Source organism: Pseudophryne corroboree, chromosome 1, assembly GCF_028390025.1.
Source record: "Pseudophryne corroboree isolate aPseCor3 chromosome 1, aPseCor3.hap2, whole genome shotgun sequence".
Lineage (NCBI taxonomy): Eukaryota > Metazoa > Chordata > Amphibia > Anura > Myobatrachidae > Pseudophryne > Pseudophryne corroboree.
The window spans coordinates 330,349,235-330,421,323 of record NC_086444.1 but is presented as its reverse complement, the minus strand read 5'-3'; positions in this window follow the sequence as shown (position 1 = coordinate 330,421,323).

Genomic DNA, 72,089 nt, shown 5'->3' with positions numbered 1-72,089 from the left:
GCTGGCCTTCCAGCTCCTCCTACTATAAAGGCCCATTCTACTTGGTCGGTTGGACCTTCTTGGGCGGTCCGCCATGGTGCGACCCTTGAATAATTGTGCAAGGCGGCTACGTGGTCCTCAGTGAACACGTTCATAAGGTTCTATGTGTCAGCGTCCGGAGTCTTACCGGTATGCTGGGGCCGTGGGGCTGGCTTCTCTGGTTATGTGAGGGCAGCGGCGGAGGTGGGCTGCTGCGCCGGGTCCGTGGGCAGCAGTGGCGGCGGTGAGGGAGTCCGCTCGTGGCGGCGGGACGCCGCTACAGTGGGTTGCTCTTGCTGAGCCATTGCTAGGAGACCAGAGGCAGTGAGGAATGTGGCTTTGCAGAAAGGTCTGCATTACTGGGTGCCGCCATGTTGGAGACCAAGTTTTGAGCATAGTTCCTGTTTCCTGTTTCTTCCAGCCAATCCAGGGGAAGCTCTCCCTATAAAAGGGGGCTGGTTTAGGATAGGGACGCCAGTGCTTCAAGTTACAACCCTGTTGTAGCTGCTTTAGCCTGTGCTCCCAGGATCCTTGTCGTATTCTGGTTACTCCTGCTCCTGCTTGGTCGGTTCCCTGTTGCTGCTGCAGTCCTGCCGTTCCTAGCCTGCTACTGCCTGTGCAAGCGCTCCTGGAAAACCCAGTCCAGTAAGACTCTTTGGGTACAGTCAACTGCAGATATCTGGTCTCGCTTAAGTAAGCAGGAGGCCACACTCTCTCAAATTGTGCAGTTCATGCAGAACATGTCCGAACGTCTCGACTCTCTCTGTGCTGCCATGACGGCTCCTCAAGTATCTACAGCTGCTCCCACATTAGCACCTCCGGTCCGGCTTCCTCCTGTACCAGTACCACTTCCACGGTTGCATTTGCCATCTCCCAGTAAGTTCGATGGGAATCCAGAACAATGCCGCGGTTTTCTTAACCAGTGCGAAATCCAGTTCGAACTACAGTCAGCCATCTTCCCATCAGCACGAACCAAAGTAGCTAATATAATTTCTTTACTAACAGGGAAAGCGTTGGAATGGGCTTCACCCTTGTGGGAGAGGATGGATCCCATCCTGTCTAACTATTCAGAGTTCGTGGCAACCTTTCGAAGAATCTTCGACGAACCGGGCAGGACTTCTGCCACCTCATTGGAGATCCTGCGCCTGCGTCAGGGCACACGTATGGTCAGTCAGTACGTGATCCAGTTTCGTACTCTCTCCTCAGAACTGAACTGGAACGAGGAGGCTCTCATTGCAGCTTTCTGGAGCGGTCTCTCCGAAAAGATCAAAGATGACCTCGCAACTCAGGACGTACCTGATAAGTTGGATAAATTAATTTCTTTATGCAATAAATTAGACCTGAGGTACAGAGAATGCTGTATGAAGAGGTCGCGGTCAGATCGCCCTAAGCCTAGAGTTGTTCTTCCACCAACACCATCATCACCAACTGCGGAAGAACCCATGCAGATCAATCGCTCCCGCCTCTCCAACGAAGAACGTCAGAGACGGCGACAAGGGAACCTCTGCTTGTATTGTAGTGCATCTGATCACTTTGTCAAAACTTGCAATCTACGTCCGGGAAACGCCCGCTCCTAGCTTGTGCTGGAGAGGTCAAGCTAGGAGAATTCTCAGAATTACATACCAAGAAAGAGTCTGTCTTGTCAACCCAATTGGAGCTCCCTTCTCTTCTCTTCTCATCCCTGCACTACTTGACTCCGGAGCCGCCGAAAGCTTCATTACATCAGCTCTGGTCAAACGATCTGGAATACAAACAGTTCCTTTGGATCGTACCATTTCTGTTACTGCGGTGGATGGAAGTTATATCCCTGAGGGTATTATATCCTTTCGTACTATTCCTCTCAAGGTGAAGGTCGGAGTTCTTCATTCAGAAAAAATCTCTTTCCTTGTAATACCTAAAGTCTCTCATGAACTGATCCTAGGGTTTCCATGGTTAATCAGACACAATCCCCACATAGACTGGCAAACTATGGATGTACTCTCTTGGGGACAAGACTGCTTCCAGAACTGTTTATCTTCAGTAAGACCTCTCTGTTCTTCCTTCCTTCCAGCCTTCCTGTGGAATACCAAGCCTTTCAAGATGTTTTCAGTAAGCATGGGGCGGACACCTTGCCCCCACATCGTACTTGGGATTGTCCCATTGAGCTAGTACCTGGTAAGACTCCTCCCCAAGGTCGAATCTACCCTCTCTCACTTCCCGAGACACAGGCCATGTCAGAGTATAAAGGAGCTACTGAATTTACTAAGCTGGACTTACGGGGGGCCTACAATCTTATACGTATTTGCCCAGGTGACAAGTGGAAGACAGCATTTAATACCCGCGACGGCCATTACGAATACCTGGTAATGCCTTTTGGACTATGTAACGCCCCAGCCGTCTTTCAACAGTTCGTTAACGAAATCTTCAGAGACCTCCTCTATGACTGCTTGGTAGTGTATCTGGATGACATCCTCATTTATTCTAGGAATCTGAAGACCCATCGGGAACAAGTCAGAGAAGTGCTAACTCATTTACGAAGGAATCAATTATTCTGTAAATTAGAAAAGTGCACCTTCGAAGTACCCACGATTCCATTCCTCGGTTACATTCTTTCAGGGCAGAGGTTACAGATGGACCCCGCTAAAGTCCAGGCGATTCAGGATTGGGCACTTCCAGCTACCCTTAAAGGAGTTCAATGTTTCCTGGGGTTCGCTAACTTCTACCGAAGATTCATTCAAAATTATTCTTCTGTCATAGCTCCCATAACCGCATTAACTAGGAAAGGCGCCGATCCTGCCAAGTGGTCTCCGGAGGCTTTGGAAGCCTTTTTGTCTTTAAAGGAGGCCTTCATGACCGCTCCAGTTCTTCGACAACCTGATCTCAGCCGTCCGTTCTTGGTGGAGGTTGATGCCTCTACTGTAGGAGTAGGAGCAGTATTATCCCAGCTCTTCGAGGACAAGAAGGTCCAATCTTGTGCGTTCTTCTCGCAAAGATTTTCCCCTGCTGAACAGAATTACGCTATTGGGGAACAGGAATTACTGGCGATTAAGTTGGCCTTTGAGGAGTGGAGGTATTTGTTGGAGGGAGCTCAGCATCCAATCTCGGTAACCACGGATCACAAGAACCTTATGTAACTACAGTCAGCCCGATGTCTGAACCCACACCAAGCAAGATGGGCACTCTTCTTTACCCATTTTAACTTTAAACTTAGCTACCGACCAGGTTCCCTCAACAAAAAGGCAGATGCATTATCTCGCTCCATAAGTTCTGAAGAACCCAAAAGAGCAATTCATCCTGGAATCCACCTCTTTTTCAGCAATTAATACCTCTCCACTTCCTCCTCCAGGAAAGATCTTCGTTGCACCAAATCTTCGCAAAAAACTTCTTACATGGGCTCACTCCTCCTCCTTCAGGGGCCATGCAGGCGGTCATAAAACACTCAAATTCATTCAGCGCTCCTACTGGTGGCCTCATCTGAGGACTGATGTTCAGGAATTCGTGGCTGCCTGCCAAAATGTGCCCAGCATAAGAGTCCAAAAGGTCCTCCAGCCGGGTTACTCCATCCGTTACCTGTGCCACTAAGACCATGGACGCATATTTCTATGGACTTTATTACTGATTTACCTACGTCTGGTGGACGGAACACCATATGGGTCACAGTTGACCGAATCTCTAAAATGGAAAACTTCGTTCCTCTGGCTAATCTTCCATCAGCATCCCAGTTGGCAAAATTATTTATAGCAGAGATCTTTCGACTTCATGGTCTACCGCAGGAAATCGTGTCTGATAGAGGTCCTCAGTTTGTGGCCAAGTTTTGGAGATCCCTATGTTCTGCTCTTGGTGTGAAATTGAACTTCTCCTCAGGATATCATCCCCAAACGGATGGTCAGAGAGAGTGAACCAGGATCTGGAGACTTTTCTGTGTTTATTCATGTCCTCCTCACAGGACGACTGGCTGCACTTCCTCCCGTTCGCAGAGTTTGCCCATAACAATCTCTATCACTCTGCCACAAAATCTTCTCCATTCTTCATTAATTGTGGTTACCATCCGAGAGTTCCTGACTTCCAACTTCTGCCTACGCTCGAGGTTCCTGCCACAGAGTCAACACTTCGACAATTTACTGAAACCTGGAAACAAATTCACAAGGCCTTGCTCAAGACATCCAAGAGGTATAAGACTTATGCAGATCTGAAGCGAAAAGCTGTACCAAGCCTTAAGGCAGGAGATCGGGTTTGGGTTTCCATACGTAACCTAAGATTAAAGGTTCCTACGAAAAAGTTTGCTCCCAGATTTATTGTGCCCTACCCAATTGAAAAAGTTTTGAATCCTGTGGCTTATAAAGTGAAATTACCTCCGCAGTGAAGAATCCCTAATGCATTTCATATTTCTCTCTTAAAACCTTTGGTAGTTAATCAATTCAGAGCTGCTTTGCCTGAATCACCCAAGATCCAATCAGCACAAGGAGACACAAGGAGCACAAGATCCTCGATTCTCGCAGACGTTATGGTCGCCTCCAGTACCTTGTTGATTGGAAGGGATATGGACCAGAGGAGAGATCTTGGGTAGAAGCAGAAGATGTCCATGCTCCAAGACTTCTTCGGACATTTCATGCCAAGTTCCCAAATAAACCATATAGGTATCCGGAGTCCACCCGCAAAGGGGGGGGGGGTACTGTCAGCGTCCGGAGTCTTACCGGTACGCTGGGGCCGCGGGGCTGGCTTCTCTGGCGGTGTGCGGGCAGCGGCGGAGGTGGGCTGCTGCGCCGGATCCGTGGGCAACAGTGGCGGCGGTGTGGGAGTCTGCTCGTGGCGGCGGGACGCCGCTACAGCGGTTTGCTCTTGCTGAGCTGTTGCTAGGAGACCAGAGGCAGTAAGCAATGTGGCTTTGCAGAAAGGTCAGCATTACTGGGTGCCGCCATGTTGGAGACCAAGTTTTGAGCATAATTCCTGTTTCCTGTTTCTTCCAGCCAATCCAGGGGAAGCTCTCCCTATAAAAGGCGGCTGGTTTAGGACAGGGACGCCAGTGCTTCAAGTTACAACCCTGTTGTAGGTGCTTTAGCCTGTGCTCCCAGGATCCTTGTCGTATTCTGGTTACTCCTGTTCCTGCTTGGTCAGTTCCCTGTTGCTGCTGCAGTCCTGCCGTTCCTAACCTGCTACTGCCTGTGGAATTGCTCCTGGAAAACTCGGTCCAGTTAGACTCTTTGGGCACAGTCAGCCCCGGGTCTTCTGCCTCGTCTTTCAAGCCACACTCCACAGATCTACTTCGCCAGCCACGTCTTTGTACCACTGACCATAACCTGCAGATTGTTATCTTCAGGCCTCTTCCTCCAAACCACAGTCCACAGTCCTTGTCTCCAGCCACGTCTTCAACTACCATCCACAGTTCCACAGTTCATCATCTACAGTCTCGTCTTTCAAATCACAGTCCCAAGTTCTTTACCTCCAGCCACGTCTTTTAACCACCATCCACAGTTCCGCAGTTCATTATTCACAACCTCATGTTTCAAGCCACAACCTGCAGTTCTTTATCCACAACTACATTCTTTAACCAACGTGCTACAGCCACAGTTCTCTACTTCAGCCCTGTACATAATAAATACTATTCATTGACTTTCAACCCCACCTACGTTCTTCATTGCTCCGTGTCTCATGCAAAGGAACTATATCCAACCCCCTCATCTTGTTCACCCACAGCCATCTACCTCCTTGGGCAAGTCTCAGCTGCCGGATCCTCAAACTTTGCTAGACGTGACACTATGCCTTTGATACATCCGCCTCCCAGGATGCTTCCTTTGGACGCCGGGTTCTTGTGCCCACTACATTGCATCCCCTCTCATAAGGAACTGCTTTAGGACATCCCCAATGTCATTCCCTGTGGAGCCCAGTGTACCCCGCAGCAGAAAATGAGATTTATGGTAAGAACTTACCTTTGTTAAATCTCTTTCTGCGAGGTACACTGGGCTCCACTCTGATGCACTTAGCTTCTTTTGGTTGGTATGGCATTGGCCGCTGACACTCTCTCCTGTCATGAGTGTGTGGTGTTTGTGGCTACTAACAGTTGTTGTTTCTTTTGCCTGCTACTGCATTGGACTGGTTAACAAAAAAACTGAGCTCCGGTGCACGGAGGCGGGGCAATAGAGGAGGCAGCACTAGGCATTCTGGGAACAGTCAAAGCTTTGAGCCTGTTGGTGCTTCGGATCAAGATCCTACTCTACACCCCAATGTCATTCCCTGTGGAGCCCAGTGTACCTCTCAGAAAGAGATTTAACAAAGGTAAGTTCTTACCATAAATCACGTTATCTGGATTAACCCATGGTTCTTCAAACAGGGTATTCAATTCCTTTGACACAGGAAAAGTAACTGAGAACTTCTTTTTTACATTAAAATAAGATTCCTCACTTTCCTCTGCCATCTTATCAGGAATATGCAGAACATCTCTGATAGCCTCTATAAGAGCTTCCCTGTGACAGAGCTGCATCCGCCCCCCTCTGAGTCCACCTCCCCCTCCTCCATGTCTTAACTTTCAGCGTCAGAATCAGACTTCAGGATATGGGCTAGAGATCGCTTTTGCGGACAAATGGGAGGGGATTGAGACGCTGTTCATAAACTCATCCACAGTCTGTTTTAAGTATTGCGTCTCTTTCTCAGTGCGGGACAATTTTGTAGAAAGAGTGGAGATCATTCCTTTAAGAGAATTAACCCCCTCCGGTTCAGCCCCACTATTCTGTGATCTCTGAGTACCCAGTAGTGAGCCCCCTGGTGAAGAGGAACACTCCCCTGTACAAGAAACACACTATTTGCCTGACATAATGTAATGTGACAGCACACACACACACACACACACACACACACACACACACACACACACACACAGGTTAAGGACAAGTAACCCACAAAGAGCCCTTCAGGGAGACACAGAGTTGTTTGGAGCAAGCCCCCACCGCGCCCTTACCACTAATGCCAAGCTTAGCCGGGTCGCAGACTAAATACCCTGATAGGGGACTTAGTACACCAGCAGTCGCTCCCCCCCTGCTATGACCCCCTGGTACTGCCGAGGTAATTTGGAGTCACACCGGATGAGCTGCGCGTCCCTGTCAGTCAGCGTCTGTGTCCACTGCAGAGGGAAAATGGCGCTGGTGAGCTGCTGGATCCTCTCATAGTGAAGCCACGCCCCTACAATGGCGCGCGGTCTTCCCACTTTTTTATACTGGCAGAGGTCATTTGTGTGCTTAAGATGGAGCAGAACCGTTTTAAGGCTGTTTTTGCCAGTTTGGGTACTGTGTACAGTGTACTGAGACGCAGTAGTGTACTGTGTCTGGAGACGCATTCCGCCCCTTTTAGAAGCCGTGCGTCTCCGTACCTTTGTGCCGCCATAATGGCCGGTGCCACGCTAACCGGGACGCTGGCTCAGTACTCTCCACTCTTCATTCTTCTGGCTCTGTTAGGGGTGGCGGCGTGCTGCGGGAATGTACGCTCGCCAGTGGCATAACTACTGCCCCCGCAGCCCCTGCGGAGGCTTGGAGGCGCAGGGCTGCAGGGACGTCGCCACTGATTCATAGCAGATTGACATGCGGACTAGTCATCCACATGTCAATCTGCTAAATGTCCCTTCCAAGATGGCCGCCGCCACGGAGGAGACATGCTAGAGGTCATACTTGATCTCTAGCGTCTAGGAGGTGCTGAGACCCGTGGGAGCGCGTAGTGCTGGCCGTGGCCAGTGGCACCCTGCAGTCCTGCCACCCTGCTACCATGGAGCGGCGGGGGCAGCAGCAGCAGCAACGGGGGAATCAGGCAGCGGTGCCTGCGGCACACTAAACAGCGGGGAGCGGTTTGGGCAGCATTACTCCCCATGACACCGAGTACATAGTATAGAGAGAGGGGAGCCAGCCCACACTATAAAATTCTTAAAGTGCCCATGGCTACTAGTGGACCCATCTATACCCCCTCTGGTACTAAATAGAGATGAGCGCCTGAAATTTTTCGGGTTTTGTGTTTTGGTTTTGGGTTCGGTTCCGCGGCCGTGTTTTGGGTTCGAACGCGTTTTGGCAAAACCTCACCGAATTTTTTTTGTCGGATTCGGGTGTGTTTTGGATTCGGGTGTTTTTTTCAAAAAACACTAAAAAACAGCTTAAATCATAGAATTTGGGGGTCATTTTGATCCCAAAGTATTATTAACCTCAAAAACCATAATTTCCACTCATTTTCAGTCTATTCTGAATACCTCACACCTCACAATATTATTTTTAGTCCTAAAATTTGCACCGAGGTCGCTGTGTGAGTAAGATAAGCGACCCTAGTGGCCGACACAAACACCGGGCCCATCTAGGAGTGGCACTGCAGTGTCACGCAGGATGTCCCTTCCAAAAAACCCTCCCCAAACAGCACATGACGCAAAGAAAAAAAGAGGCGCAATGAGGTAGCTGTGTGAGTAAGATTAGCGACCCTAGTGGCCGACACAAACACCGGGCCCATCTAGGAGTGGCACTGCAGTGTCACGCAGGATGGCCCTTCCAAAAAACCCTCCCCAAACAGCACATGACGCAAAGAAAAAAAGAGGCGCAATGAGGTAGCTGTGTGAGTAAGATTAGCGACCCTAGTGGCCGACACAAACACCGGGCCCATCTAGGAGTGGCACTGCAGTGTCACGCAGGATGTCCCTTCCAAAAAACCCTCCCCAAACAGCACATGACGCAAAGAAAAAAAGAGGCGCAATGAGGTAGCTGTGTGAGTAAGATTAGCGACCCTAGTGGCCGACACAAACACCGGGCCCATCTAGGAGTGGCACTGCAGTGTCACGCAGGATGGCCCTTCCAAAAAACCCTCCCCAAACAGCACATGACGCAAAGAAAAAAAGAGGCTTTTTACTGATATTTGGTGTTTTGGATTTGACATGCTCTGTACTATGACATTGGGCATCGGCCTTGGCAGACGACGTTGCTTGCATTTCATCGTCTCGGCCATGACTAGTGGCAGCAGCTTCAGCACGAGGTGGAAGTGGATCTTGATCTTTCCCTAATTTTGGAACCTCAACATTTTTGTTCTCCATATTTTAATAGGCACAACTAAAAGGCACCTCAGGTAAACAATGGAGATGGATGGATTGGATACTAGTATACAATTATGGACGGGCTGCCGAGTGCCGACACAGAGGTAGCCACAGCCGTGAACTACCGCACTGTACTGTGTCTGCTGCTAATATATAGACTGGTTGATAAAGAGATAGTATACTCGTAACTAGTATGTATGTATAAAGAAAGAAAAAAAAACCACGGTTAGGTGGTATATACAATTATGGACGGGCTGCCGAGTGCCGACACAGAGGTAGCCACAGCCGTGAACTACCGCACTGTACTGTGTCTGCTGCTAATATATAGACTGGTTGATAAAGAGATAGTATACTCGTAACTAGTATGTATGTATAAAGAAAGAAAAAAAAACCACGGTTAGGTGGTATATACAATTATGGACGGGCTGCCGAGTGCCGACACAGAGGTAGCCACAGCCGTGAACTACCGCACTGTACTGTGTCTGCTGCTAATATAGACTGGTTGATAAAGAGATAGTATACTACTAATATTATATACTGGTGGTGGTCAGGTCACTGGTCACTAGTCACACTGGCAGTGGCACTCCTGCAGCAAAAGTGTGCACTGTTTAATTTTAATATAATATTATGTACTCCTGGCTCCTGCTATAACCTATAACTGGCACTGCAGTAGTGCTCCCCAGTCTCCCCCACAATTATAAGCTGTGTGAGCTGAGCAGTCAGACAGATATATAATATATATAGATGATGCAGCACACTGGCCTGAGCCTGAGCAGTGCACACAGATATGGTATGTGACTGACTGAGTCACTGTGTGTATCGCTTTTTTCAGGCAGAGAACGGATATATTAAATAAACTGCACTGTGTGTCGGGTGGTCACTCACTATATAATATATTATGTACTCCTGGCTCCTGCTATAACCTATAACTGGCACTGCAGTAGTGCTCCCCAGTCTCCCCCACAATTATAAGCTGTGTGAGCTGAGCAGTCAGACAGATATATATAATATTATATATAGATAGATAATAGATGATGCAGCACACTGGCCTGAGCCTGAGCAGTGCACACAGATATGGTATGTGACTGAGTCACTGTGTGCTGTGTATCGCTTTTTTCAGGCAGAGAACGGATTATAAATAAAAGTGGTGGTCACTGGTCACTATCAGCAAAACTCTGCACTGTACACTACTGAGTACTCCTAATGCTCCCCAAAATTAGTAAATCAAGTGTCTCTCTAATCTATTCTAATTCTAAACGGAGAGGACGCCAGCCACGTCCTCTCCCTATCAATCTCAATGCACGTGTGAAAATGGCGGCGACGCGCGGCTCCTTATATAGAATCCGAGTCTCGCGATAGAATCCGAGCCTCGCGAGAATCCGACAGCGTCATGATGACGTTCGGGGCGCGCTCGGGTTAACCGAGCAAGGCGGGAAGATCCGAGTCGCTCGGACCCGTGAAAAAAAACATGAAGTTCTGGCGGGTTCGGATTCAGAGAAACCGAACCCGCTCATCTCTAGTACTAAATGGACCCCAGTATCCTCTAGGACGTAAGAGAAAAACTATTTTCCTAAATGAGATCAAAACGTAATGACTAACACATTTCTAGGTAGATAGTAGCGAAATAACCCCCTAATTCAGAGTTGATAGCAACAGCAAATTTGTTAGCAGTTGGACAAAACCATGGTGGGTCATTCCGAGTTGATCGCTCGCTAGCAACTTTTTGCTGTGCTGCGATCAGATAGTCGCCACCTATGGGGGAGTGTATTTTCACTTTGCAAGTGTGCGAACGCCTTTGCAGCCAATCGGTACAAGCACAGTTTGTGCAGTTTCTGAGTAGCTCTGGACTTACTCAGCAGCTGCGATCACTTCAGTCTTTTTGGTCCCGGATTTGACGTCAGACACCCACCCTGCAAACGCTTGGACACGCCTGCGTTTTCCCAAACACTCCCACAAAACGGTCAGTTGACACCCATAGACGCCCTCTTTCTGTCAATCACCTTGCGAATGACTGTGTGAATGGATTCTTCGTTAAATGCATTGCTCAGCACCGATCCACTTTGTATCCGTACGATGTGCCTGCGCATTGCGGTGCATATGCATGCACAGTTTTGCAGAGTTTTAACCTGATCGCAGAGCTGCAAAAAGTTGCCAGCGAGCTATCAAGTCGGAATGTCCCCCCATGTGCACTGCGGGGGGGCAGATATAACGTGCAGAGAGAGTTAGATTTGGGTGGGGTGTGTTCAAACCATACTTGCCTACTTTTGAAAAAGCATTTCAGGGAGATTGTGACGGTAACACCCAGAGCCGGCCCTAACCGATATGATGCCCTAGGCAACATTTTGGCTGGTGTCCCCTAGCACCACCGCTGGTTCCGCCTCTGACCTTGCACCTCTTTCCCAGCACCATCACCCCTCACCCATAGCAGTCCTTATTTTGGTATTTGTACCCCCTATATTTTAAATAGGAACAGTTCGCACATTTGGCGCACAGCCCAAAAAGGGGGGTGTTTTTGCTGGCAAGGGGCATGGCCACACAATAGTAACCCCAATTCCAATTACGCCACACAGTACTGCAGCTTTATTCACATTTGATCATGCGATAGTGTCCATAATTCATATTACACCCCACAGTAGTATCACTTTACCTTATAAACGTTACTCCTCACAGTAGAGCCCCTTATTCACATTACATCACACTGAATTGCTCCTTATTCCCATTACACCACACAGTATTGCTCTTTATTCACATTAGACGACACAGTAGTGCCCTTTCTATACGCAATGCCACATAGTAGAGCACCTTATACACATAATGCCACACATTAGTAATGCATTTATACACATAATTTCACACAGTAATGCCCCTTACACATGAGATACATTATTAATGTCCTTATAAACATAATGCACCTTACACATTATGACAACCTTTATTAATGCCCTTTTACACATAATGTCCCTTACACATATGCCACACATTATTAATACCCTTATACACATAATGACACATATAGTGCCCCATACACATTCGCTGCACATTATTAGTGCCCCTATACACATAATGACACACATACAGTACTACCCTGTTACACATATGCCGCACATTATTAATGCCCTTATACAGATAATGACACACATAGTGCCCCTTACACATATGTTGCACATTATTAATGCATTTTTACATGACACACATAATGCTCCTTACACATATTCCGAACACTACTGCACAACCAACCCACTCACATGCACACAGCACTCACACTGCCATGAACACTGTGACCTCTGCCTCTGCTTGGATACAGATGTGTCCTCAGAAATCTTGCCTCAATTCTAACGTCGGCACCTTTTTTTATGAAAATGCATCTTATTTGCATTGCTATGTGGCTAGGATGCACAACCAGCTTCTGGTGATTAAAATGATATGCAGCATGCCTATATACTGTGTGAGACTGTGGCTGTATCTGCATATGAAATGCTACATACACAGAATATAGGCATGCTGCATATCATTTTAATCAGCAGAAGCTGCTGATGCCCCTAAGCATATCAATTGCCTAGTTTGCCTATGCCTATGGCCAGCTCTGGTAACACCTATCTGCACTGCTAAATCTGGGAGGCGTGTCATAAAAATTACTTACATCAAAATGTAAATGAGCCCCAAAGTTAGTAAGATCTACTTGTTGAAGAGAAGACACTGATATTTTGCAGAATTTGTTCGCGTATTGTGCTTTACAAGTGGTTCCATATACTGTAAGTGGCCATGAGAAACCTTATTTTAAATGTATGTAGCCATAGGCATCATTGTGCCTTATAACCAATGCAGGGAAATGGCACTGATGAGCCCGTTTGAATGTATGTATCTCTGATTTATCCCCCCCCCCCCCCCCCCAAGAATGTAACAGCTGCATAATGGGGATAAGGTGCAATCAGGGAGATTGCTGGACTATTCGGGGAGTCAGGGAGATTGATGCTATTTCAGGCTGTCTCCTGCAGAATGAGGGAGGGTAGGCAAGTATGGTTCAAACTGAAATCTAAATTGCAGTGTAAAAATAAAGCAGCCAGTATTTACTCTACACAGAAACAAAATAACCCACCCAAATCTAATGTAGCCCATACACTTGTGAGATATCGGGTACTATCCTCCGATTTCGACCGCATCTGTGAGATAAATCGAAGGATTGTATGCACATTTTAGGTACCTTGCGATGCGATGCATGAGCACGCTGGTTGAATCTCGCGTCACAAGATATTATGTGCTGCACTTAATATTTATCGAATCGCGGTGCGATCGCATGCTGTTTTTTTACCACTTTAGATTTATCACACTGCGATGTGCGATATGTGAAGACAGGAGCCAACTTCCTGGCTACTCCTCTTCCCCCACTGCGCACATGACAGGAGGCTACAAGCACGCTGCTGAGCTCCCAAACAGCAGACAAGTTAGACAGGCTACACCACTGGCCACCAATGATTATCCTGATGCTTTATCACCACTGCCCACCATTATGCTGCTCTACCCATAATTATACTGGCCCCTTACCCAATATGCTGCACCACTGCAAGCCCCTGGCCGCGCCCTAAACGCCATCCTACTGCGCCACTGCAAGCCACCATTCTGCTGCTGTACCCACCATATACTGGCCCACTGCCCAAAATGAAGCACCACTACAAGCCCCTGGCCGCACCCTAAATGCCATAATACTGCGCCACTGCAAGCCACCACTATACTGCTGCACCCACCATATACTGGCCCACTGGCTTAGAACCGCCTGGTGGAGTACTCGAAGCCCACCTACTTTGCTGCCTCGGTGGCCTGGGTCCGAAATAAAATTGCTAATATACGGACAGTTTTTGTAAAAGAGAACTGCAAGGTGGAGGAGTCAAAGAGGTCAGGGGTCGGTGCAGACAAGGTGTATGTGCCGCAGCTGTGGTACTACAAAGAACTAAACTTCCTCCTGGAAAAACGGTCAGCTAAGGAGTCCCTAGTGGTGATGGCAGAGTCCGAGGAGGGAAGTCTAGATGTGGAGGAGGCCGATGAGGTAAGTTGCTTTTTAATTGTTACCTAATATATTCCTCCTGCCATGCCACAGCTCCTTCCCCATTGAAAAAGGAATTATATTTTTCCGGACCTCTTTTGCCCTTGCAGTGCCGCGTAGTTACTGCAGGTGGTCCCACCGAGGAAATCGGCACTGTCACCACTGGCTGGTTGGGGTCTTCCAGTCCTGCTGGGAGCAAAGGCATTTGCCTCGTGGCCTTGTGTCAGAGCATGTTGTGGAGAATACAGCATGCTGTTACTACACAGTCAATTTTGTCCAGCCTCATGTTGATGGGTTTGTGGTAGATCCTGAACTGGTTGCTGAGAATGGCAAATGCATTTTCAACAACCCGACTGGCCCAAGAAAGGCGGTAGTTGAAAATGCGCCTATTGTGGTTCAGGACTCTTTGCGGGTAGGGCTTCATTATGTGTTCGTGCAGTGCGAAGGCCTCATCTGCCATGAACACAAATCCCAGGCCATTCTTTGTTTGCTCCACAGGCGGCAGATGAATGGAGTTGGTGGTGAACCTATCATAGAAGTGTGTATTTTTCAAGGATCCACCATCTGAGCAACGACCATTTTTCCCAACATCCAGGAAAATAAATTCATAGTTTGCATTGACCACCGCCATGAGAACAATGCTATAGTAGCCTTTATAATTGAAGTAGTCCGACCCGCTGTTGGTGGGTTTGGTGATGCACACGTTTCCCGTCTATCGCATCACCACAGTTTGGGAAACTCCAGCGCCTGTCAAAATCCTCTGCAATAGCTTGCCATTCTTCCACGCCTGTAGGGAACTGTAAAAGATTTTTTTTATTTTTTTTATTTACTAAATATGTTTTTTTACCCTACAGACACCTAAAGACCTCAGCCGTACCTCTGACCTCAACAACACATCACCAGAGGAATCAAAATCTCCACAGCTACAGGGTTCCAGGAGGAAGCCACAGAAAACAAAATTTGTGGAAGACCCGCTACTATTGGAGGCCCGTTTACAGCTGCATCGGAAACCTGATGAATTTGATGACTTTGCATCATATGTTAGCAAAACCATGCGTAAGGTTTCCGAGCAACAGCAAATAGAGTGTCAGCGCCTGGTGTCACACGTTTTGTACAAAACACTCACAGGACAACTTACACCAGAGTGGAACGTTCATGGGCCAGAACCTCAAGCACCTGCTCCTCATCTCCCATTGACCTTCAGTTCACCACCCACCTACTCTTCCTCCAGTACTCATCCTCCTCTGCATCCCAGCTACCCATTCCGGTTATCCGCAACCGCAGACCATATCCACCTACCCCTCCTCCACTTTTCATCCTCCTCAAACTAGAGATGAGCGGGTTCGGTTCCTCGGAATCCGAACCCCCCCGAACTTCACCCATTTTACACGGGTCAGAGGCAGACTCGGATCCTCCCGCCTTGCTCGGTTAACCCAAGCGCGCCCGAACGTCATCATCCCGCTGTCGGATTCTCGCGAGATTCGTATTCTATATAAGGAGCCGCGCGTCGCCGCCATTTTCACTCGTGCATTGGAGATGACAGGGAGAGGACGTGTGCAGCGTTCTCTCAGTTGTGTTCAGTGTGCTGCAAATATCTGTGCTCAGTGTGCTTGCAAATATCTGTGCTCAGTGTGCTGAAAATATCTACGTTCTCTGCCTGAAAAACGCTCCATATCTGTGCTCAGTGTGCTGCAAATATCTGTGCTCAGTGTGCTTTATTGTGGGGACTGGGGACCACCAGTATATAGTAGGAGGACAGAGAAGAGTTTTGCTGACCAGTGACCATCAGTAATATACGTTCTCTGCCTGAAAAACGCTCCATATCTGTGCTGCATTGTAGTATATAGTAGGAGGACAGTGCAGAATTTTGCTGACCAGTTACCACCAGTATTATATCAGTACGGTACAGTAGTCCACTGCTCTACCTACCTCTGTGTCGTCAAGTATACTATCCATCCATACCTGTGGTGCATTTTAGTTGTTGTGCGCAGTAGTAGGAGGACAGTGCATAATTTTGCTGGCCACAGTATATAATATATAGCAGTATGGTACAGTAGTCCACTGCTCTACCTACCTCTGTGTCGTCAAGTATACTATCCATCCATACCTGTGGTGCATTTTAGTTGTTGTGCGCAGTAGTAGGAGGACAGTGCATAATTTTGCTGACCGCTAGTATATAATATATAGCAGTACGGTACAGTAGGCCACTGCTCTACCTACCCCTGTGTCGTCAAGTATACTATCCATCCATACCTGTGGTGCATTTTAGTTGTTGTGCGCAGTAGTAGGAGGACAGTGCATAATTTTGCTGACCACCAGTATATAATATATAGCAGTACGGTATAGTAGGCCACTGCTCTACCTACCCCTGTGTCGTCAAGTATACTATCCATCCATACCTGTGGTGCATTTTAGTTGTTGTGCGCAGTAGTAGGAGGACAGTGTATAATTTTGCTGACTACCAGTATATAATATATAGCAGTACGGTACAGTAGTCCACTGCTCTACCTACCTCTGTGTTGTCAAGTATACTATCCATCCATACCTGTGGTGCATTTTAGTTGTTGTGCGCAGTAGTAGGAGGACAGGGCATAATTTTGCTGGCCACAGTATATAATATATAGCAGTACGGTACAGTAGTCCACTGCTCTACCTACCTCTGTGTCGTCAAGTATACTATCCATCCATACCTGTGGTGCATTTTAGTTGTTGTGCGCAGTAGTAGGAGGACAGTGCATAATTTTGCTGACCGCCAGTATATAATATATAGCAGTACGGTACAGTAGGCCACTGCTCTACCTACCCCTGTGTCGTCAAGTATACTATCCATCCATATCTGTGGTGCATTTTAGTTGTTGTGCGCAGTAGTAGGAGGACAGTGCATAATTCTGCTGACCACCATTATATAATATATAGCAGTACGGTACAGTAGTCCACTGCTCTACCTACCTCTGTGTCGTCAAGTATACTATCCATCCATACCTGTGGTGCATTTTAGTTGTGCGCAGTAGTAGGAGGACAGTGTATAATTTTGCTGACCACCAGTATATAATATATAGCAGTACGGTACAGTAGTCCACTGCTCTACCTACCTCTGTGTCATCAAGTATACTATCCATCCATACCTGTGGTGCATTTTAGTTGTTGTGCGCAGTAGTAGGAGGACAGTGCATAATTTTGCTGACCACCAGTATATAATATATAGCAGTACGGTACAGTAGGCCATTGCTATTGATATATTACTGGCATATAATTCCACACATTAAAAAATGGAGAACAAAAATGTGGATGGTAAAATAGGGAAAGATCAAGATCCACTTCCACCTTGTGCTGAAGCTGCTGCCACTAGTCACGGCCAAGATGTTGAAATGCCATCAACGTCGTCTGCCAAGGCCGATGCCCAATGTCATAGTAGAGAGCATGTAAAATCCAAAAAACAAAAGTTCAGTAAAATGACCCAAAAATCAAAATTAAAAGCGTCTAATGAGAAGCGTAAACTTGCCATTGTGCTATTGTTATGCACACCAGTGCCAGCAGGAATGTACTGGTGTCTGAACGGTGAGGGATGCAAAACAAATGAACTCACAGACAGACTGGGGAATATGACATTACATACACAGAAGGTGATAGGGTAACAAAATAAACACAAAGTGAACAGAGAAGCCTAAAGGCTAAGAAACTGGGTGTCTCCCTAGTATTAGGAATGCTCAGATGGAAAGAAGCAAGATGTAGTGATTTAATACGTAGAGAACCCGAAATGCTGTTGCTAAGGGCAACAGCAAAACCCTAAAGGGTTACCAACGGGTGTGGCAGTAAACTCCTTGGTCAGAGATGGAATAATAGACACAAGGAGAGTCTCCACAATCCTAGTCCTCACTTGCAGTGCACTGGTTCAGCTTACTGCCACTAAACTGTCACCTGAACACCTTGCACAGTGAGAAAGGATTTTGGCAGGCAAGTCTGAGAATACAGCCGCAAACTTGCTAGGTTCACAGAGTAGCAAAAGAACCCCAGCAGGTTAAACGACTGACTCCAGTCTTACTGCTAGGTCTGGATTGGCAGAGTGTAATACCAAATCCCAAGGCCTATTTGCAGTAAGCAACAAACAAATACAAAGTTTACACAGTACTAGATAGCTTTCAGGAACTGACTAACCAACAAAGATTCAGCAGCATCTGCCTAACCTGAGAAGAGGGTTTATAAAGCAGGTGCTGTCCACGCCCCACTCAGACCTCACAGACTGTGAGCACAAAAACCAGCACCGGATCCCCTGCCGTGCACAGAGCCTGTAACCACTGCACAGCAAAAGACCCGAACCGGAGTATCAGCTACGCTCAGGTTTCTCCGCTAGCACTTGTCTCCCGGTTGCCATGACGACGTGGCAGCACAGAGCAGGAGACCCTAACAGTACCCCCCTTCTGACGAGGGGTCAAAGAACCCCTACCACCGGGTTTATCGGGGAACTGCGAGAAGAAAGAGCGTATCAGTCTGGGGGCATGAAGATCACAACTGCGCACCCACGACCGCTCCTCCGGGCCATACCCCTTCCAGTGCACCAAAAATGACAGCCGACCCCGAACCACCTTGGAGTCAAGAATCCTTTCAACAACAAACTCCCTCTGGCCACGTATCAGAAGAGGGGAAGGTCTTCCACTGGAAGAAGGATTACTAATCGCCCGTTTTAAAAGGGAACAATGAAATGTTTTATTGATACCCAAAGAACGGGGCAGATCTAACTGAAATGCCACCGGATTGATAACCCTGGTGATCTTATAAGGGCCGATGAACCGGGGGCCTAACTTATGAGATGGCTGTCTCAACTTCAAATTCTTGGTAGACAACCAGACGAAGTCTCCTAATTTGAAGCTGCAGGGTCTTTTCCGCTTATCAAAAACCCTTTTGGTCACTAATGACACAGACACAAGGGCTTTCTTCACTTTCCGCCAAATACCTCTAAGGACCGAAACCACAGAGGAACCACCAGGCGTGGAGTCCAGGGGGTCAAAAGAATTGGCCTTAGGATGATGCCCATACACACAAAGGAAGGGAGAGATCCCTGTAGCAGAGTGAGCCGCGTTGTTATAGGCAAACTCCGCCATGGACAGATGAGCAACCCAGTCAGTCTGACACTTGGAGACATAACACCTGAGGAACTGCTCCAAGGACTGGTTCACCCTTTCAGTCTGCCCATTAGACTGCGGATGGTAGCCTGACGACAAGCTGACAGAAATCTGGAGATCGGAACAAAATGCCCTCCAGAATTTGGCCACAAACTGGGATCCGCGGTCAGAGACCACATCAAGTGGCAACCCGTGGAGGCGCACAACATGCAGCATAAATAATTCAGACAGGCGTCTGGCCGATGGCAGCCCAACCAATGGAACGAAGTGCGCCATCTTCGAAAACCTGTCAACGACAACCCAGATGGCTGTCATCCCAGAGGATTTGGGCAAGTCCACCACAAAATCCATTGAAATGTGGGTCCATGGCTTAGATGGAATAGAGAGTGGATGTAATGGGCCAACAGGAACCCCTCTAGGAGTCTTATTTTGGGCACAGATGTCACATGCCCGAACCCACTGATCCACATACCTAGCCACCGAGGGCCACCACACCGCCCTAGATAGCAACTCCCGAGTTCTGGCAATACCCGGGTGACCTGCCGACTTCTTGGCATGGAATTCCAGGAACACTCGCTGTCTTAACCTAGGAGGCACAAACAAAAGACCTACCGGAAGGTCTGGAGGAGCCTGCTCCTGTGCTCTAAGGACTAATGACAAGAGGTCCTGGGTAATGCCCACTTTAATACATGATGGGGACACAATGGGCAATGGCTCCTCGGTGGTCTCCTGGATTGGAGCAAAACTCTGCGAGAGCGCATCAGCCTTGATGTTTTTTGACCCAGGGCGATATGTTATCAAAAAATTAAAGCGAGCAAAAAACAAAGCCCATCGTGCCTGCCTGGCATTGAGGCGCTTCGCTGACTCTAAATATGCCAAATTCTTATGGTCGGTGAGAATTGAGACCACAAACTTAGCCCCCTCAAGCCAGTGTCTCCACTCCTCGAGTGCATCCTTAATAGCCAACAATTCCCGGTTACCCACGTCATAATTCATCTCGGCAGGCGAAAATTTACGGGAAAAGTAAGCACAGGGATGAAGGCGATTATCAGACACCCCCATCTGAGAGAGCACTGCCCCAATACCCATCTCAGAGGCATCCACCTCCACCACAAAAGGACGCTCTGGATCTGGGTGTCGCAGCACCTTGGCCGAGACAAATGCCCTTTTGAGACGGGCAAAAGCCGCTTTGGCCTCACAAGACCAGTGAGCAACATCCGCCCCTTTCTTAGTGAGTGCCACCAAGGGCGCCACTATAGACGAAAATCCAGCGATAAATCGTCTATAAAAATCCGCAAAGCCCAGAAAACGCTGAAGCGCCTTCAAACTAGTGGGCTGCACCCAATCCAGGACTGCCTGTACCTTGGAACCCTCCATTTGGAAACCTTCTGTGGAGATAATATATCCTAGAAATGCGATTTGCTGAACTTCAAATTCGCACTTCTCCAGCTTCGCCCCAAGCCGGTGGTCTCTGAGTTTCTGGAGGACTAAGCGTACATGCTTCCGATGTTCCTCCAGGGAATGGGAGAAGATTAGGATGTCATCTAAGTATACAACTAAGAATCTATCCAAATATTCCCTGAGCACATCGTTCATGAAGTCCTGGAAGACTGCCGGGGCATTACAGAGCCCAAAAGGCATCACCAAATATTCATAATGCCCTGAGTGGGTATTAAAGGCAGTCTTCCATTCATCCCCCTCTCTTATTCGGATTAGATTGTACGCACCGCGTAGGTCAATCTTAGAAAAAATGGTGGCAGTACGAAGCTGGTCAAACAAGACCGAAATGAGAGGCAGTGGGTATGAGTTTTTAATCGTGATACGGTTCAATTCCCTGAAGTCGATGCAAGGTCGCAACGAACCGTCCTTTTTACCCACGAAGAAGAACCCTGACCCAACTGGAGACTGTGAAGGTCTGATAAATCCCTTAGCCAAGTTCTCCTGAATGTACTCTGCCATAGCCTGAGTCTCAGGACGTGACAGGGAGTACAACCTGCTCTTGGGAAGCTTAGCATTCGGCAACAAATCAATGGCACAGTCATAGGGGCGATGGGGAGTAGTACCTCTGCAACTCTTTTGGAGAACACGTCCACAAAATCTGCATAACATCCTGGCAATCCTGGCAAACTTAGCTGCGAAAGCCTGACTGGAAGGCTCAAGCAACTCCTGAAACAATCAGTACCCCAACTAAGAATCTCCCCAGAGACCCAGTCAAATTGAGGATTGTGGGCCCTTAACCAGGGTAACCCCAACACCAATGGGGCAAAAGTACAGACAGTCACATAAAAGGACAATTTTTCAGAGTGTGTGGCTCCAATAAACAAAGAAATCTGGCTAGTGCAAGAGGTAATTTTACCCTGGGATAATGGTTCCCCGTTTAACCCACAAATCTCAATTTCCGATGCCAAGGGTACTAAGGGAACAGAGCGTTTCAGGGCGAATTGGCGGTCCATAAAAACCCGGTCGGCCCCACTGTCCACAAAGGCCTCAGTCTTGACAGTTTGACCGAGGATCTTCAAGGTCACCGGAATGATAAAAGTCTTCTTGGGAAATTCTGACTTCTGGCCTGACAGGATATTTCCCATCACCCTCAGGCCCTGAAGTTTTCCGGCTTTTCTGGGCATGATACTACCACATGACCTTTATTCCCACAGTACAAACATAACCCCTGCTGTCTCCTCCGCGTCTTCTCACGCGAGGAGAGGCGGGTAGCCCCAATCTGCATAGGCTCCTCGGAAAATTCCTCAGAGTCTGAGGTTCCCTTGGGAAAGAAGGAAACCTCGGTCTCCCTTTCAAGCCTGCGCTCTCTCAGCCGTCTATCCACCCGAATGGATAACGGCATGAGCTGATCCAAGCTATCAGGCAAGGGATATTGTACCAGTTGGTCTTTTAACTGGTTAGAAAGACCTCTTCGGTACTGGTGTCTCAGGGCTGGGTCATTCCACTGGGTATCATGGGCCAACCTCCGAAACTCCGTACAATAAACCTCAACTGGCCTTCGCCCTTGCTTAAGGATCGAAATCTGAGCCTCGGCTGAGGCCGTCTTGTCAGGGTCATCATACAACATGCCCAGTGCCGTAAAAAAAGCATCAACACTTATAAGCGACGGACAGTCAGGCTGCAACCCATATGCCCAGACCTGTGGGTCTCCTTGTAGCAAGGAAATCACTATGCCCACCCGCTGAATCTCCGACCCAGAAGACTGAGGCCTAAGCTGGAAATATAGCTTGCAGCTCTCCTTGAAACAAAAGAACTGCGAGCGATCTCCAGAAAAACGATCCGGGAGATTTACTTTCGGCTCCTTAACCCCTGAAGGTACTGCTGCTGCGGGAGCTCCGCCAGCGGCCTGCGAGGTGTGCATTTTAATGGACAAATCATTAAATTGTCGAGTCAGGACCTGCACCTGATCGACCACCTGTTGCAAAGTATTTTGAGGGGTATGCTCCATATTCCCACAAAATTTCAACAGGAGTATTAGGCTGCTGAATATGTTATGCACACCAGTGCCAGCAGGAATGTACTGGTGTCTGAACGGTGAGGGATGCAAAACAAATGAACTCACAGACAGACTGGGGAATATGACATTACATACAAAGAAGGTGATAGGGTAACAAAATAAACACAAAGTGAACAGAGAAGCCCAAAGGCTAAGAAACTGGGTGTCTCCCTAGTATTAGGAATGCTCAGATGGAAAGAAGCAAGATGTAGTGATTTAATACATAGAGAACCCGAAATGCTGTTGCTAAGGGCAACAGCAAAACCCTAAAGGGTTACCAACGGGTGTGGCAGTAAACTCCTTGGTCAGAGATGGAATAATAGACACAAGGAGAGTCTCCACAATCCTAGTCCTCACTTGCAGTGCACTGGTTCAGCTTACTGCCACTAAACTGACACCTGAACACCTTGCACAGTGAGAAAGGATTTTGGCAGGCAAGTCTGAGAATACAGCCGCAAACTTGCTAGGTTCACAGAGTAGCAAAAGAACCCCAGCAGGTTAAATGACTGACTCCAGTCTTACTGCTAGGTCTGGATTGGCAGAGTGTAATACCAAATCCCAAGGCCTATTTGCAGTAAGCAACAAACAAATACAAAGTTTACATAGTACTAGCTAGCTTTCAGGAACTGACTAACCAACAAAGATTCAGCAGCATCTGCCTAACCTGAGAAGAGGGTTTATATAGCAGGTGCTGTCCACGCCCCACTCAGACCTCACAGACTGTGAGCACAAAAACCAGCACCGGATCCCCTGCCGTGCACAGAGCCTGTAACCACTGCACAGCAAAAGACCCGAACCGGAGTATCAGCTACGCTCAGGTTTCTCCGCTAGCACTTGTCTCCCGGTTGCCATGACGACGTGGCAGCACAGAGCAGGAGACCCTAACAGCTATTTACGACACGGAGTGGCAAGGAACGGCTGAGGCCCTGGCCTATGTTCATGGCTAGTGGTTCAGATTCACATGAGGATGGAAGCACTCATCCTCTCGTTAGAAAACTGCAGTGCCACTCCTAGATGGGCCAGGGGTTTGTGTCGGCCACTTGGGTCGCTTAGCTTAGCCACACAGCTACCTCATTGCACCTCTTTTTTTCTTTGCATCATGTGCTGTTTGGGGACTATTTTTTAAATCTGCCATCCTGTCTGACACTGCAGTGCCACTCCTAGATGGGCCAGGTGTTTGTGTCGGCCACTTGGGTCGCTTAGCTTAGTCACACAGCTACCTCATTGCACCTCTTTTTTTTCTTTGCATCATGTGCTGTTTGGGGACTTTTTTTTAAATCTGCCATCCTGTCTGACACTGCAGTGCCACTCCTAGATGGGCCAGGTGTTTGTGTCGGCCACTTGGGTCGCTTAGCTTAGTCACACAGCTACCTCATTGCACCTCTTTTTTTCTTTGCATCATGTGCTGTTTGGGGACTATTTTTTAAATCTGCCATCCTGTCTGACACTGCAGTGCCACTCCTAGCTGGGCCAGGTGTTTGTGTCGGCCACTTGGGTCGCTTAGCTTAGTCACACAGCTACCTCATTGCACCTCTTTTTTTCTTTGCATCATGTGCTGTTTGGGAACTATTTTTTAAATCTGCCATCCTGTCTGACACTGCAGTGCCACTCCTAGATGGGCCAGGTGTTTGTGTCGGCCACTTGGGTCGCTTAGCTTAGTCACACAGCTACCTCATTGCACCTCTTTTTTTCTTTGCATCATGTGCTGTTTGGGGACTTTTTTTTAAATCTGCCATCCTGTCTGACACTGCAGTGCCACTCCTAGATGGGCCAGGTGTTTGTGTCGGCCACTTGGGTCGCTTAGCTTAGTCACACAGCTACCTCATTGCACCTCTTTTTTTCTTTGCATCATGTGCTGTTTGGGGACTATTTTTTAAATATGCCATCCTGTCTGACACTGCAGTGCCACTCCTAGCTGGGCCAGGTGTTTGTGTCGGCCACTTGGGTCGCTTAGCTTAGTCACACAGCTACCTCATTGCACCTCTTTTTTTCTTTGCATCATGTGCTGTTTGGGGACTATTTTTTGAAGTGCCATCCTGTCTGACACTGCAGTGCCACTCCTAGATGGGCCAGGTGATTGTGTCGGCCACTTGGGTCGCTTAGCTTAGTCACACAGCTACCTCATTGCACCTCTTTTTTTCTTTGCATCATGTGCTGTTTGGGGACTATTTTTTGAAGTGCCATCCTGTCTGACACTGCAGTGCCACTCCTAGATGGGCCAGGTGTTTGTGCCGGCCACTTGGGTCGCTTAGCTTAGTCATTCAATGACCTCGGTGCAAATTTTAGGACTAAAAATAATATTGTGAGGTGTGAGGTGTTCAGAATAGACTGGAAATGAGTGGAAATTATGGTTATTTAGGTTAATTATACTATGGGATCAAAATGACACCCAAATTCTATGATTTAAGCTGTTTTGAGGGTTTTTTGTAAAAAAATACCCGAATCCAAAACACACCCGAATCCGACAAAAAATTTTCAGGGAGGTTTTGCCAAAACGCATCCGGATCCAAAACACGGCCGCGGAACAGAATCCAAAACCAAAACACAAAACCCGAAAAATGTCCAGTGCACATCACTACCTCAAACCCCTCCTCATCAAATCAGCCACCCTTCCCATTATCTACAACCCCCACCCCCATCCACCCACCCTTCCCCCACTATCCAATCTCCTCCTCAAGCCAGCTACCATTCTCAATCCAGCCACACATCCACCATCCCCTCCGCGATTTTGACCTCCTTTATGTCACAGGGGGGACAAGAGGAGGCAGAGAAGACAAGTCTCTTTCAAATGTAGGGTGATTCTCATTTACTGCTGCCCTTATACATACCAACAGATGTGGTGCATTCTGATACTACGGTGAGTGTCAACGCTTTCAGGCGGACAGTGCACAAATGCTGCTAGGGACAGGTTGATGGTACAGAGGACCCATCTTCCTGCCCCTAGCTGCATGTGTGAATTGTGCCCCTGGCACCGGTGACACTCAACACCATAGTATCAGAATGCACCACATCTGTTGGTATATATAAAATTCCTGCTGCCCTGGTCTATTCTGCAATAGATCTGGTGCACTATGATATACAGCGTTTTAGTGGCGCCGCTTTCTGGTGGACAGTGCACACATGCAGCGTGGGTCAGGTTAATGGTGCCGGGAAGCCTGAAGCCAGGCCTACCTGCATGTGTGCACTGTGCCCCTGAAAGCGCTGCCACTCAAAAAACACCGTATATCATACTGCACCATATTTATGTTCAAAATTAAAATTTGAAGAAACATTAATATAAAGTTCTAGTGTTTGAAAAAGATAGCCATGTTGGAAGCATATTACTAAAATACTTATGTTTATATATAAATATAATATATATACAATCATTTTTTTGGTTCACAAGTGTTTTCATGCACTTATATATTGCAGTAGATGTGGTGCATTGTGATACTACGGCTTTGAGTGGCACCGCAGGCAGCGGCACAATGCATACCTGCAACTTGGTGCAGGTTGATGGAACTGGGGACCTATCTTCCTACCCCAAGCTGCATGTGTGCATTGTGCCCCTGGCTGCGGTGCCACTCAACGCCGTAGTATCAGAATGCACTTCTGTTGCTATATATAGCAATTTTTTTTTCATTTCATAAATGTAATGATGCACATGTGCTGCATCATGAAAACCATGGTTAGGAGTAGTGATGAGCGGGTTCGGTTCCTCGGAAACCGAACCCCCCCGAACTTCACCCATTTTACACGGGTCCGAGGCATACTCGGATTCTCCCGTATGGCTCGGGTAACCCGAGCGCGCCCGAGACCACCCCCGAACGTCATCATCCCGCTGTCGGATTCTCGCGAGATTCGGATTCTATATAAGCAGCCGCGCGTCGCCGCCATTTTCATTCATGCATTGGAAATGTTAGGGAGAGGACGTGGCTGACGTCCTCTCCATTATTGTTGAACTTGATTGTGCACTATTGCTTAATTGTGGGGAGGGCTGGGGAGCAGCTGTATAATATAGGAGGAGTACAGTGCAGAGTTTTGCTGATCAGTGACCACCAGTTATCCGTTCTCTGCCTGAAAAAAACGCTCCATATCTGTGCTCAGTGTGCTGCATATATCTGTGCTCACACTGCTTAATTGTGGGGACTGGGGAGCAGCTGTATTATATAGCAGGAGTACAGTGCAGAGTTTTGCTGACAGTGACCACCAGTATACGTTGTCTGCCTGAAAAACACTCCATATCTGTGCTCAGTGTGCTGCTTTATTGTGGGGACTGGGGACCACCAGTATAATATTATGTAGGAGGAGTACAGTGCAGAGTTTTGCTGACCAGTGACCACCAGTATATAATATATAGCATTACGATACAGTAGGCCACTGCTGTACCTACCTCTGTGTCGTCATTAAGTATACTATCCATCTAGATTCTATACCTGTGGTGCATTTCAGTTGTGCAGTTTGCTGACACAGTGACCACCAATATATATAGCAGTACGGTACGGAAGGCCACTGCTGTACCTACCTCTGTGTCGTCATTAAGTATACTATCCATCTACATTCTATACATGTGGTGCATTTTAGTTTTGCAGTTTGCTGACACAGTGACCACCAGTATATTATATATAGCAGTACGGTACGGAAGGCCACTGCTGTACCTACCTCTGTGTCGTCATTAAGTATACTATCCATCTACATTCTATACCTGTGGTGCATTTTAGTTTTGCAGTTTGCTGACACAGTGACCACCAGTATACTATATATAGCAGTACGGAAGGCCACTGCTGTACCTACCTCTGTGTCGTCATTAAGTATACTATCCATCTACATTCTATGCCTGTGGTGCATTTTAGTTTTGCAGTTTGCTGACACAGTGACCACCAGTATACTATATATAGCAGTACGGTACGGAAGGCCACTGCTGCACCTACCTCTGTGTCGTCATTAAGTATACTATCCATCTGCATTCTTTACCTGTGGTGCATTTTAGTTTTGCAGTTTGCTGACACAGTGACCACCAGTATACTATATATAGCAGTACGGTACGGAAGGCCACTGCTGTACCTACCTCTGTGTCGTCATTAAGTATACTATCCATCTACATTCTATACCTGTGGTGCATTTTAATTTTGCAGATTGCTGACAGTGACCACCAGTATATATAGCAGTACGGTACGGAAGGCCACTGCTCTACCTACCTCTGTGTCGTCAAGTATACTATCCATCCATACCTGTGGTGCATTTCAGTTGTGCACAGTATATATAGTAGTAGGCCATTGCTATTGATTGTTACTGGCATATAATTCCACACATTAAAAAATGGAGAACAAAAATGTGGAGGTTAAAATAGGGAAAGATCAAGATCCACTTGCACCTCGTGCTGAAGCTGCTGCCACTAGTCATGGCCGAGACGATGAAATGCCATCAACGTCGTCTGCCAAGGCCGATGCCCAATGTCATAGTAGAGAGCATGTAAAATCCAAAAAACAAAAGTTCAGTAAAATGACCCAAAAATCCAAATTAAAAGCGTCTGAGGAGAAGCGTAAACTTGCCAATATGCCATTTACGACACAGAGTGGCAAGGAACGGCTGAGGCCCTGCCCTATGTTCATGGCTAGTGGTTCAGCTTCACATGAGGATGGAAGCACTCATCCTCTCGCTAGAAAAATGAAATGACTTAAGCTGGCAAAAGCACAGCAAAGAACTGTGCGTTCTTCTAAATCACAAATACCCAAGGAGAGTCCAATTGTGTCGGTTGCGATGCCTGACCTTCCCAACACTGGACGGGAAGAGCTTGCGCCTTCCACCATTTGCACGCCCCCTGCAAGTGCTGGAAGGAGCACCCGCAGTCCAGTTTCTAATAGTCAAATTGAAGATGTCACTGTTGAAGTACACCAGGATGAGGATATGGGTGTTGCTGGCGCTGGGGAGGAAATTGACAAGGAGGATTCTGATGGTGAGGTGGTTTGTTTAAGTCAGGCACCAGGGAAGACACCTGTTGTCCGTTGGACAAATATGGCCATTAACATGCCTGGTCAAAATACAAAAAAAATCAGCTCTTCGGTGTGGAATTATTTCAACACAAATGCGGACAACAGGTGTCAAGCCGTGTGTTGCCTTTGTCAAGCTGTAATAAGTAGGGGTAAGGACGTTAACCACCTCGGAACATCCTCCCTTATACGTCACCTGCAGCGCATTCATCATAAGTCAGTGATAAGTTCAAAAACTTTGGGTGACAGCGGAAGCAGTCCACTGACCACTAAATCCCTTCCTCTTGTAACCAAGCTCCTGCAAACCACACCACCAACTCCCTCAGTGTCAATTTCCTCCTTACCCAGGAAAGTCAATAGTCCTGCAGGCCATGTCACTGGCAAGTCTGACGAGTCCTCTCCTGCCTGGGATTCCTCCGATGCATCCTTGAGTGTAACGCCTACTGCTGCTGGCGCTGCTGTTGTAGCTGCTGGGAGTCGATCGTCATCCCAGAGGGGAAGCCGGAAGACCACTTGTACTACTTCCAGTAAGCAACTGACTGTCCAACAGTCCTTTGCGAGGAAGATGAAATATCACAGCAGTCATCCTGCTGCAAAGCAGATAACTCAGGCCTTGGCAGCCTGGGCGGTGAGAAACGTGGTTCCGGTATCCACCGTTAATTCAGAGGCAACTAGAGACTTGATTGAGGTACTGTGTCCCCGGTACCAAATACCATCTAGGTTCCATTTCTCTAGGCAGGCGATACCGAAAATGTACACAGACCTCAGAAAAAGACTCACCAGTGTCCTAAAAAATGCAGTTGTACCCAATGTCCACTTAACCACGGACATGTGGACAAGTGGAGCAGGGCAGACTCAGGACTATATGACTGTGACAGCCCACTGGGTAGATGTATTGCCTCCCGCAGCAAGAACAGCAGCGGCGGCACCAGTAGCAGCATCTCGCAAACGCCAACTCGTTCCTAGGCAGGCTATGCTTTGTATCACCGCTTTCCAGAAGAGGCACACAGCTGACAACCTCTTACGGAAACTGAGGAAGATCATCGCAGAATGGCTTACCCCAATTGGACTCTCCTGGGGATTTGTGACATCGGACAACGCCAGCAATATTGTGCGTGCATTACATCTGGGCAAATTCCAGCACGTCCCATGTTTTGCACATACATTGAATTTGGTGGTGCAGAATTATTTAAAAAATGATAGGGGCGTGCAAGAGATGCTGTCGGTTGCCCGAAGAATTGTGGGCCACTTTCGGCATTCAGCCACCGCGTACAGAAGACTGGAGCACCACCAAACAATCCTGAACCTGCCCTGCCATCATCTGAAGCAAGAGGTGGTAACGAGGTGGAATTCAACCCTCTATATGCTTCAGAGGATGGAGGAGCAGCAAAAGGCCATTCAAGCCTATACATCTGGCCACGATATAGGCAAAGGAGGGGGAATGCACCTGACTCAAGCGCAGTGGAGAATGATTTCAACGTTGTGCAAGGTTCTGCAACCCTTTGAACTTGCCACACGTGAAGTCAGTTCAGACACTGCCAGCCTGAGTCAGGTCATTCCCCTCATCAGGCTTTTGCAGAAGAAGCTTGGGGACTTGTGGATGGAGCCCTTAATTTGCTTAACCAGGATTCACGGGTGGTCAATCTGTTGAAATCAGAGCACTACATTTTGGCCACCGTGCTCGATCCTAGATTTAAAACCTACGTTGTATCTCTCTTTCCGGCAGACACAAGTCTGCAGAGGTTCAAAGACCTGCTGGTGAGAAAATTGTCAAGTCAAGCGGAACGTGACCCGTCAACATCTCCTCCTTCACAATCTCCCGCAACTGGGGGTGCGAGGAAAAGGCTAAGAATTCCGAGCCCACCCGCTGGCGGTGATGCAGGGCAGCCTGGAGATCTGGTCTGGACTGAAGGACCTGCCAACGATTACTGACATGTCGTCTACTGTCACTTCATATGATTCTCTCACCATTGAAAGAATGGTGGAGGATTATATGAGTGACCGCTTCCAAGTAGGCACGTCAGACAGTCCGTACGTATACTGGCAGGAAAAAGAGGCAATTTGGAGGCCCTTGCACAAACTGGCTTTATTCTACCTAAGTTGCCCTCCCTCCAGTGTGTACTCCGAAAGAGTGTTTAGTGCAGCCGCTCACCTTGTCAGCAATCGGCGTACAAGGTTACTTCCAGAAAATGTGGAGAAGATGATGTTCATCAAAATGAATTATAATCAATTCCTCCGTGGAGACATTCACCAGCAGAAATTGCCTCCACAAAGTACACAGGGACCTGAGATGGTGGATTCCAGTGGGGACGAATTAATAATCTGTGAGGAGGGGGATGTACACAGTGAAAGGGGTGAGGAATCGGAGGATGATGATGAGGTGGACATCTTGCCTCTGTAGAGCCAGTTTGTGCAAGGAGAGATTGATTGCTTCTTTTTTTGGTGGGGGCCCAAACCAACCAGTCATTTCAGTCACAGTCGTGTGGCAGACCCTGTCGCTGAAATGATGGGTTCGTTAAAGTGTGCATGTCCTGTTTATACAACATAAGGGTGGGTGGAAGGGCCCAAGGACAATTCCATCTTGCACCTCTTTTTTCTTTCATTTTTCTTTGCATCATGTGCTGTTTGGGGACAATTTTTTTGAAGTGCCATCCTGTATGACACTGCAGTGCCACTCCTAGATGGGCCAGGTGTTTGTGTCGGCCACTTGTGTCGCTTAGCTTAGTCACACAGCGACCTTGGTGCGCCTCTTTTTTTCTTTGCATCATGTGCTGTTTGGGGACTATTTTTTTGAAGTGCCATCCTGCCTGACACTGCAGTGCCACTCCTAGATGGGCCAGGTGTTTGTGTCGGCCACTTGTGTCGCTTAGCTTAGCCATCCAGCGACCTCTGTGCAAATTTTAGGACTAAAAATAATATTGTGAGGTGTGAGGTGTTCAGAATAGACTGTAAATGAGTGGAAATTATGGTTATTGAGGTTAATAAAACTATGGGATCAAAATGACCCCCAAATTCTATGATTTAAGCTGTTTTTTAGGGTTTTTTGTAAAAAACACCGAATCCAAAACACACCCGAATCCGACAAAAATTTTTCGGTGAGGTTTTGCCAAAATGCGTCCGAATCCAAAACACGGCCGTGGAACCGAATCCAAAACCAAAACACAAAACCCGAAAAATGTCCGGTGCTCATCACTAGTTAGGAGTGGCACCACTTTCAGGCGCACAATACACACGTGCTGCTAGGGGCAGGTTTTTGGTTCCGAGGAACCTCAATCTGTACCCACCTTCATGTGTGTATTGACAGTCCGTAAATTTGCAATATTTTTCCAGACTCAGGCCCCAGTTTCCGCTAAGAAGGTGGGCTTTGACTACTCCACCAGGCGGTTATAGGCAGTCTCTCTCTTCTGTTTGTTCAGTCACCCACAGGCACTCTTCCTCACGGTATAGTCTGAAATCATGTGCCAGTACCACCATATCTTATACTGCACCAAATGCTACTATAAAGATACTGTTTGAAAACGTTCAGCCATGTTGGCTGCATATTTATAAAAATAGTTATATTTTGATATATATATGGCATTTTTTTTTACATTTCACAATGTAATGCTGCCCTTGCTATATATAGCAACAGATGTGGTTCATTCTGATACTACGGCATTGTGTTGCACCGCTGCCATGGGCACAATGCACACATGCAACTTGGTGCAAGTTGATGGTACCGGGGACCCATCTTCCTGCCCCTAGCTGCATGTGTGCATTGCGCCCTTGGCACCGGTGACACTCAACACCGTAGTATCAGAATGCACCACATTTGTCGCTATATATAGCTTTTTTTTCATTTCATAAATGTAATGATGCAGATGTGCTGCATTATGAAAATTTATAGTTTGCTAAAGTTTAGCCATGTTGGCCACATATTTAATAAAATTATGTCTTAAAATAAAAAGCTAATTTTTTCTACCAAATTCAGTTTGCAAAATAAAACACGACAAACAATGTGTGGTATCATTTTCTTACCTTACAGTACTTGTACTGAAGCACCTTGATAATAGCCTTGCAGGTTTCAGGTATGATGTGTCCCAAAGCCTGCGCAGAGATACGGGTCCCAAACTTCAGGTCCTCAAATGACTGTCCAGTAGCAAGGAACCGCAGGGTAGCCACGAGCCTCTCCTCAGCAGGGATAGGAACCCGCCATTTGGTATCCCGCTTCTGTATAAGGGGGGGTCACCAGACACAGCAACTCCTGGAAGGTGTCATCATCCATGCGCAGGAAGTTACGGTAGTCGTCCAGGTTGTTGTCCCTGATCTCATCCAGGAGGGGCATGTAGGAACGAGTAGGCTGCTTAAGCAGCCACAGCTTGGTCCAGCAAGATCTCTCCCTTCACCTTTGCTGGGCCCTCTCCCTGTCTCCCCTCATCTTCAGCACAGAGTAGCTCATGAGAGCCTGATGGCGAGTAGAATCCATCTCTACACACACACACAGCAGTATAGAAACACTTTGTAATGCAAGCAGAACAAAGCAGTGCACGGTAGCTAGCAATGTGGAACAAGCAGCAGGTATAAACCAAACAGAAGTACACAGAATTAAAATGGCTGCCTGTCCCCCAGATAGGCCAGCCCTCTATTTAAATTTTTCAAAATCTTGCAGATAAATCTGGTGTGCTTTAGTCAGCATGCGATGCGCTCACATTAGGTCATCCGATGCCACCCCATTTCTGGTCGTAAGGGGCATGCGATAAATCGCAGGATTGTATGCACATCAAATGCATAAAAAAAGCACTTTCAATGCGATCTATCTCAAGGTGAGATTCAAGTGAAATCGGGTCCGATATCGCGTCGAATGCAATCGCACAAGTGTATGGGCACCATAACTCTATCTGCCACACCTGCAGTGCACATGAGGGGTCATTCCGAGTTGATCACTAGCTGACGATGTTTGCTGCGTAGTGGTCATTTAAAATAATGGCAAAACTACGCATGCGTATGGGGCGCAATACGCACGTGTGGCGTACGGGTACAAAGAGCATCATTGTTTTGCACTGCTTCTAGCGATGATTCCATTCGCACAGCCGATCGCAAGGAGATTGACAGGAAGTAGGAGTTTATGGGTGTCAACTGACCATTTTCTGGGTGTGTTTGGAAAAACGCAGGCGTGTCCAGGCGTTTGCAGGGCGGGTGTCTGATGTCAATTCCGGGACCAAAAAGACTGAAGTGATCGCAAGGGCTGAGTAAGTCCAGAGCTACTCAGAAACTGCAAAAAACTTTTTCGTCCTGCTCGGCTGCACACGCGTTCGCACACTTGCAAAGCAAAAATACACTCCCCGGTGGGCGGCGATTATGCGTTTGCACGGCTGCTAAAAGTAGCTAGTGAGCGATCAACTTGGAATGACATGCCTGCATTTTTCCAAACACTCCCTGAAAACGGTCAGTTGCCACCCACAAACGCCTTCTTCCTGTCAATCTCCTTGTGATCGGCTGTGCGAATGGAATCATCGCTAGAAGCAGTAAAAAACAACGATGCTCTTTGTACCCGTACGCCGAGCGAGCACATTGTGCCTATACGCATGCATAGTTTTGCAATTATTTTAAATTATCACTATGCAACGAACATCGGGAGCTAGCGATCAACTCGGAATGACCCCCATGGTTTTGCCCAACTGCTAACATTTGCTGCTGCGATCAACTCGGAATTAACCCCCATGTGCAGTGCAGGGGGGGCAGATATAACGTGCAGAGAGAGTTACATTTGGATGGGGTGTGTTCAATCTGAAATCTAAATTGCAGTGTCAAAACAAAGCAGCCAGTATTTACCCTGCACAGAAACAATATAACCCACGCAAATGTAACTCTCTCTGCAACTGTTATATCTGCCCCCCCCTGCAGTGCACCAGGACATCAGACAGCTGAATTACCCACTCTGGAAGCAGCAGGGATTCTTGGATAGTGAAGGGTCAGAGGTGGAGATCAAAGCTAGCCGCAGATACAGGACACAGAGCAGGAAGGAACTGTGGCATAACTTGCGATTCGCGGGTCTTTCAAAAGGTGTGGGGCCTAATAATGGGATGGGTGGGGTTTTTAGTATGGTTCTGCACAGGGCTAGTCCGCCCCGCATGTCAGGCCGCCCCCCCCCCCCCCCCCCCGCAGAAGTGCAAAGGCATCGCACAGCGGCGATGCCTTTGCACTTTAAGAGTAGCTTAAAGTGTAAGTCACCTTTTCTTCACTCAGCTATGCCTTCTACGAAGAAACTCTTTTCTAAGGCAAAAAGTCCAAGCCTCCTCCTACCACCTTCTTTAAAGATGGGTGGGCAAAATCCAAAAAGCCTGCACCCGCAGGCTCTCAGGACCAGAAACCTGCCTCTGGTTCCTCAAAATCCTCAGCATGACGGTGGACCGCACAGCCTGGAGGATGGGCTGGTGGGGCCTGGATCCCTGGGTACAGGATATTGGGTTCCAGGGGTACAGACTGGAGTTTCAAGAAACCCCACCTCACCGATTCTTCAAATCAGGCTTGCCGACTTTACTGTCAGACAAAACTGTCCTACAGGAAGCTATCCAAAAATTAGAAAAGGCAGAGGTAATTGTTCCAGTTCCACCTCATATGCACGGCGTGGGTTACTATTCAAACCTTTTTGTGGTACTGAAACTGGATGGTTCGGTCAGACCAATTTTGAACTTGAAATCGCTAAACCCTTATCTAAGGGAGATCAAATTCAAAATGGAGTCTCTGAGAGTGGTGATCTCAGGTCTGGAGGAGGGGGACTTTCTGGTATCCCTAGATAGCAAGGATGCGTATCTTCACATTCCGACTTGGCCTCCGCACCGGGCTTATCTCAGATTTGCACTGTTTGACAGTCAGTTTCAGGCACTGCCATTCGGTCACTCCATGGCACCGAGGGTGTTCACCAAGGTGATGGCAGAAATTATGGTTCTCCTCCGCAGGCAGGCAGTGAACAGGGGGAAGCTGTTGCAGTCCATTGCTCTCACGACTCATCTGCTCAGGGTCCATGGTTGGATCCTGAACCTTCCAAAGTTACATTTGGAGCCGACAAAGAGATTGTCTTTCCTGGGGATGATCATCAACATGGAAGTGCAGAGGGTGTTTCTACCGGTGGAGAAAGTGTTGGTGATACAATCAATGGTCCGTGATGTCTTGAAGCCTACCCGGGTATCGGTACTTCAGTGCATTCGCCTTCTGGGGAAGATGGTTGCCTCCTACGAGGCTCTACAGTATGGAAGATTTCATGCTCGGTCCTTCCAACTGGATCTCCTAGACAGTGTCGGGTTCTCACCTACACATGCACCAGAGGATACGCCTGTCGCCGAAAGCAAGGATTTCACTCCTCTGGTGGCTACAAATGCCTCACCTTCTGGAGGGCCGTAGGTTTGGGTTTTAGGGCTGGATCCTTCTAACCACGGATGCAAGTCTCCGAGGCTGGGGCGCTGTCACTCAAGGGGAAACCTTCCAAGGAAGGTGGTTAAGTCTGTAATCCTGTATTCCAATAAACATTCTGGAACTAAGAGCTGTATACAGCAGTCTTCTCCAAGCGACTCACCTTCTGCGAAATCAACCCATTCAAGTGCAGTCAGACAATGTGACAACGGTGGCCAACATAAACCGACAAGGTGGAACAAAGAGCAGAGCTGCAATATCAGAGGTGACAAGATTCATCCTCTGGGCGGAAAAACACGCGTTAGCAATGTCGGCAATTTTCATTCCGGGAGTGGACAACTGGGAAGCGTACTTCCTTAGCAGACACGATCTCCATCCAGGAGAGTGGGGCCTCCATCCAGAGGTGTTAACAGAGGTAACAAACCTTTGGGGGGTTCCTCAAATAGACATGATGGCCTCCCGCCTCAACAAAAAACTTCAGACGTATTGCTTAAGGTCAAGAGACCCACAAGCAGTGGCAGTGGACGCTCTGGTAACTCCGTGGGTGTTCCAGTCGGTGTACGTGTTTCCTCCACTTTCACTAATTCCAAGGATTCTAAAGCTCATAAGGAGAACAAGAGTTCAGGTAATCCTCATTGCTCCAGACTGGCCAAGAAGGGCTTGGTACACGGATCTTCTGGGTCTACTGCTGGAAGAGTCGAGGCCTCTTCCTCTGCGGGAGGACCTGCTGCAGCAGGGGCTGTTCGCTTATCAAAACTTACCATGGCTGCGTTTGATGGCATTGAGGTTGAACGCCAGATATTAGCTCGGAAGGGCATTATGAACAAGGTTATTCCTACCCTGATACAGGCTAGGAAAGGAGTAATGTCGAAACATTACCATCGCATTTGGAAAAAATATTTATCTTGGTGTGAGTCCAAGAAGTTTCCTACGGTGGAGTTTCAACTGGGACGGTTTCTCCTCTTCCTGCAAGCAGGTTTGGATATGGGTCTGAGGTTGGGATCCGTAAAGGTCCAGATTTTGTCCCTATCCATTTTCTTCCAGAAACAATTGACTTCCCTCCCTGAGGTTCAGACTTTCTGGAAAGGGGTTCTGCACATCCAGCCTCCCCGGCGCCCTGGGATCTTAACGTGGTGTTACAGTTCCTCCCATTGGATTGTTTCGAGCCTCTGCCGGAGGTTGAGGTCAAGTTTCTCACGTGGAAGGCTGTCACTTTGGTGGCCTTAACTACTGCTAGACGTGTGTCGGAGTTCGGGGCTTTGTCTTGTAAGAGCGCCTACTTGATCTTCCATGAAGATAGAGCTGAGCTCCGGACACGTCAGCAGTTCCTTCCGAAGGTTGTGTCGGCATTTCATATCAACCAACCTATTGTGGTGCCAGTTGCTACTGACTCCTCAATTTCATCAAAGTCCTTGGATGTTGTAAGGGCTCTGAAAATCTATGTGAAGAGGACTGCTCGTCACAGAAAATCGGGACTCTCTGTTTGTCCTGTATGATCCCAAGAAACTTGGGTGTCCTGCTTCTAAGCAGACTATTTCTCGCTGGATCAGGTTCACTATCCAGCATGCGTATTCTATGGCAGGATTGCCGTCTCCTACATCTGTTAAGGCCCACTCTACAGGTAAGGTGGGTTCTTCCTGGGTGGCTGCCTGGGGTGTCTCGGCTTTACAGATTTTTTTTTTTTTTTTTTTTTAGAGTATTTTTATTCAACAAAATAGTTAACGATACAGACATAGCAGTGTATGCTGGGAAACACAATTGGCATTATACAATACACTTGGTCAAATACCTCCCCCATCAATATAGATATATAAGAATAGACATTCCAGGAAGATACAGTTCCAAATACTTTCAACCCGCATTATACAGATTTTCTGAAGTCCGTAATCAGATCATAATCCGCATACTTAACATTTTCAATTTTCTCCCCGAAATATTTTAAGAAACATCCCAACTAGCGGGCCAGATATAGCCCACAACCCCCCTGAGAGAAAGAAAAAAAAACAAAAAACAAATAAACAACACAAAACCTTCAAGCCTAGAGATACATAATTGTATGAGGTGAGGTACAATGATAATATAAATAGAATAAGGGGAGAGGAGTCCGGCTCGGTACCACGAGGCCCAGAGAGCACACCACCGGTAGGGCCAATACACCCTAAATCTGAAGGGCAAGGGATGAGTATGATGAGCTGATCCAAGGGGACCATATTTTCTCGTATTTGGTAAGAGCATTATTTTTCATATATATATAGCGGTCCTTCAGTAGGGTGTCATTCACCAAAGCTTTAAATGTGGATACCGTAGGAGAATGCGGAGCCATCCATGTCCGCGCAATGCACACCTTGGCAAGGGCGCACATACTGCGGGCATATATGCCCTCCCGCCCAGACTCAGAGTCCGGTCCGCCCACCCCCAAAATACAAAATCTCGGGGTCAGCATATCTCTCATTATCACCGTATGTTCCAGAATCGACCCGACCCCCGCCCAAAACGCCTGTAAGGATGGACATTCCCACACAAGGTGCCAGAAGGATCCTCCAGCAGCCCCGCATTTGGGACAACTGGCAACTCCCCCAGCCCCAAATCTGGTGAGTCTATTTGGTGTCATATATGTTCTATGCAGAATAAAGAGTTGTATCTGTTGGAACCGTAGTGATTTGGTGACCTGGCTCGAGTTCCCCAGCGCAACCTCCAAATCTTCCACATCTATGGGTCCCAAGTCGTGCTCCCAGCGCTCCCGAAGATTCGAGAGCGGGTCTGCATGAATTATTGTAAGAAGGTACGAGTAAGTGAAGGAGATCACCTTAACTCGACCCAATGACTGCAAAAAGGTTTTTATGGGAAAGGGGAGGAGCACCGGGGGGGAATCCCGGAACTGCGATTGCAAGGCGTGCCTGAGCTGCAGAAATCTATAAAAATAAGAGTTCGGGAGACCAAACTCCTCCCTTAGTTGCTGAAACGATTTCATTGCTCCAGCGCTATACAGTTGGGATATAGAAATGATGGAATACGGGGCCCATACCGCCCCACCCTCCAGAGACCCCAGTTCATGGAGCGATGTAGAGTGCCAAAGGGGAGTGTCCGGGTCCATACTATCATACCTGAGCAGACCCTTCATAGCTATCCAGATTTTCATGGCCTGAAAAACAATAGGAGGCGAAAATCTGGAAGCGCTCCCTCCCACCAGAACCTGTACCGGGAAGAGATCAGGATAATAACACCTAAGAAACGCCCAGTATAAACCAGCATCCTCCCCTCCTCGGAGCCAAATACCTATATGTGTCAACTGGGCCGCATAGTAATATAGTTGGAAGTGAGGCAAGGCCAAGCCTCCATCAACTTTTTGTCTGGTGAGTGTATTTAATTTTATTCTAGGCCTTTTATTGGCCCAGATCAAAGACGTTAATATACTATTTAATTTCTTAAAAAAGGCCGGAAAGATGTACACAGGGGATTGCGAGAGAACATACAATAGTTTGGGCAAAACTACCATCTTAATGAGGCTAACCCTACCCGTCATTGTTAGCGGGAGTTTACACCAGGTTCTTGACTGGCGTACAATTAGCTGTACAAGTGGGTCAAGATTCAAGGGTATAAAGTCCGAGGGGTCGTTAGTAACCTGGATTCCAAGGTACTTAAACTGGCCTGTCCAGCATAGCGGCAGGGAGAGCCTCGGGACCTGGGGAGGAGAGCCCATAATGGGCATTATAGATGATTTGGACCAGTTTATGCGGAGACCAGAAAAATCACCAAATTTCTCTATGACCTGCAACACGATAGGCATATCCACAACATAATCGTGGAGGAATAACAACAGGTCATCCGCATAAAGGGCTATTTTGTCAGTGCAGGGGCCCGTATCAACTCCCCCAATGCCCTGGTGTGACCTCACCAAACAAGCCAGAGGCTCGATGGCTATGGCAAACAAGGCTGGAGAAAGGGGGCAACCTTGTCTGGTGCCCCGTGACAAAGAAAAGGAGGAAGAAATGTAGCCGTTGACCAAGATCCTGGCGCGCGGACTTTGATATAGCAGTTTGACCCATCGTATAAAATTAGGGCCGAAGCCCATACAATCCATGACTCCCCACAGGTAGGACCATTCGACGCTGTCGAATGCCTTAGCCGCATCCAATGAAACCACAACTGCATCCGAGGGGAAGTCATGAGGAGCCTGCAAAATAGTGTACAGCCTGCGCAAATTAATGGACGTGGATTTCCCCGGCATGAAGCCGGATTGATCCGGATGTATTATAGATTTAATAACTAAGTTGAGTCGGACCGCAAGGATTTTCGCCAGGATCTTGGCATCGGTAGGGATAAGTGAGATCGGCCTGTAGGACTCCAAGAGTCTGGGATCCTTACCGGGCTTTGGGAGTACTATAATAACGGCCTCGGACATTGAGGGAGGAAGTTGATTAGTGGTAAAGATATCAGCATACATTTCATGCAGCTTAGGGCCAAAGAACTGTATGTACTGTTTATACAGCTCAGTGGGAATACCGTCGCTTCCCGGGGACTTGCCATTGGGAGACATCTCCACCGCCGCCGTCACCTCCTCCAAAGTCAAGGGCGCGTCCAGAACGTCTCTAGCCTCGAGGGAAAGTTTGGGAAGGGGTATATCGGTCAGATACATGTCTAAGTCCTCCATGGAGCACGTCAGCTGAGTGTCATAGACCTCTTTATAGTATGAGAGGAACAGCTGCGCAATGTCAGGGGTGTTATCTACCGTGGAGCCGTCCGGACTAGACATCTGCACTATCGTGGTTTCAGGACGGTCATAATGCACCAAATGGGCCAGTAAGCTACCCGGTCTGTCCGCCTGCATATGGATATTAGTGGCCCTAAACAGAAGGGAGCGTGCATTTTTATCCGAAAGGTGAGCTAACCAGGCCACCAGCCAGCGAGCCCTTAGCGCAGAGGTGCCCTCAGCCAAATAGCGGGTCTCAAGATCCCTGCATTCAACTTCAAGCTGCCTCTCCGTCGCCCTGCACGCCATCTTGTGGGCGGCAATTTTGCCGATCAGTGTACCGCGTAAATACGCTTTGAATGTATCCCATACAACCGGTGCTGGAGCCGAGCCCACATTATCCGCATAAAACCCCTCCCACTTGGACGCTAAATCCGGGCAGTCGCCCAGCTGGGCCAACCAGGACGGATGCAACCTCCAATATGACTGTCCTCTCCGGCATTCCACATCCAGAGACAGCAGCAGGGGCGAATGATCAGACACCCCCCGTGCCTCATAGTGGACATCTGTTATACTAGGTAAGAGCTCAGGCGAGACCAGGGCCAGGTCGATTCTGGAAAAGGAGCCATACGTACTGGAGAAGCAGGAGTATTGCCAAAGCGTAGGGCAGCGAACCCTCCAGACATCCACCCATTGCATACTATGTAGAAAATCTGCAAACTTAGAATTAGACGTAGACGGGCCGCCCCCCGCCCCTGAATCCCTAGGAGACCTCCATCTGTCCAAAGAAACATTCAACACATTATTAAAGTCCCCCAGACAAATGACAGGAGTATGAGGGGAAGAAGCAATAAATGAGGCGGCCTTCTGTAGGACATCATACACAGACAATAGGAAGAAATTGCGGGAGTTCAATTTACATTCTAGGAACACAAACCTACCATATGGGTCCATATTTACCGTGATCAACTCAAACTGTACAGACCTCTTTATCATAACCGACACCCCTCGGGAAGAGGAGGAGTGAGAGGAATTATATGCCCAACCCACCCAAGGCCTGCGGAGCGACAACAGTCTATTGCCCTCTAAATGAGTTTCACTCAAGCAAATAATGTCCGGGCCATACTTCCTAATCATTTTAAATACGAGGGATCGCTTTACTTTATTATTAATGCCCTGGACATTCCACGCCAAAATTTTTAAGCAGACATGACAACCAGTGTACCGTCCGGGACACCTCACTCATATCTCCTACAAAGTGAAGGAGAAGTCCCATTATCAACGCTATCCGGGCATCTACAACGTACAGCGCTCCACCCCTGAAACCATATCGTCCGCAGGCCCCGGGCCCCGAGCCAGACCCCTTTAAATAACAGAACATCACCCCACAATTTGGCAAGTAAATATATAGAAACCAAAAAACGAAAAAAGGAAACAAAAAAAATACAGAGAAACAAGCAGTAGCCCCATAACATCCCCCCTCCCCGTATACCTCCCCGAACTGTGGCATACACATTTCCCTAACAGAACTCTAACCCTGGAGATCTGAAAGCCTACGGCAGTACTATGTGCAGCATACAGATCCAAAAAAACAAAAACAAAACTTATGCGCTTATAACACTATACAGCAAAGTCCAGAACCACTAAAACACGAGGAAGCTCCCCGGACTTATACTTGCAGACTGCGGGCCAATGTAGGAAGAAATCTGGGTGTCAGTCCGGAGCCAGCTGGCGGACACCTGGAGCATATCTGTCCAGCCAGGCCGCTGCCTCCCTCGGAGAGCTGAAGAACTTGGTTTCCCCATCCGCCACCACACGCAGCCTAAAGGGGAACAGCATCGAATAGGGGAGATTCAGGTCACGAAGACGTCGCTTGATGGGCATAAACTGAGCCCGGTCTTTTTGGACGTCCGCTGCAAAATCCGGAAACGCTGACACTCGGACACCGTTCCGAAGCAGGGGGCCCTTCGCACGACCCAGGCGCAAGACAGAGTCCCGATCTTTATAGTGCAAAAACTTGGCGATAAATGTTCGTGGCGGTGCGCCTGGGGGCAAAGGCCTGAAAGGTACCCGATGAGCCCGCTCCACTGTGAACTGGGATGTAAAGGATTCAGGGCCATACGCCTCTTTCAGCCAGGTCTCCAGGAATTCCTCGGGATGTGCCCCTTCCTCCCTTTCAGGCAGGCCCACGAATCTCACATTATTTCTGCGAAGTCGACCCTCCATATCCAGGAGTTTAGTTTGCAGCGTCGAGACTTGCTGTGTAACCGCAGATACAGACCGCTGCAGAGGGCCGCTGAGGTCCTCCAGATTAGAGACCCGCATCTCGGTTTCACCCACTCTCTCCCGGACTCGCTGGACGTCCTGGCGCAGCAATGATAAATCGCACTGCACCTTCTCCATTTTGTCTGACAGGCGTTGTTCGCTGGCCGCTATGGCCTCCAGGACCTGTTGAATGGAAGGAGCAGATGGCTGCATGGTTGCACCCGAGTCAGCCCCGGCCGGGGGAGTCGGTCTGGTAGGAGGGGAGGGCTTAGGAGATGACTGCGTCGGCTGGGCAGCAGGCTGGCGGGCAAACTTCTCCAATTTAGCCGCGGCCGCACTCTGGCCGCCCCTCACCATAGTATCAAGGCCCAAGCTGCGCTCAAAGTCCCGATATTCAGTGTCAGAAAGTACAGCAGTGGATGATAAATGCAATATCGACAGCACTCCAGGGCCCAGGACATCCAGCAGTAATACAGAAAGAGGAAGGGGGACCAGAGAGTCCCTGCAAAATATATAGTATAATGTAGACTGGCAGTGATAGATAGATAGGGCAGTATGGTCCTCCTCAGTTCCCTCAGCCCTGCACTCCCCTCATATACACAGCTTCATACAGGGAGGAAGTGCACTGGAAGCTGCAGCCAAGATGGCCGCCGGGCCCACAGACTCTCCCCTCCTCAAGCAGCTTCACTGACCTCAGGCACCAGAGGAATATGAGTGTCCCGGTAAGGTATCCAGGGGTGCAGGAGGGGGGGCGCCGCACACCTCGGGCGCTGTGGGATGCAGTCGTCACCGCGGGTCCGCGTCGCGCACGCGCCCGCGACGGCCCGGCGGAGCACCGGAAATCGAGGCCGGGGATTCAACAGCGGCCTAGGCCCGAGATGCGGGCGGCGGCTGGCGCGAGCTGGGAACTCCTGCAGGGGTCTTCCGGTGGTGCCCGCCGCTTCCCCAGAGCTGATAGTCGGGATTAGAGCTAGGAGGCAGCTTGAAATAGAGCCCAGGATGTTTGCAGGATGTTTTGTCCAGGGAGCTCCTTAATCCTCCTGCCTACCCGCTTGCCGCCGTGGCCACGCCCCCCCGGCTTTACAGCTTTGACGAGTGGCTACTTGGTCTGGGTCGAACACATTTGCAAAGTTCTACAAGTTCGATACAAGTTCGATACTTTGGCCTCTGAGGACCTGAAATTTGGTCAATCAGTTCAGCAGGAGCCTCCGCGCTCTCCCTCCCGCTCTGGGAGCTTTGGTACTTCCCCATGGTACTAATGTGGACCCCAGCATCCTCTAGGACGTAAGAGAAAATAGGATTTTAATTACCTACTGGTAAATCCTTTTTTTCATAGTCTGTAGAGGATGCTGGGCGCCCGCCCAGCGCTTCGTGATCCTGCAGTGGTTACTTGGTTCAGTACTGCTTAGTTCTTGGTTACGTACTGTGTCAAAGTCGAAAAATATCATGATGCATACCCCTTGTACTAACCCCTCATGCACATGCACGCTGCTCGTGCACCTGTTCCCCCGTGCGTACACATACCCGCAAGTTGCGTAGGGGACGCTCCAGCATCTCGTGCGCATAAGATGTGTATTTACGGCAGAGTTTGTGAGCATGTAGCGTGCGATTCGATCGTAGCATATTTAACCCAAATAGTGCATTTTGTAGTTAATATTCCCCTAGACCATGTCAGCGAGTATGATTAGTTTTAACTGTTCCTGGACAGAGAGATTCCTCTTTGCATGATAGGAAGGGTCAGATAAAGGTTGAAAGGTGGTGTCTAGTATCCAGCTGTAGGGTATTTTAAGGGTAACATTCCGATGTTAGTTAGGAAAGGATCGCTCGCTCCTGCGTATAGTTATGTACAGAAGTAGATTATGAACATTAACTGTATTTTGTCACGAACCGGTCTCTCACCTCTGCGGGTTCTGGGGTTCGTCCGTTGCCAGTGCGGTTGCTCGCGGTGCTGTGCGCCCGTGTGAGGACGCGGCGTGATCAGTGGCACAGGTAATGCAGAGTCTGGGAACTGGGAGTGCGGGGACCAAATGGCCTAAGGCACTGCGGTGTGTCTGCTGTATAGGAGGCGGCCATGTTGGAGACCAAATAGGTAATACAGAGCACTTGTGAAAACACCTGTGGGCAGGTGTAAGCCAATCCCGTGCTTGTGCTGCCTTTAAGTAGGCCGGGATTATGTTACTCTGGGCCAGTGCTTTGTTGTATCAACGCTGTGCTCTAGCTCTGAGCTCTCTCCGTGCATTCCTGTGTGATTCCCGTGGTCCAGATATCGCCTCCGTTCCCAGAGGTCCGTCTGCAGCCTTCACTGCTAAAGATCCACCGGCTCCCCGCTGTGCTGTCAGTTAATCACGCACCTACTGGTAACAATTGGATTCCCAGAGTCTTGCATGAGGAAACCCTGTCTGCCTGCTTTTAACCATACAGAGTTTGGAGGATTCCACTAACTTCAGCTGTTCGTTTGTTCTGCTCTGCATTTAACCCGTTCATCACTTATATCATCTGCTACAGTTTCACAGTGATCTCTGGAACTCGCAAGTAACCCAATTTAGTACTTTTACTTTCTATGTTGCCATTATAAGGATAATTCTTCACAGTCTCTCAGTTACCTCTCAAAACTTCATTGCAAATCCTCACAGTTATTTCTTCATGTCTGCATTACCCAGTTAAACACATTCTACAGTTCAGCATCAAAGCTTGTTTATATTTGGACAATTCAACATTTATTCTCCAGCCTGTTTTAAACGCAATTCCATGAACATTTCTTTTATTTTTTCTTTAAGATATATCCTGCATATTATTTCTATTATTCATGCAATACGTCAGTATATTATGGTGATTAATAACTTGCCATTTACCACTTTACTGAATTGTTATTTTCAATACATATATGAAACGGAACTTTCTTCGTCCTCCCTGCTTTCTTCATACCCCAGCACCTACACCTGTGGTTGGTCCCGGGTTAACGGATTCACAAAAACACCCGGACCTGACAGTAAGCACTGGCCACATGGATCCGTCAAGTGACCAATTCGCAGGAGGCGGTGCTACGTCAGATATCCTTTCCCGTCTGGAAAACCAGGAGTCTATACAGACACAAATAGTGCAGTTTATGCAAACTATGGCAGACCGTTTAGAGACTCTTCATACGGCTATTAAAACATCTCAAGTCCAGATTCCAACTCCGGTTGTCCCAGTTACCACTACAGCTTCTCCTGTGACGCTGCCTACGTCCCGCTTGCAGTTACCTTCTCCGAGTAAGTTTGACGGAACTCTAAAACTTTGCAGAGGATTCCTGAATCAATGCGAGATCCAGTTCGAACTGTTGTCTGCCAGTTTCCCATCAGCTCGTTCTAAGGTTGCATATGTTATTGCCCTCCTCTCCGGTCAGGCTCTGGAGTGGGCATCACCATTATGGGAAAGAGGTGATCCTATCCTCTCTAATTACAAGGAGTTCGTATCATCCTTCCGGAGAATCTTTGACAAACCAGGCAGGACCACCTCAGCATCTTTGGAGATTCTCCGTCTACGTCAAGGTTAACGTCCTGTCAGTCAATATATTATTCAGTTTTGCACGTTGTCTTCAGAGTTAAACTGGAATGAGGAGGCCCTGATCGCCGCGTTTTGGAATGGACTTTCAGAGAGAATCAAGGATGATTTAACTATCCGGGATGTGCCAACTAAACTGGATGAATTGATTTCTCTCTGTAACAAACTTGACCTACGCTACAGGGAGCGATGTTTAGAGAAATCCAGGGCAGAGCGATCCAGTCCATGTTATCATCCTAGGCCTCGACAAGATTCTTCATCACAGTCTCCGGTAACGACAGAAGAACCTATGCAGATTGGGCGCTCTCGCCTCACAGAGGAGGAACGACTTCGTCGTCGACAGGGTAACCTCTGCATGTACTGTGGGTCCTCCGAACATTTAGTTAAATTCTGCAAACTCCGACCGGGAAACTCTCGCTCCTAGCTTATTCAAGAGAGGTTAAGCTAGGAGTTACTTTAGAATCACGTTCTGGGAAAGAGCCGACCTTGTCTATTCAATTAGAAGTTCCAAGTTCTACAGTGAAAGTTTCAGCTCTCCTAGATTCCGGGGCAGCCGAGAACTTCATCTCCTCAGCCTTTGTCTTACGGTCTAAAGTTCAAACCATGCCTCTGGAAGCAGCAGTTGCTGTTACAGCAGTGGATGGAAGTCGAATTCCAGATGGTATAATTACTCATCGAACCGTATGTCTCAAGATGAAAGTTGGTGTGCTCCATTCCGAATACATCTCCTTCTACGTGATTCCCAAAGCCTCTCAAGATGTGATACTTGGTTTACCTTGGCTGCAGAAACATAATCCTCAACTTAATTGGCAAACCATGGAAGTCCTTTCGTGGGGTAAATCTTGTACCAAGGACTGTTTAGCCTCAATTGTACCTCTCCGGTCAATTAGCCTTCCCGACCTACCTCCGGTGTATCAATCATTTGCAGATGTTTTCAGTAAACAAGCAGCAGACTCTCTACCTCCTCATCGCGAATGGGACTGCCCAATCGTCCTGGTTCCGGGTAAAATCCCTCCTAGGGGACGAATTTATCCGCTATCCATCCCAGAGACGCAAGCTATGTCTGATTATATACAGGAAAATCTAACCAAAGGATTTATCAGACCATCTTCTTCACCTGCGGGAGCCGGATTCTTTTTCGTTAAGAAGAAGGACGGTGGGTTACGACCATGCATAGATTACCGTGGACTCAATGAGATCACTGTGAAAAACAAGTACCCATTACCCTTAATTCCAGAATTATTTGATCGGGTAAAGGGAGCTACTGTGTTTACAAAATTGGATCTCCGAGGGGCCTACAATTTAATCCGCATCCGGGCAGGGGACGAGTGGAAGACTGCTTTTAATACCCGGGATGGGCATTACGAATACCTTGTAATGCCTTTTGGTCTTTGTAATGCACCTGCAGTTTTTCAAAGCTATGTGAATGAACTTTTTCGTGATCTTCTCTACAAGTGTCTAGTAGTGTACCTGGATGATATCCTAATATTCTCTAAGGATCTAAAGTCTCACCGTCACCAAGTTAAAGAGGTACTGACACGTCTGAGGAAAAATCAACTTTATTGTAAGTTAGAGAAGTGCACCTTTGAAGTATCTTCCATACCGTTCCTTGGTTACATCATTTCTGGATCAGAGCTATGTATGGATCCCGGTAAGGTACAAGCTATCCGAGATTGGTCCACTCCTACAACTCTCAAGGGGATTCAGCGATTTCTTGGCTTTGCTAATTTCTATAGGAGATTCATTAAGAATTATTCTTCATTAGCTGCTCCCATCACAGCCCTAACTCGCAAGGGAGCAAATCCTACGAACTGGTCTTCTGAAGCAATCAAAGCCTTCTCTGATTTAAAGCAAGCCTTTGGGTCAGCCCCCATTCTTCGACAGCCTGATTTGAATCGTCCCTTTCTACTAGAGGTGGATGCATCTACAGAAGCAGTAGGAGCTGTGTTGTCACAAGTCTTTGAAGATAAAAAGGTCCATCCCTGCGGATATTTCTCCCGTAAGTTCCTCCCGGCAGAACGTAATTATGCAATCGGTGAGCAAGAATTACTTGCCATCAAGTTGGCATTTGAGGAGTGGAGATACCTTCTAGAAGGAGCACAACATCGCATTACAGTTTATACTGATCATAAGAATCTTCTATATCTGCAGTCAGCTCAGTGCTTGAATCCACGACAAGCTCGATGGGCGCTTTTCTTCACACGATTTAATTGTAAGCTCACCTATCATCCAGGGTCTCAGAACAAAAAGGCAGATGCCCTTTCCCGGTCCTTTGCTTCTTCTGAATTAAATGATGCTACCACGAATCAAGCCATTGTGAATCCTACGTCCTTTTTAATGAATCGAACCTCTCCAGTTCTTCCGCCTGGCAAGACCTTTGTTGCCACAAATCTTCGAAAACGGCTGCTTACCTGGGCTCACTCCTCTTCGTTCATGGGTCATCCTGGGGTTCTAAAGACTCTCAAATTTATTCAACAGTCTTATTGGTGGCCACGTCTCAAAGCCGATGTCCAAGAGTTTATAGCAGCATGTCCTAAATGTGCCCAACATAAGAGTCCAAGAAGTTCTCCATCAGGTTTATTACATCCATTATCTATACCCAAACAACCTTGGACTCATATCTCAATGGATTTCGTGACCGATCTACCTCCATCAAAAAGGCGAAATACCATTTGGGTGATAGTGGATCGATTTTCGAAAATGGCACATTTCATTCCATTAACTGGGTTACCATCAGCCCCTTTACTAGCCAGAATGTTCATCTCTGAAATCTTCAAGTTGCATGGCCTTCCTCGAGAGATCATCTCTGATCGGGGAACACAGTTTGTGGCCAAGTTTTGGAGGTCGCTTTGTTCATCTTTAAATGTCAAGTTGAATTTTTCTTCTGCATATCATCCTCAGACAGATGGACAAACTGAGAGAGTCAACCAAGACCTTGAAACATTTCTCCGGCTATATATATCGTCCTCACAGGATGACTGGGTTGACTACCTTCCATTGGCAGAATTTGCTCATAATAATCTCTTTCGTTCGTCTTCAGAATCTACGCCCTTTTATATTAACTTCGGCTTTCATCCTCGTGTGCCAGAGTTTCATCCATTGCCAGCCCTAGAGGTTCCAGCAGCAGATCAAGAGCTTCAACGTCTATCTAGAATCTGGAGTTGTGTGCGTAAGTCGTTGGTCAAAACTTCCGCTCGTTATAAATCTTTTGCAGATAGAAAACGTAAAGCTGTACCAAATTACAAGGTGGGAGACCAAGTTTGGATTTCTACGCGCAATCTCAGGTTCAAAGTTCCTTCTAAGAAATTTGCTCCCAAGTTTATTGGTCCATTTCCCATTGTAAAGGTACTCAATCCTGTGTCATACAAAGTCAAGTTGCCACCGTCTTTGAGAATTCCTAACGCCTTTCATACATCTTTATTGAAACCTTTGATTCTCAATAAATTCCGTACTACCCAGTCCAAATCTCCTAAAGTTCACTCTTTGCAAGATGAGGAATTTGAAGTCAAAGAGATTGTGGACCCACGTTCCCGATATGGACGTTTACAGTTTCTGGTCGACTGGAAGGGTTACGGTCCGGAGGAGAGATCCTGGGTTTTTTCTGAAGATGTTCATGCTCCAAGACTGGTACAGAAATACTTCTCCAAAAATCCTGATAAGGTTCAAAGGTGTTCGGAGACCACCCTTAGAAGAGGGGGTACTGTCACGAACCGGTCTCTCACCACTGCGGGTTCTGGGGTTCGTCCGTTGCCAGTGCGGTTGCTTGCGGTGCTGTGCGCCCGTGTGGGGACGCAGCGTGATCAGTGGCACAGGTAATGCAGAGTCTGGGAACTGGGAGTGCGGGGACCAAATGGCCTAAGGCACTGCGGTGTGTCTGCTGTATAGGAGGCAGCCATGTTGGAGATCAAATAGGTAATACAGAGCACTTGTGAAAACACCTGTGGGCAGGTGTAAGCCAATCCCGTGCTTGTGCTGCCTTTAAGTAGGCTGGGATTATGTTACTCTGGGCCAGTGCTTTGTTGTATCAACGCTGTGCTCTAGCTCTGAGCTCTCTCCGTGCATTCCTGTGTGATTCCCGTGGTCCAGATATCGCCTCCGTTCCCAGAGGTCCGTCTGCAGCCTTCACTGCTAGAGATCCACCGGCTCCCCGCTGTGCTGTCAGTTAATCACGCACCTACTGGTAACAATTGAATTCCCAGAGTCTTGCATGAGGAAACCCTGTCTGCCTGCTTTCAACCATACAGAGTTTGGAGGATTCCACTAACTTCAGCTGTTCGTTTGTTCTGCTCTGCATTTAACCCGTTCATCACTTATATCATCTGCTACAGTTTCACAGTGATCTCCGGAACTCGCAAGTAACCCAATTTAGTACTTTTACTTTCTATGTTGCCATTATAAGGATAATTCTTCACAGTCTCTCAGTTACCTCTCAAAACTTCATTGCAAATCCTCACAGTTATTTCTTAATGTCTGCATTACCCAGTTAAACACATTCTACAGTTCAGCATCAAAGCTTGTTTATATTTGGACAATTCAACATTTATTCTCAAGCCTGTTTTAAACGCAATTCCATGAACATTTCTTTTATTTTTTCTTTAAGATATATCCTGCATATTATTTCTATTATTCATGCAATACGTCAGTATATTATGGTGATTCATAACTTGCCATTTACCACTTTACTGAATTGTTATTTTCAATAAATATATAAAACTGAACTTTCTTCGTCCTCCCTGCTTTCTTCATACCCCAGCACCTACACCTGTGGTTGGTCCCGGGTTAACGGATTCACAAAAACACCCGGACCTGACATATTTGCTGTAAATTACACATGCGGCGGGAATCCTGAGGATACCTCCCACCGGAGCAGTTGGGGAAAGACACAGCCCACCTGTTCAAATCCACCTATGACCTTTGCTGTAATGTAGAGACACATCCCTGTGTCCAATGAACAATGAGATTACAGGTACCATTGTATTGTGAATGTATGTTGTGTATATAAAGACCACTGTTGCCTGGCCAGCCTCATGACTCTGAAGGCTTTCTACCTGAGTAGCTGAGGACTGGATTCCAGGTCGCGCTTGCGAAAGATCTCCCACGTATGTATATTCTCTGTAGCCATTGTTCGTCTTATTCTCTGTTATTCTGTTAGATTTCTGTGTTAGCTTGTAGTGTATAACTTGTACTGTTTTTCCCCTTTTTCTCTGAATAATCCACGGCAGTGTTAGATCTGCTGTGGTTTTAACCAAACCCGGTGTTGTGTTTTCACTTTCCTGCAAAGGGCTCTCTTAGCGTCTCAATCGCTCAAACAGCATACACATTGTCAAGGTTTTTAAGCGTTACATCATTACAGTATTTGACTACTAAGGTTTAGAGTATAAGCATATTCTTACTGTATTATATTAACAAGGTTTAAACGTTATCAACTGTGTGTACGCCCGCTGTGTGTATTCCGTACACTCAGCGCAGCGTGTGTACGCCAAGTGCGTACCACGTGCGGGACTTTGTACGCAATTAGCGTACAAAGTGCGTAGCACGTGCACGTGGTCTAGCGGCCATAGCGGCTCCACGGTAATAGTATATAGCTTTATGTTTTAAGATAATAATTGACATTATCAACTGTTTTGTTACTTGGTTAAGTAATCTTGTTCAGTCGTTGCTGAGTTTTCAAGCGGGTTAGCTTGGTTTGCCTTGTATGTGTGAGCTGGTGTGAATCTCGCCACTATCTGTGTAAAATCCTTCTCTTGAAGTTGTCTGTCTTCTCGGGCACAGTTTCTATACTGAGTCTGGTAGGAGGGGCATAGAGAGAGAAGCCAGCCCACACTCTCAAACTCTTAAAGTGCCAATGGCTCCTAGTGGACCCCTCTTTTTTTTCATACAGCCGCTTCACTTGAGAGTCACAGTGTCTCCCTGCGCGGGTTCACACTGAGCCACTGGCTGCTGCATGTAGGGGGAGTTCGCTGCAGCTCCTCTAAGGCAGAGAGGTGCAGTGAGTGTTCACACTCCCAGCCAGCGCCGGCCAGCACACAGGACAGTGACTCTGTCTGGACTCCAGCGGCGCAGCGAGCCAGCGGGGACTAAGGTGATCGCTGTGAACTGACTACATCGCCGATGACCGCATCATTTACTATGCAGAACCAGCGCCTGCCCCACCTACCCCCCTCCCCGTCCCAGCATATTGTAGTACAGTATGCTGGGGCGGGGGGGGGGGGGGAGGGGCGGGGGGGGCGCTGGTTTTGCATAGTAAATGATGCGGTCATCGGCCGCCAGCATGATTGCAGGAACCGGGAGGGGAGGGGAAGGGTGGGCGCTGATATTTTATAATGAATTATATTTTCATATATGAGTGAGCAGAGTCCCTGTCTGTCTATATGGGTGGTGGTGGTATTGGGGGGAATGATCATGCTCCCTGTGCGTGCTGCCTGCTGTCTGTATGTGTCTGGGGGGGGGGGGATGTGGACTGGTGGTGCCAAAGCTGCCAGTATGAAGGGGGGGTAATGATCATGGTGCCTGCATGCTGATATATTGGGGGAGGAGGGTTGTGGTGCATCAGTCTATGTGGGGGAGGGGTGTTAAGGTTATGGTACATCAGTTTATGTGGGGCGGGGTTGTGGTGCATCAGTCTGTGTGGGGGAGGGGGGTTGTGGTGCATCAGTCTATGTGGGGGAGGGGGGGTTAGGGTTATGGTGCATCAGTCTATGTGGGGGAGGGGGGTTAAGGTTATGGTGCATCAGTCTATGTGGGGGCGGGGTTGTGGTGCATCAGTCTGTGTGGGGGAGGGGACTGGGTTGTGGTGCAGCAGTCTATTTGGGGGAGGGGGGTCGTGGTGCATCAGTCTATGTGGGGGAGGGAGCGGGGTTTTGGTGCATCAGTCTAAGTGGGGGGGGGGTGGTCGTGATGCATCAGTCTATGTGGGGGAGGGGGGGTTGTGGTGCATCAGTCTATGTGGGAGAGGGGGGGTCGTGGTGCATCAGTCTATGTGGGGGAGGGGGGTGGTCGTGTCTGTACAGGGGGAGTGTTGGGGAGGATGACTCATTGCAGGAATAATCAGGCAGAAGATGAGGAGTTCTCTGACACAGAATAATGACATCACACAGGGGTGACAGACCACCTTATATGGAATTGAATAAAACTGAAACGTCGGTGAACCATTCGTCTTTTGCCTGATTATTCCTTCAATGAGTGCTGCCTCCTAAGCAATTGTATATTCTGGAGTTTTCTTATTTATGAAGGCACCTGCACTCACATTATGTTACATACTGGGAGGAGTGCTATGTCACAAGAATATATATAAGAATATATATATATATATATATATATATATATATACATACATACACAGGTTGAGTAACCCTTATCCAAAATACACACACACACACACACACACACACACACACATTACTGTATATTTATATATATATATATAGCAACCTGGATGTGTCGGCGGCACTTGTGGATACAAATTATGAGTAGTACTATTGCATAGCGTCTACGTTTCAGTTTTATTAATCAAAACCGTCTTCAGGAATGTAGACGCTATGCAATAGTACTTCTCGGAATTTGTACCCACGAGTGCCGCCAACACATCCACATTGCCGATTATCATTTATTTGGATGGTATTGGGTCATTTATAGAAGGGAGGCAAGGAGTGCAGGACATCAGATATAGATATATATATATATATATATATATATATATATAGGCCTTAAACAAATGAACACTCTCCAACAAATCTCAAATGGTGCTCCCTTAAGTCTGTTCCTTCCCAGGTCCAGAGTATTTAACCATTGCGGGAAAAGGGCACTCAAGCATCGTAGTAAATTTATTAATTCCAAAAAAAACACACTTTAAAAAATCCATATCGATGGCAATGGTGAAGGAAAAATGCTTATATATCCAGTTATTCAAGCAAAAAAAATTAATATTTCTCTTCAATCCAAGAGATTTTCAACATCAATGCAGCACTGAAAAATACATTATTGAAAGTCAAACTTATACGTTGTCGACCTCGGTCATCTAGTGACCGCCATAGACTCCTGCATCCAAGCACAGAGCACCACTGCTGCCACAGCCATCCACACACACCTTAGTGGAAACAAACCTTATATGCCAAATAAAAAAGATCATTCAATTACCTCAATCCACACCTACTTGCTTCACAGGTGCTCTGACATGCCCCTCACCAGTCCAGCGTGCGTTCCAGCATACTGCACAAGCGCCATCCCCGGCCAAACAGGTTGCTTCATGTACTCGCGTCTCCCAGGCAACAAAGGGATACACAGGCCGCTTACCCGGGCGTCTCTCGTGAGTCATCGCCCGTCTCACATCCGGGGGTTGTACTGGCTCATGATGCTGGACACACTCATGTTAATGGTTACGGATAAGTTTGACTTTCAATAATGTATTTTTCAGTGCTGCATTGATGTTGAAAATCTCTTGGATTGAAGAGAAATATAATTTTTTTTGCTTGAATAACTGGATATATAAGCATTTTTCCTTCACCATTGCCATCGATATGGATTTTTTAAAGTTTTTTTTTTTTTAGAATTAGTACATTTTCATAAATTTACTACGATGTCTGAGTGTCCTTTACCCACAATGTATATATATGTATATATGACAAAGGACAAAAGGCGGCAACATTATTGATACTGTATTCCATACTGTATCCAGTGTATAAAAGACCAGTGTGTGTATTAATGTCCAGGGTCATTACTGTGTTCTTCTACCACTCCCCAGACTCCTGCACTTGCTCCAATGTTCCGCAGAGTGGACTATATTTGGAAACCCCCCTCTGTCGGGTGCCTGTCTAGAGCTTCCATAGGATGCTCCTGCTGCAGCAGCGATCCTGACCCTTTCTAGCCAGAAGCAAGGACCGTGGTGCAGCAATGGTGCCACTCACAGAGCCCTGTGCTCTGGGTGGTGGCACTGGTAGCACACCTTTATTTTAGGTCCCTTTTTTACCACCTCAAGACCTTGGTACACAATGCCATTGAATGGACACATTCAAATTAGAGATGAGCGCCGGAAATTTTTCGGGTTTTGTGTTTTGGTTTTGGGTTCGGTTCCGCGGCCGTGTTTTGGGTTCGACCGCGTTTTGGCAAAACCTCACCGAATTTTTTTTGTCGGATTCGGGTGTGTTTTGGATTCGGGTGTTTTTTTTAAAAAACACTAAAAAACAGCTTAAATCATAGAATTTGGGGGTCATTTTGATCCCAAAGTATTATTAACCTCAAAACCCATAATTTACACTAATTTCAGTCTATTCTGAATACCTCACACCTCACAATATTATTTTTAGTCCTAAAATTTGCACCGAGGTCGCTGGATGACTAAGCTAACCGACCCTAGTGGCCGACACAAACACCGGGCCCATCTAGGAGTGGCACTGCAGTGTCACGCAGGATGTCCCTTCCAAAAAACCCTCCCCAAACAGCACATGACGCAAAGAAAAAAAGAGGCGCAATGAGGTAGCTGTGTGAGTAAGATAAGCGACCCTAGTGGCCGACACAAACACCGGGCCCATCTAGGAGTGGCACTGCAGTGTCACGCAGGATGTCCCTTCCAAAAAACCCTCCCCAAACAGCACATGACGCAAAGAAAAAAAGAGGCGCAATGAGGTAGCTGTGTGAGTAAGATAAGCGACCCTAGTGGCCGACACAAACACCGGGCCCATCTAGGAGTGGCACTGCAGTGTCAGGCAGGATGGCCCTTCCAAAAAACCCTCCCCAAACAGCACATGACGCAAAGAAAAAAAGAGGCGCAATGAGGTAGCTGTGTGAGTAAGATAAGCGACCCTAGTGGCCGACACAAACACCGGGCCCATCTAGGAGTGGCACTGCAGTGTCACGCAGGATGTCCCTTCCAAAAAACCCTCCCCAAACAGCACATGACGCAAAGAAAAAAAGAGGCGCAATGAGGTAGCTGTGTGAGTAAGATAAGCGACCCTGGTGGCCGACACAAACACCGGGCCCATCTAGGAGTGGCACTGCAGTGTCACGCAGGATGGCCCTTCCAAAAAACATTCCACAAACAGCACATGACGCAAAGAAAAATTAAAGAAAAAAGAGGTGCAAGATGGAATTGTCCTTGGGCCCTCCCACCCACCCTTATGTTGTATAAACAGGACATGCACACTTTAACCAACCCATCATTTCAGTGACAGGGTCTGCCACACGACTGTGATTGAAATGACGGGTTGGTTTGGACCCCCACCAAAAAAGAAGCAATTAATCTCTCCTTGCACAAACTGGCTCTACAGAGGCAAGATGTCCACCTCATCATCATCCTCCGATATATCACCGTGTACATCCCCCTCCTCACAGATTATCAATTCGTCCCCACTGGAATCCACCATCTCAGCTCCCTGTGTACTTTGTGGAGGCAATTGCTGCTGGTCAATGTCTCCACGGAGGAATTGATTATAATTCATTTTAATGAACATCATCTTCTCCACATTTTCTGGATGTAACCTCGTACGCCGATTGCTGACAAGGTGAGCGGCGGCACTAAACACTCTTTCGGAGTACACACTTGTGGGAGGACAACTTAGGTAGAATAAAGCCAGTTTGTGCAAGGGCCTCCAAATTGCCTCTTTTTCCTGCCAGTATAAGTACAGACTGTGTGACGTGTCTACTTGGATGCGGTCACTCATATAATCCTCCACCATTCTTTCAATGTTGAGAGACTCATATGCAGTGACAGTAGACGACATGTCCGTAATCGTTGTCAGGTCCTTCAGTCCGGACCAGATGTCAGCATCAGCAGTCGCTCCAGACTGCCCTGCATCACCGCCAGCGGGTGGGCTCGGAATTCTGAGCCTTTTCCTCGCACCCCCAGTTGCGGGAGAATGTGAAGGAGGAGATGTTGACAGGTCGCGTTCCGCTTGACTTGACAATTTTCTCACCAGCAGGTCTTTCAACCCCAGCAGACTTGTGTCTGCCGGAAAGAGAGATCCAAGGTAGGCTTTAAATCTAGGATCGAGCACGGTGGCCAAAATGTAGTGCTCTGATTTCAACAGATTGACCACCCGTGAATCCTTGTTAAGCGAATTAAGGGCTCCATCCACAAGTCCCACATGCCTAGCGGAATCGCTCCGTGTTAGCTCCTCCTTCAATGTCTCCAGCTTCTTCTGCATAAGCCTGATGAGGGGAATGACCTGACTCAGGCTGGCAGTGTCTGAACTGACTTCACGTGTGGCAAGTTCAAAGGGCATCAGAACCTTGCACAACGTTGAAATCATTCTCCACTGCGCTTGAGACAGGTGCATTCCACCTCCTATATCGTGCTCAATTGTATAGGCTTGAATGGCCTTTTGCTGCTCCTCCAACCTCTGAAGCATATAGAGGGTTGAATTCCACCTCGTTACCACTTCTTGCTTCAGAGGATGGCAGGGCAGGTTCAGTAGTTTTTGGTGGTGCTCCAGTCTTCTGTACGTGGTGCCTGTACGCCGAAAGTGTCCCGCAATTCTTCTGGCCACCGACAGCATCTCTTGCACGCCCCTGTCGTTTTTTAAATAATTCTGCACCACCAAATTCAAGGTATGTGCAAAACATGGGACGTGCTGGAATTTGCCCATATTTAATGCACACACAATATTGCTGGCGTTGTCCGATGCCACAAATCCACAGGAGAGTCCAATTGGGGTAGGCCATTCCGCGATGATCTTCCTCAGTTGCCGTAAGAGGTTTTCAGCTGTGTGCGTATTCTGGAAACCGGTGATACAAAGCGTAGCCTGCCTAGGAAAGAGTTGGCGTTTGCGAGATGCTGCTACTGGTGCCGCCGCTGCTGTTCTTGCGGCGGGAGTCCATACATCTACCCAGTGGGCTGTCACAGTCATATAGTCCTGACCCTGCCCTGCTCCACTTGTCCACATGTTCGTGGTTAAGTGGACATTGGGTACAGCTGCATTTTTTAGGACACTGGTGAGTCTTTTTCTGAGGTCTGTGTACATTTTCGGTATCGCCTGCCTAGAGAAATGGAACCTAGATGGTATTTGGTACCGGGGACACAGTACCTCCAACAAGTCTCTAGTTGGCTCTGCAGTAATGATGGATACCGGAACCACGTTTCTCACCACCCAGGATGCCAAGGCCTCAGTTATCCGCTTTGCAGTAGGATGACTGCTGTGATATTTCATCTTCCTCGCAAAGGACTGTTGGACAGTCAATTGCTTGGTGGAAGTAGTAAAAGTGGTCTTACGACTTCCCCTCTGGGATGACCATCGACTCCCAGCAGCAACAACAGCAGCGCCAGCAGCAGTAGGCGTTACACGCAAGGATGCATCGGAGGAATCCCAGGCAGGAGAGGAATCGTCAGAATTGCCAGTGACATGGCCTGCAGGACTATTGGCATTCCTGGGGAAGGAGGAAATTGACACTGAGGGAGTTGGTGGGGTGGTTTGCGTGAGCTTGGTTACAAGAGGAAGGGATTTACTGGTCAGTGGACTGCTTCCGCTGTCACCCAAAGTTTTTGAACTTGTCACTGACTTATTATGAATGCGCTGCAGGTGACGTATAAGGGAGGATGTTCCGAGGTGGTTAACGTCCTTACCCCTACTTATTACAGCTTGACAAAGGCAACACACGGCTTGACACCTGTTGTCCGCATTTCTGTTGAAATACTTCCACACCGAAGAGCTGATTTTTTTGGTATTTTCACCAGGCATGTCAGTGGCCATATTCCTCCCACGGACAACAGGTGTCTCCCCGGGTGCCTGACTTAAACAAACCACCTCACCATCAGAATCCTCCCGGTCAATTTCCTCCCCAGCAACACCCATATCCTCCTCATCCTGGTGTACTTCAACACTGACATCTTCAATCTGACTATCAGGAACTGGACTGCGGGTGCTCCTTCCAGCACTTGCAGGGGGCGTGCAAATGGTGGAAGGCGCATGCTCTTCACGTCCAGTGTTGGGAAGGTCAGGCATCGCAACCGACACAATTGGAGTCGGACTCTCCTTGTGGATTTGGGATTTCGAAGAACGCACAGTTCTTTGCGGTGCTACTGCTTTTGCCAGCTTGAGTCTTTTCATTTTTCTAGCGAGAGGCTGAGTGCTTCCATCCTCATGTGAAGCTGAACCACTAGCCATGAACATAGGCCAGGGCCTCAGCCGTTCCTTGCCACTCCGTGTGGTAAATGGCATATTGGCAAGTTTACGCTTCTCCTCCGACAATTTTATTTTAGGTTTTGGAGTCCTTTTTTTACTGATATTTGGTGTTTTGGATTTGACATGCTCTGTACTATGACATTGGGCATCGGCCTTGGCAGACGACGTTGCTGGCATTTCATCGTCTCGGCCATGACTAGTGGCAGCAGCTTCAGCACGAGGTGGAAGTGGATCTTGATCTTTCCCTAATTTTGGAACCTCAACATTTTTGTTCTCCATATTTTAATAGGCACAACTAAAAGGCACCTCAGGTAAACAATGGAGATGGATGGATACTAGTATACTTATGGATGGACTGCCGAGTGCCGACACAGAGGTAGCTACAGCCGTGGACTAACGTACTGTGTCTGCTGCTAATATAGACTGGATGATAATGATATGAAATCAATATATATATGTATGTATATATAATATCACTAGTACTGCAGCCGGACAGGTAGATAATATATTTATTAGGTAATGATGACTGATGACAGACCTGCTGGACACTGTCAGCTCAGCAGCACCGCAGACTGCTACAGTAAGCTACTATACTATAGTAGTATGTACAAAGAAGAAAGAAAAAAAAAAACCACGGGTAGGTGGTATACAATTATGGATGGACTGCCGAGTGCCGACACAGAGGTAGCTACAGCCGTGGACTAACGTACTGTGTCTGCTGCTAATATAGACTGGATGATAATGATATGAAATCAATATATATATATGTATGTATATATAATATCACTAGTACTGCAGCCGGACAGGTAGATAATATATTTATTAGGTAATGATGACTGATGACGGACCTGCTGGACACTGTCAGCTCAGCAGCACCGCAGACTGCTACAGTAAGCTACTATACTATAGTAGTATGTACAAAGAAGAAAGAAAAAAAAAACCACGGGTAGGTGGTATACAATTATGGATGGACTGCCGAGTGCCGACACAGAGGTAGCTACAGCCGTGGACTAACGTACTGTGTCTGCTGCTAATATAGACTGGATGATAATGATATGAAATCAATATATATATGTATGTATATATAATATCACTAGTACTGCAGCCGGACAGGTAGATAATATATTTATTAGGTAATGATGACTGATGACGGACCTGCTGGACACTGTCAGCTCAGCAGCACAGCAGACTGCTACAGTAAGCTACTATACTATAGTAGTATGTACAAAGAAGAAAGAAAAAAAAAAACCACGGGTAGGTGGTATACAATTATGGATGGACTGCCGAGTGCCGACACAGAGGTAGCTACAGCCGTGGACTAACGTACTGTGTCTGCTGCTAATATAGACTGGATGATAATGATATGAAATCAATATATATATGTATGTATATATAATATCACTAGTACTGCAGCCGGACAGGTAGATAATATATTTATTAGGTAATGATGACTGATGACGGACCTGCTGGACACTGTCAGCTCAGCAGCACCGCAGACTGCTACAGTAAGCTACTTTACTATAGTAGTATGTACAAAGAAGAAAGAAAAAAAAAACCCACGGGTAGGTGGTATACAATTATGGATGGACTGCCGAGTGCCGACACAGAGGTAGCTACAGCCGTGGACTAACGCACTGTGTCTGCTGCTAATATAGACTGGATGATAATGATATGAAATCAATATATATATATGTATGTATATATAATATCACTAGTACTGCAGCCGGACAGGTAGATAATATATTTATTAGGTAATGATGACTGATGACGGACCTGCTGGACACTGTCAGCTCAGCAGCACCGCAGACTGCTACAGTAAGCTACTATACTATAGTAGTATGTACAAAGAAGAAAAAAAAAAAAAAACCACGGGTAGGTGGTATACAATTATGGATGGACTGCCGAGTGCCGACACAGAGGTAGCTACAGCCGTGGACTAACGTACTGTGTCTGCTGCTAATATAGAGTCTAGACTGGATGATAAATTATTGATAATGAGATGAAATCAATATAATATCACTAGTACTGCAGCCGGACAGGTACTATATATATTTATTATGTAATGACTGATGACGGACCTGCTGGACACTGTCAGGTCAGCAGCACCGCAGACTGCTACAGTAAGCTACTATAGTAGTATGTATAAAGAAGAATGAAAAAAAAAAAAAAAACTACGGGTAGGTGGTATATATATATATATAATATACAATTATATATATATATATATATATATATATATATATATTAAACTGGTGGTGATTGATTATTAAACTGGTGGTCAGGTCACTCACGTTGCAACTTGCAACTAGTACTCCGAGTCCTAAGCAGACAATCACAAAATATATTATTATACTGGTGGTCAGTGTGGTCACAACAATGGCAGTGTGGCACTGACTCTGGCAGCAAAAGTGTGCACTGTACGTTATATGTACTCCTGAGTCCTGCTCTCAGACTCTAACTGCTCCCCACTGTCAGTGTCTCCCCCACAAGTCAGATAATACAATACACTTACAGTCACACTATCTAATCTATATCACTTCAGCAAGTAGTATAGTAGTATAGTAGTACTCCTCCTAATAATGCTCCCCAAAATTACTACTACTGTGTCTCTCTCGTCTCTACTGTGTCTCTCTCTTCTCTAAACGGAGAGGACGCCAGCCACGTCCTCTCCCTATGACTCTCAATGCACGTGTGAAAATGGCGGCGACGCGCGGCTCCTTATATAGAATCCGAGTCTCGCAATAGAATCCGAGCCTCGCGAGAATCCGACAGCGGGATGATGACGTTCGGGCGCGCTCGGGTTAACCGAGCAAGGCGGGAAGATCCGAGTCGCTCGGACCCGTGAAAAAAAACATGAAGTTCGGGCGGGTTCGGATTCAGAGGAACCGAACCCGCTCATCTCTAATTCAAATGTGACTTTGCACATCTGAAAGGATAAACCTAGATCTCTCTTTCAGCATTTAATTTTCAAAACATCTGATACTCTAGGGAGTCGTGACTCAAAAAAAGTTTGTGAACAACTGCAATCTGCTATTATATTTTTGTTTTCTCACAAACAAATTTCTCTATCAGTAAACTACTGTGAGGAAGTTTTAGGGTATCAGATACAAAACCCAGATATTTTTAATATTGTCTTGTTCCCTTATCTACATTGCTTATATATAATACATATTTAATAACATATTTGAAATTCATGAATTTTTACTTGCATTCTTAGATGTGATTTTACTGCCATCTAGAGACAAAAGTTATTATTTACTTTGATATTAACTCTGCATTGTTGGTGTAACATTATGTGTGGCTATGATATTATAAAAAGTGTCCCATGAGGTTTTTTTTTGTTTAGAGTATTTACTAAGCCTTGGATGGAGATAAAGTGGACGGAGATAAAATACCAGCTAATCGGCACCTATCATATTTCAAACCCAGTCTGTGACATGGCAGTTAGGAGCTGATTGGCTGGTACTTTATCTCCGTCCACTTTATCTCCATCCAAGGTTTAGTAAATAGACCACTATATTCTGTATGCATCTCTCATTTTATTATCTTCCAGGCCTGGCATATACTGTAGATGGGTAAATTCACTATTAGGGGTAAATTTACTACGAATCATGTTTAGTCTAGATTAAACACGCTGGCTATCGTGAGAAGTTTTGAAGATTAAACACTCAATTTTACTAAGAATCATGTTTTCCGATGGTCTATGCATGGTAAGGCGCCTGTCTCTTCTTCCTGGCAACTACTCTCTGGTCCAGTGCGGTGATTGAGCGCTGAGATTCACACACGCAGCAAACTTGGTAGAAGAAGCTGCTGTCACTGGGCATATGCAGCAGCTCCACTATATCCTTTAAACTGCATGTTGTGGCGGAAACTCTAGTAATCGTATTGTATACTATTGTGGTCATAATTTGAGCTGCTGGCCAACTGGAAAATCCCCTCTGCATTTGCCTATGGGGGAGGAAAATGCCTACTCTGGGGGACACACTTCACATTGTCCCCTGGCCAAAACATTATCCCCCCCCAACTAATCAGCCCAGGATGGGAATTCCTCAGGAATCCCGACTATACCATAGGCCTTGGCTGGAGCCCAGGGCTACTAACTGCACCTCTGGTGGCAGTGGTTGCAGGGTTGATGGTATAAAATTAGAATATTGTTCTTTACAGTTCGACTTCAGGTCCCAGCAAGCCTGCCTTGCATGCAGGCACTTAGAGAACCACAAGTTGCAGCATGCCTAGGCAATATGAGCCCGCGGGCATCTGTAGTCCTAATGTACTGGAAATATTTTAAAAATGACAGTACATGTACAACGGATATTGTAGTCCTCTATTGCACATAGTGATGAGTGGGTTCGGTTTCTCGGAAACCGAACCCCCCCGAACTTCACCGTTTTTACACGGGTCCGAGGCAGGTTAGAACCTTCCCGCCTTGCTTGGCTAACCCGAGCGCGCCCGAACGTCATCATCCCGCTGTCGGATTCTCGCGAGATTCGGATTCTATATAAGCAGCCGCGCGTCGCCGCCATTTTCACTCGTGCATTGGAGATAAAAGGGAGAGGACGTGGCTGGCGTCCTCTCCGTTTATTGTAGAAGACAGTTGATTCTTGTTTGTTTTTTATTGCTTAATTGTGGGGAAGATTGGGGAGCAGCTGTTAGGAGTAGAGATGAGCGCCTGAAATTTTTCGGGTTTTGTGTTTTGGTTTTGGGTTCGGTTCCGCGGCCGTGTTTTGGGTTCGAACGCGTTTTGGCAAAACCTCACCGAATTTTTTTTGTCGGATTCGGGTGTGTTTTGGATTCGGGTGTTTTTTTCAAAAAACACTAAAAAACAGCTTAAATCATAGAATTTGGGGGTCATTTTGATCCCAAAGTATTATTAACCTCAAAAACCATAATTTACACTCATTTTCAGTCTATTCTGAATACCTCACACCTCACAATATTATTTTTAGTCCTAAAATTTGCACCGAGGTCGCTGTGTGAGTAAGATAAGCGACCCTAGTGGCCGACACAAACACCGGGCCCATCTAGGAGTGGCACTGCAGTGTCACGCAGGATGTCCCTTCCAAAAAACCCTCCCCAAACAGCACATGACGCAAAGAAAAAAAGAGGCGCAATGAGGTAGCTGTGTGAGTAAGATTAGCGACCCTAGTGGCCGACACAAACACCGGGCCCATCTAGGAGTGGCACTGCAGTGTCACGCAGGATGTCCCTTCCAAAAAACCCTCCCCAAACAGCACATGACGCAAAGAAAAAAAGAGGCGCAATGAGGTAGCTGTGTGAGTAAGATTAGCGACCCTAGTGGCCGACACAAACACCGGGCCCATCTAGGAGTGGCACTGCAGTGTCACGCAGGATGTCCCTTCCAAAAAACCCTCCCCAATCAGCACATGATGCAAAGAAAAAGAAAAGAAAAAAGAGGTGCAAGATGGAATTGTCCTTGGGCCCTCCCACCCACCCTTATGTTGTATAAACAAAACAGGACATGCACACTTTAACCAACCCATCATTTCAGTGACAGGGTCTGCCACACGACTGTGACTGATATGACGGGTTGGTTTGGACCCCCCCCAAAAAAGAAGCAATTAATCTCTCCTTGCACAAACTGGCTCTACAGAGGCAAGATGTCCACCTCATCTTCACCCTCCAATATATCACCGTGTACATCCCCCTCCTCACAGATTATCAATTCGTCCCCACTGGAATCCACCATCTCAGCTCCCTGTGTACTTTGTGGAGGCAATTGCTGCTGGTCAATGTCTCCGCGGAGGAATTGATTATAATTCATTTTAATGAACATCATCTTCTCCACATTTTCTGGATGTAACCTCGTACGCCGATTGCTGACAAGGTGAGCGGCGGCACTAAACACTCTTTCGGAGTACACACTTGTGGGAGGGCAACTTAGGTAGAATAAAGCAAGTTTGTGCAAGGGCCTCCAAATTGCCTCTTTTTCCTGCCAGTATAAGTACGGACTGTGTGACGTGCCTACTTGGATGCGGTCACTCATATAATCCTCCACCATTCTATCAATGTTGAGAGAATCATATGCAGTGACAGTAGACGACATGTCCGTAATCGTTGTCAGGTCCTTCAGTCCGGACCAGATGTCAGCATCAGCAGTCGCTCCAGACTGCCCTGCATCACCGCCAGCGGGTGGGCTCGGAATTCTGAGCCTTTTCCTCGCACCCCCAGTTGCGGGAGAATGTGAAGGAGGAGATGTTGACAGGTCGCGTTCCGCTTGACTTGACAATTTTGTCACCAGCAGGTCTTTCAACCCCAGCAGACCTGTGTCTGCCGGAAAGAGAGATCCAAGGTAGGCTTTAAATCTAGGATCGAGCACGGTGGCCAAAATGTAGTGCTCTGATTTCAACAGATTGACCACCCGTGAATCCTTGTTAAGCGAATTAAGGGCTGCATCCACAAGTCCCACATGCCTAGCGGAATCGCTCCCTTTTAGCTCCTTCTTCAATGCCTCCAGCTTCTTCTGCAAAAGCCTGATGAGGGGAATGACCTGACTCAGGCTGGCAGTGTCTGAACTGACTTCACGTGTGGCAAGTTCAAAGGGCATCAGAACCTTGCACAACGTTGAAATCATTCTCCACTGCACTTGAGACAGGTGCATTCCACCTACTATATCGTGCTCAATTGTATAGGCTTGAATGGCCTTTTGCTGCTCCTCCAACCTCTGAAGCATATAGAGGGTTGAATTCCACCTCGTTACCACTTCTTGCTTCAGATGATGGCAGGGCAGGTTCAGTAGTTTTTGGTGGTGCTCCAGTCTTCTGTACGTGGTGCCTGTACGCCGAAAGTGTCCCGCAATTCTTCTGGCCACCGACAGCATCTCTTGCACGCCCCTGTCGTTTTTTAAAAAATTCTGCACCACCAAATTCAAGGTATGTGCAAAACATGGGACGTGCTGGAATTTGCCCATATTTAATGCACACACAATATTGCTGGCGTTGTCCGATGCCACAAATCCACAGGAGAGTCCAATTGGGGTAAGCCATTCCGCGATGATCTTCCTCAGTTGCCGTAAGAGGTTTTCAGCTGTGTGCGTATTCTGGAAAGCGGTGATACAAAGCGTAGCCTGCCTAGGAAAGAGTTGGCGTTTGCGAGATGCTGCTACTGGTGCCGCCGCTGCTGTTCTTGCGGCGGGAGTCCATACATCTACCCAGTGGGCTGTCACAGTCATATAGTCCTGACCCTGCCCTGCTCCACTTGTCCACATGTCCGTGGTTAAGTGGACATTGGGTACAACTGCATTTTTTAGGACACTGGTGAGTCTTTTTCTGACGTCCGTGTACATTCTCGGTATCGCCTGCCTAGAGAAGTGGAACCTAGATGGTATTTGGTAACGGGGGCACACTGCCTCAATAAATTGTCTAGTTCCCTGTGAACTAACGGCGGATACCGGACGCACGTCTAACACCAACATAGTTGTCAAGGACTCAGTTATCCGCTTTGCAGTAGGATGACTGCTGTGATATTTCATCTTCCTCGCAAAGGACTGTTGAACAGTCAATTGCTTACTGGAAGTAGTACAAGTGGGCTTACGACTTCCCCTCTGGGATGACCATCGACTCCCAGCGGCAACAACAGCAGCGCCAGCAGCAGTAGGCGTTACACGCAAGGATGCATCGGAGGAATCCCAGGCAGGAGAGGACTCGTCAGAATTGCCAGTGACATGGCCTGCAGGACTATTGGCATTCCTGGGGAAGGAGGAAATTGACACTGAGGGAGTTGGTGGGGTGGTTTGCGTGAGCTTGGTTACAAGAGGAAGGGATTTACTGGTCAGTGGACTGCTTCCGCTGTCACCCAAAGTTTTTGAACTTGTCACTGACTTATTATGAATGCGCTGCAGGTGACGTATAAGGGAGGATGTTCCGAGGTGGTTAACGTCCTTACCCCTACTTATTACAGCTTGACAAAGGGAACACACGGCTTGACACCTGTTGTCCGCATTTCTGGTGAAATACCTCCACACCGAAGAGCTGATTTTTTTGGTATTTTCACCTGGCATGTCAACGGCCATATTCCTCCCACGGACAACAGGTGTCTCCCCGGGTGCCTGACTTAAACAAACCACCTCACCATCAGAATCCTCCTGGTCAATTTCCTCCCCAGCGCCAGCAACACCCATATCCTCCTCATCCTGGTGTACTTCAACACTGACATCTTCAATCTGACTATCAGGAACTGGACTGCGGGTGCTCCTTCCAGCACTTGCAGGGGGCGTGCAAATGGTGGAAGGCGCATGCTCTTCACGTCCAGTGTTGGGAAGGTCAGGCATCGCAACCGACACAATTGGACTCTCCTTGTGGATTTGGGATTTCAAAGAACGCACAGTTCTTTGCGGTGCTTTTGCCAGCTTGAGTCTTTTCAGTTTTCTAGCGAGAGGCTGAGTGCTTCCATCCTCATGTGAAGCTGAACCACTAGCCATGAACATAGGCCAGGGCCTCAGCCGTTCCTTGCCACTCCGTGTGGTAAATGGCATATTGGCAAGTTTACGCTTCTCCTCCGACAATTTTATTTTAGGTTTTGGAGACCTTTTTTTACTGATATTTGGTGTTTTGGTTTTGACATGCTCTGTACTATGCCATTGGGCATCGGCCTTGGCAGACGACGTTGCTGGCATTTCATCGTCTCGGCCATGACTAGTGGCAGCAGCTTCAGCACGAGGTGGAAGTGGATCTTGATCTTTCCCTAATTTTGGAACCTCAACATTTTTGTTCTCCATATTTTAATAGGCACAACTTAAAGGCACCTCAGGTAAACAATGGAGATGGATGGATTGGATACTAGTATACAATTATGGACGGGCTGCCGAGTGCCGACACAGAGGTAGCCACAGCCGTGAACTACCGCACTGTACTGTGTCTGCTGCTAATATATAGACTGGTTGATAAAGAGATAGTATACTCGTAACTAGTATGTATGTATAAAGAAAGAAAAAAAAACCACGGTTAGGTGGTATATACAATTATGGACGGGCTGCCGAGTGCCGACACAGAGGTAGCCACAGCCGTGAACTACCGCACTGTACTGTGTCTGCTGCTAATATAGACTGGTTGATAAAGAGATAGTATACTCGTAACTAGTATGTATGTATAAAGAAAGAAAAAAAAACCACGGTTAGGTGGTATATACAATTATGGACGGGCTGCCGAGTGCCGACACAGAGGTAGCCACAGCCGTGAACTACCGCACTGTACTGTGTCTGCTGCTAATATAGACTGGTTGATAAAGAGATAGTATACTCGTAACTAGTATGTATGTATAAAGAAAGAAAAAAAAACCACGGTTAGGTGGTATATACAATTATGGACGGGCTGCCGAGTGCCGACACAGAGGTAGCCACAGCCGTGAACTACCGCACTGTACTGTGTCTGCTGCTAATATATAGACTGGTTGATAAAGAGATAGTATACTCGTAACTAGTATGTATGTATAAAGAAAGAAAAAAAAACCACGGTTAGGTGGTATATACAATTATGGACGGGCTGCCGAGTGCCGACACAGAGGTAGCCACAGCCGTGAACTACCGCACTGTACTGTGTCTGCTGCTAATATATAGACTGGTTGATAAAGAGATAGTATACTCGTAACTAGTATGTATGTATAAAGAAAGAAAAAAAAACCACGGTTAGGTGGTATATACAATTATGGACGGGCTGCCGAGTGCCGACACAGAGGTAGCCACAGCCGTGAACTACCACACTGTACTGTGTCTGCTGCTAATATATAGACTGGTTGATAAAGAGATAGTATACTCGTAACTAGTATGTATGTATAAAGAAAGAAAAAAAAACCACGGTTAGGTGGTATATACAATTATGGACGGGCTGCCGAGTGCCGACACAGAGGTAGCCACAGCCGTGAACTACCGCACTGTACTGTGTCTGCTGCTAATATATAGACTGGTTGATAAAGAGATAGTATACTCGTAACTAGTATGTATGTATAAAGAAAGAAAAAAAAACCACGGTTAGGTGGTATATACAATTATGGACGGGCTGCCGAGTGCCGACACAGAGGTAGCCACAGCCGTGAACTACCGCACTGTACTGTGTCTGCTGCTAATATATAGACTGGTTGATAAAGAGATAGTATACTCGTAACTAGTATGTATGTATAAAGAAAGAAAAAAAAACCACGGTTAGGTGGTATATACAATTATGGACGGGCTGCCGAGTGCCGACACAGAGGTAGCCACAGCCGTGAACTACCGCACTGTACTGTGTCTGCTGCTAATATAGACTGGTTGATAAAGAGATAGTATACTCGTAACTAGTATGTATGTATAAAGAAAGAAAAAAAAACCACGGTTAGGTGGTATATACAATTATGGACGGGCTGCCGAGTGCCGACACAGAGGTAGCCACAGCCGTGAACTACCGCACTGTACTGTGTCTGCTGCTAATATATAGACTGGTTGATAAAGAGATAGTATACTCGTAACTAGTATGTATGTATAAAGAAAGAAAAAAAAACCACGGTTAGGTGGTATATACAATTATGGACGGGCTGCCGAGTGCCGACACAGAGGTAGCCACAGCCGTGAACTACCGCACTGTACTGTGTCTGCTGCTAATATAGACTGGTTGATAAAGAGATAGTATACTCGTAACTAGTATGTATGTATAAAGAAAGAAAAAAAAACCACGGTTAGGTGGTATATACAATTATGGACGGGCTGCCGAGTGCCGACACAGAGGTAGCCACAGCCGTGAACTACCGCACTGTACTGTGTCTGCTGCTAATATAGACTGGTTGATAAAGAGATAGTATACTCGTAACTAGTATGTATGTATAAAGAAAGAAAAAAAAACCACGGTTAGGTGGTATATACAATTATGGACGGGCTGCCGAGTGCCGACACAGAGGTAGCCACAGCCGTGAACTACCGCACTGTACTGTGTCTGCTGCTAATATATAGACTGGTTGATAAAGAGATAGTATACTCGTAACTAGTATGTATGTATAAAGAAAGAAAAAAAAACCACGGTTAGGTGGTATATACAATTATGGACGGGCTGCCGAGTGCCGACACAGAGGTAGCCACAGCCGTGAACTACCGCACTGTACTGTGTCTGCTGCTAATATATAGACTGGTTGATAAAGAGATAGTATACTCGTAACTAGTATGTATGTATAAAGAAAGAAAAAAAAACCACGGTTAGGTGGTATATACAATTATGGACGGGCTGCCGAGTGCCGACACAGAGGTAGCCACAGCCGTGAACTACCGCACTGTACTGTGTCTGCTGCTAATATATAGACTGGTTGATAAAGAGATAGTATACTCGTAACTAGTATGTCTGTATAAAGAAAGAAAAAAAAACCACGGTTAGGTGGTATATACAATTATGGACGGGCTGCCGAGTGCCGACACAGAGGTAGCCACAGCCGTGAACTACCGCACTGTACTGTGTCTGCTGCTAATATATAGACTGGTTGATAAAGAGATAGTATATTCGTAACTAGTATGTATGTATAAAGAAAGAAAAAAAAACCACGGTTAGGTGGTATATACAATTATGGACGGGCTGCCGAGTGCCGACACAGAGGTAGCCACAGCCGTGAACTACCGCACTGTACTGTGTCTGCTGCTAATATATAGACTGGTTTATAAAGAGATAGTATACTCGTAACTAGTATGTATGTATAAAGAAAGAAAAAAAAACCACGGTTAGGTGGTATATACAATTATGGACGGGCTGCCGAGTGCCGACACAGAGGTAGCCACAGCCGTGAACTACCGCACTGTACTGTGTCTGCTGCTAATATATAGACTGGTTGATAAAGAGATAGTATACTCGTAACTAGTATGTATGTATAAAGAAAGAAAAAAAAACCACGGTTAGGTGGTATATACAATTATGGACGGGCTGCCGAGTGCCGACACAGAGGTAGCCACAGCCGTGAACTACCGCACTGTACTGTGTCTGCTGCTAATTTATAGACTGGTTGATAAAGAGATAGTATACTCGTAACTAGTATGTATGTATAAAGAAAGAAAAAAAAACCACGGTTAGGTGGTATATACAATTATGGACGGGCTGCCGAGTGCCGACACAGAGGTAGCCACAGCCGTGAACTACCGCACTGTACTGTGTCTGCTGCTAATATATAGACTGGTTGATAAAGAGATAGTATACTCGTAACTAGTATGTATGTATAAAGAAAGAAAAAAAAACCACGGTTAGGTGGTATATACAATTATGGACGGGCTGCCGAGTGCCGACACAGAGGTAGCCACAGCCGTGAACTACCGCACTGTACTGTGTCTGCTGCTAATATATAGACTGGTTGATAAAGAGATAGTATACTCGTAACTAGTATGTATGTATAAAGAAAGAAAAAAAAACCACGGTTAGGTGGTATATACAATTATGGACGGGCTGCCGAGTGCCGACACAGAGGTAGC